This window comes from Saccoglossus kowalevskii, chromosome 13 (assembly GCF_978046115.1).
Source record: "Saccoglossus kowalevskii chromosome 13, keSacKowa6.1, whole genome shotgun sequence".
Lineage (NCBI taxonomy): Eukaryota > Metazoa > Hemichordata > Enteropneusta > Harrimaniidae > Saccoglossus > Saccoglossus kowalevskii.
This window is the reverse complement of record NC_140653.1, coordinates 35,822,744-35,894,832: the sequence shown is the minus strand read 5'-3', so window position 1 is coordinate 35,894,832 and position 72,089 is coordinate 35,822,744. Positions and strand designations below refer to the sequence as shown.

General features: G+C 35.7%; 2 protein-coding genes across 2 annotated transcripts; one reads left to right on the top strand and one right to left on the bottom strand.

Moving 5' to 3' along the window:
• Window positions 1–13,451: 13,451 nt before the first annotated feature.
• Window positions 13,452–16,526, bottom strand: LOC100377303 (kelch-like protein 26). Its single transcript, XM_002730922.1, has 4 exons — window positions 15,431–16,526; window positions 14,593–14,778; window positions 14,202–14,354; window positions 13,452–13,885 (listed from the first exon to the last, which is right to left on the bottom strand). The coding sequence occupies exons 1-4, from the start codon at window positions 16,524–16,526 to the stop codon at window positions 13,452–13,454; spliced, it is 1,869 nt and encodes a 622-aa protein (XP_002730968.1).
• A 3,431-nt stretch (window positions 16,527–19,957) lies between these two features.
• Window positions 19,958–69,894, top strand: LOC102801578 (translin-associated protein X-like). The gene is made up of 5 exons (XM_085507272.1): window positions 19,958–20,054; window positions 23,654–23,756; window positions 24,429–24,545; window positions 58,874–59,123; window positions 69,431–69,894. The coding sequence occupies exons 1-5, from the start codon at window positions 20,024–20,026 to the stop codon at window positions 69,830–69,832; spliced, it is 903 nt and encodes a 300-aa protein (XP_085363398.1). The 5' UTR covers window positions 19,958–20,023; the 3' UTR covers window positions 69,833–69,894.
• Window positions 69,895–72,089: the final 2,195 nt, after the last annotated feature.

The window sequence follows — 72,089 nt, the reverse complement described above, 5'->3', positions numbered from 1 at the left end:
ATCCAATGTCGTACCAATAACCCAATGTCGTACCAGTAACCTAACGTCGTACCAATAACCTAATGTCGTACCATTAATCCAATGCCACGCCAGTAATCCAATGTCGCACCAGTAACCTAATGTCTTACCAGTAATCCAATGTCACGCCAGTAATCCAATGTCGTACCAGTAACCTAATGTCGTACCAGTAATCCAATGTCATGCCAGTAATCCAATGTCATACAAGTAATCCAATGTCATGCCAATAATCCAATGTCATGCCAGTAACCTAATGTACACCAGTAACCCAATGTCGTACCAGTAACCCAATGTCATACCAGTAATCCAATGTTATACCAGTAATCTAATCCAATTTCTTCCAGTATCCTAATGTGTACGTGTAACCTAATGGCGTACCAGTAACCTAATGTCGTACCAGTAATCCAATGTCATGCCAGTAATCCAATGTCATGCCAGTAACCTAATGTCATGCCAGTAATCCAATGTCGTACCAGTAATCCCATGTCGTACCAGTAACCCAATGTCGTACCAGTAACCCAATGTCGTGCAAGTAATCCAATGTCATACCAGTAATCCAATGTCATGCCAATAAACCAATGTCATAGCAGTAACCTAATGTCGTACCTGCAATCAAATGTTCTACCAGTAACCCAATGTCGTACCAGTAACCAATGTCGTACCAGTAATCCAATGTCGTACCAGTAACTTAATGTCGTACCAGTAACCCAATGTCTACCAGTAACCTAATGTCGTACCAGTAACCCAATGTCGTACCAGTAACCTAATGTCGTACCAGTAATCCAATGTCATGCCAGTAATCCAATGTCATGCCAGTAATCCAATGTCGTGCCAGTAACCTAATGTCGTAACAGTAATCCAATGTCATGCAAGTAATCCAATGTATTGCCAGTAATCCAATGTCGTACCAGTAATCCAATGTCGTACCAGTAACCCAGTGTCGTACCAGTAACCCAATGTCGTACCAGTAACCTAATGTCGTACCAATAACCTAATGTCGTACCATTAATCCAATGCCACGCCAGTAATCCAATGTCGCACCAGTAACCTAATGTCTTACCAGTAATCCAATGTCATGCCAGTAATCCAATGTCGTACCAGTAACATAATGTCGTACCAGTAATCCAATGTCATGCCACTAATCCAATGTCATACAAGTAATCCAATGTCATGCCAGTAATCCAATGTCGTACCAGCAACCCAATGTCGTACCAGTAACCTAATGTCGTAAAAATAACCCAATGTCGTACCAGTAATCCAATGTCATGCCAGTAACCCAATGTCATGCCAGTAATCCAATGTCATACAAGTAATCCAATGTCATGCCAATAATCCAATGTCATGCCAGTAACCTAATGTACACCAGTAACCCAATGTCGTACCAGTAACCCAATGTCGTACCAGTAACCCAATGTCATACCAGTAATCCAATGTTATACCAGTAATCTAATCCAATTTCTTCCAGTATCCTAATGTGTACGTGTAACCTAATGGCGTACCAGTAACCTAATGTCGTACCAGTAATCCAATGTCATGCCAGTAATCCAATGTCATGCCAGTAACCTAATGTCATACCAGTAATCCAATGTCATACCAATAACCCAATGTCGTACCAGTAACCTAACGTCGTACCAATAACCTAATGTCGTACCATTAATCCAATGCCACACCAGTAATCCAATGTCGCACCAGTAACCTAATGTCTTACCAGTAATCCAATGTCATGCCAGTAATCCAATGTCATACAAGTAATCCAATGTCATGCCAGTAATCCAATGTCATACAAGTAATCCAATGTCATGCCAGTAATCCAATGTCGTACCAGCAACCCAATGTCGTACCAGTAACCTAATGTCGTAAAAATAACCCAATGTCGTACCAGTAATCCAATGTCATGCCAGTAACCCAATGTCATGCCAGTAACCTAATGTCATGCCAGTAATCCAATGTCGTAACAGTAACCTAATGTCTTACCAGTAATCAAATGTCATGCCAGTATACCAATGTCGTACCAGTAACCTAATGTCGTACCAGTAATCCAATGTCATGCCAGTAACCCAATGTCATGCCAGTAACCTAATGTCATGCCAGTAATCCAATGTCGTAGCAGTAACCTAATGTCGCACCAGTAACCCATTGCCGTACCAGTAATCCAATGTATTGCCAGTAATCCAATGTCATGTCAGTAATCCAATGTCGTACCAGTAACCGAATGTCGTACCAGTAACCTAATGTCGTACCAGTAATCCAATGTCATACCAGTAATCCAATGTCATATCAGTAATCCAATGTCATGCCAGTAATCCAATGTCGTACCAGTAATCCCATGTCGTACCAGTAACCCAATGTCGTTCCAGTAACCCAATGTCATGCCAGTAATCCAATGTTGTACCAGTAATCCAATGTCGTAGCAGTAACCTAATGTCGTACCTGCAATCAAATGTCGTACCAGTAACCCAATGTCGTACCAGTAACCCAATGTCATGCCAGTAATCCAATGTTGTACCAGCAACCCAATGTCGTACCAGTAACCTAATGTCGTACCAATAACCTAATGTCGTACCAGTAATCCAATGTCATGCCAGTAACCTAATGTTGTGCCAGTTAACCAATGTCGTAGCAGTAACCTAATGTCGCACCAGTAACCCAATGTCGTACCAGTAATCCAGTGTATCGCCAGTAATCCAATGTCATGTCAGTAATCCAATGTCGTACCAGTAACGCAATGTCGTACCAGTAACCCAATGGCGTACCAGTAACCTAATGTCGTACCAGTAATCCAATGTCATACCAGTAATCCAATGTCATATCAGTAATCCAATGTCATACCAGTAATCCAATGTCATGCCAGTAATCCAATGTCATACCAGTAATCCAATGTAATATCAGTAATTCAATGTCATACCAGTAATCCAATGTCATGCCAGTAACCCAATGTCTTACCAGTAATCCAATGTCATGCCAGTAATCCAATATCATGCCAATAATCCAATGTCGTACCAGTAACCCAATGTCGTACCAGTAATCCAATGTCGTAGCAGTAACCCAGTGTCGTGCCAGTAACGCAATGTCGTACAAGTAATCCAATGTCATACCAGTAATCCAATGTTATACAAGTAATCCAATGTCATGCCAGTAATCCAATGTCGTAGCAGTAACCTAATGTCGTACCTGCAATCAAATGTCGTACCAATAACCCAATGTCGTACCAGTAACCCAATGTCATGCCAGTAATCCAATGTTGTACCAGCAACCCAATGTCGTACCAGTATCCTAATGTCGTACCAATAACCTAATGTCGTACCAGTAATCCAATGTCATGCCAGTAACCCAATGTCATGCCAGTAACCTAATGTCGTGCCAGTTAACCAATGTCGTAGCAGTAACCTAATGTCGCACCAGTAACCCAATGTCGTACCAGTAATCCAGTGTAATGCCAGTAATCCAATGTCATGTCAGTAATCCAGTGTAATGCCAGTAATCCAATGTCATGTCAGTAATCCAATGTCGTACCAGTAACGCAATGTCGTACCAGTAACCCAATGGCGTACCAGTAACCTAATGTCGTACCAGTAATCCAATGTCATACCAGTAATCCAATGTCATATCAGTAACCCAATGTCATACCAGTAATCCAATGTCATGCCAGTAATCCAATGTCATACCAGTAATCCAATGTAATATCAGTAATTCAATGTCATACCAGTAATCCAATGTCATGCCAGTAACACAATGTCTTACCAGTAATCCAATGTCATGCCAGTAATCCAATGTCATATCAGTAATCCAATGTCATACCAGTAATCCAGTGTCATGCCAGTAATCCAATGTCATACCAGTAATCCAATGTCATGCCAATAATCAAATGTCGTACCAGTAACCCAATGTCGTACCAGTAACCCAATGTCGTACCAGTAACCCAATGTCATGCCAGTAACCCAATGTCATACCAGTAATCCAATGTCGTACCAGTAACCCAATGTCATGCCAATAATCCAATGTCATGCTAGTAACTCAATGTCATGCCAATAATCCAATGTCGTACCCGTAACCCAATGTCGTGCCAGTAACCTAATGTCGTACCAGTAATCCAATGTCATATCAGTAACCCAATGTCGTACCAGTAATTCAATGTCATGCCAGTAACCCAATGTCATACCAGTAATCCAATGTCGTACCAGTAACCCAATGTCATGCCAATAATCCAATGTCGTACCAGTAACCCAATGTTGTACCAGTAACTCAATGTCATGCCAGTAACTCAATGTCATGCCAATAATCCAATGTCGTGCCAGTAATCCAATGTCATTCCAATAATCCAATGTCGTACCAGTAACCCATCGTCGTACCAGTAACTCAATGTCATGCCAATAATCCAATGTCGTACCAGTAATCCAATGTTGTACCAGTAACCCAATGTCATACCAGTAATCCAATGTCATGCCAATAATCCAATGTCGTACCAGTAACCCAATGTCGTACCAGTAACTCAATGTCATGCCAGTAACTCAATTTCATGCCAATAATCCAATGTCGTACCAGTAATCCAATGTCATACCAGTAATCCAATGTCATGCCAATAATCCAATGTCATATCAGTAACCCAATGTCGTACCAGTAATTAATGCCATGCCAATAATCCAATGCCATGCCAATAATCCAATGTCGTACCAGTAACCCAATGTCGTACCAGTAACTCAATGTCATACCAGTAATCCAATGTCATGCCAATAATCCAATGTCGTACCAGTAACCCAATGTCGTACCAGTAATCCAATGTCGTACCAGTAACCCAGTGTCGTACCAGTAACGCAATGTCGTACAAGTAATCCAATGTCATACCAGTAATCCAATGTTATACCAGTAATCTAATCCAATTTCTTCCAGTAACCTAATGTGTACGTGTAACCTAATGGCGTACCAGTAACCTAATGTCGTACCAGTAATCCAATGTCATGCCAGTAATCCAATGTCATTCCAGTAACCTAATGTCATGCTAGTAATCCAATGTCGTACCAGTAATCCCATGTCATACCAGTAACCCAATGTCGTACCAGTAACCCAATGTCGTACAAGTAATCCAATGTCATACCAGTAATCCAATGTCATGCCAGTAATCCAATGTTGTACCAGCAACCCAATGTCGTACCAGTAACCTAATGTCGTACCAATAACCTAATGTCGTACCAGTAATCCAATGTCATGCCAGTAACCCAATGTCATGCCAGTAACCTAATGTCGTGCCAGTTAACCAATGTCGTAGCAGTAACCTAATGTCGCACCAGTTACCCAATGTCGTACCAGTAATCCAGTGTATTGCCAGTAATCCAATGTCATGTCAGTAATCCAATGTCGTACCAGTAACGCAATATTGTACCAGTAACCCAATGTCGTACCAGTAACCTAATGTCGTGCCAGTAATCCAATGTCATACCAGTAATCCAATGTCATATCAGTAATCCAATGTCATACCAGTAATCCAATGTCATGCCAGTAATCCAATGTCATACCAGTAATCCAATGTAATATCAGTAATTCAATGTCATACCAGTAATCCAATGTCATGCCAGTAACCCAATGTCTTACCAGTAATCCAATGTCATGCCAGTAATCCAATGTCATATTAGTAATCCATTGTCATACCAGTAATCCAATGTCATGCCAGTAATCCAATGTCATACCAGTAATCCAATGTCATGCCAATAATCCAATGTCGTACCAGTAACCCAATGTCATGCCAGTAACCCAATGTCATATCAGTAATCCAATGTCGTACCAGTAACCCAATGTCATGCCAATAATCCAATGTCGTACCAGTAACCCAATGTCATGCCAATAATCCAATGTCATGCTAGTAACTCAATGTCATGCCAATAATCCAATGTCGTACCAGTAACCCAATGTCGTGCCAGTAATCCAATGTCGTACCAGTAACCTAATGTCGTACCAGTAATCCAATGTCATATCAGTAACCCAATGTCGTACCAGTAATCCAATGTCATGCCAGTAACTCAATGTCATACCAGTAACCCAATGTCGTACCAGTAACCCAATGTCATACCAGTAATCCAATGTCATACCAGTAATCCAATGTCATGCCAATAATCCAATGTCATGCCAGTAACCTAATGTACACCAGTAACCCAATGTCATACCAGTATTCCAATGTCGTACCAGTAACCCTATGTCATACCAGTAATCCAATGTCGTACCAGTAACCCAATTTCATACCAGTAATCCAATGTCATGCCAGTAACTCAATGTCATGCCAGTAATCCAATGTCATACCAGTATTCCAATGTCGTACCAGTAACCCTATGTCATACCAGTAATCCATTGTCGTACCAGTAACCCAATGTCGTACCAGTAATCCAATGTCATGCCAGTAACTCAATGTCATACCAGTAACGAAGTGTTCAGTATTATTGTTATTCACATTCAAACCAATTTGTATGCCTCTGCAAGTAATGTATTATATTTAATTGGTTATACTGTATTTGATTAACTATTTGTCCACACTTGAAACTAAAATATTTGTCTAGGTTTTTTAGACATGATATGTTTGTGTGAATACCGGGGTCTTGGTTGGCGAAAGATGGGACCAAGTTGAAATGCGTCTCGGTTATGTTTTATCTAAAGTGATTGATCATAGTTATATTACTTTGTTGTTCAAAGTTCTTTCCTTCATCTCTATATTTGTAAATTCCAAATGGCAGTTGAATCCAACCAGCCAATCAAAGATCAGTGCGTATTGACGCCATTTAAAAACGTGTATGAATACATGCATAAATCCACAGACCCTCTCTGTGATAAATACATTGTTTCAGTTTGAAATGTGAGATTTATAAATATTTATAAAAATAAATGGAACACCTCTGTTGTATTTTTGTACGTAAATGTTACAATATTATATTTGTATTAATATGTGTATAAATTTGTAACAAAACAAATAAATAATACTGATCGACTTGTATGGATTTTCAGCCAACAAGTACAAGTATGTAGAATGCCCGGTGACATTATGGTCACGTGCCGTCCTTTGGGGTTGTACTTTTTAGTCGTAGATGGAGCAGGGGATGGGGTCTACTTTTTTCATTTCCATGTATTTACCCGAGTTTTAGTAGTTCCATTAATCAGACTGGGTGATGAGTAAATTCAATCTATTCTTATTACCTCTATGCTATAACTCACAGTATAACAGAACAAATTTAGTGATAATTTGGTATATTATGGGATATACAAAATGGGTTGGATGCCATGTCGTCCCATTTTGTTTAATACATGGTCATTGGTTGTGTATGTATCAAACTGAAATAAAGATTGAAGCGTAATTTCTCAAAATATTAAAGGCGTATAGTATTCTACAAATCCAGTTCGTACATGAATAGCCTGAGACACGTCCCTTTTCCCAACAATGCCACTTTGGGGGCAATGACCTCGAATAACCTGACTTAAGGTAGAAGCCTACTCATAAATTAAAAAAACCCAGAATTTATTCATTTTGCAATAAATTGTACTCCAAGGCAATATAAGGATATTGACCGAAAAAAAGATGGATTTTAGTGGAAAATCGCCATTTTGACACTATTATAACGCTTTTACCACAGGTTTCTATGGCAGAGATATTATGCAATATCTCAAAATCTAGCCTGGTGACATAGGCTGAAAAAAATCATGTATTGTTAATGATGGAGTACTTTTTGTTGTTCTGAATTATTTAAAAAATCTGGGTTTTAAAAAGTGTCAAAAAATGCAGTTTTTCTTTAACATTGTGTTCTATGGAAATGTTCTACAAATAGCAATTTTCAAGAAATATTAGGACGCATTTCTCGAAAAGCATAACTGTAACACACAAAATAATGCTATTTCATTGTATCATGAGACATTAGCTTCATGATTGTACATAATAAACTAATGAACATTGTCATGCGATTTATGACCAATTTTGTCAAAAATTATGACTAGGCTTCTACCTTAAAACTAAAAGCTTGAATATCATTGGCCAAAAGTAAGTCATTTGCATATCGGGGTGTCATCCGCGCGCACATGTATAAGCTTTCTCCCAGCAGACGACATTACAGCGTTATCAGTCAGAGTAGAGTGACTGCTGTTAAGCTGAGCGCTTTACTAATCAACTGTTCCCGGTTCAGGACTTCGTTGGATATCGTTGGTTATCGTTGAGGTAGGTGCGCAGTTCAGCTCTTTAAATATCTATACTATAATAATTTTAATGTTAAACAAATTCAAGGCTCAATACAAAACTGGCTAAACATTATTCGGTTGGTTATTGTTAATTGTTAATATTAGGGCTTGTTTTGCCAAAAGAGTCTGAAAATTATATTCTGAGCAACGTGTATATTAGGTGAGGCCTGGCGGCGGAGGAGGAGGAGAAATAAAATTATTACTAATAATAATGATATTCGAATTTCAAACTCCAGCGCTCAATGAATTCTGGCCAGGCAGGGCAACCTATAGTCGAAAGTGATATGGCAGGTTAAAATTTCTGTTCCCAATGTATGTACATTTCATATTTGTTATCCTGCATAATTAACTAATTTTACTTTTGGGCATAAAAGTATTACGGACCGTTTATGACATATAGTGCAGATAGTATCCTCAAATGTACAATTTCAGTATTCATAGCTGCTGTTATTGTGGTTACCAAAACAATGGTCACCCAGACTGCTTCGATAAGCAAAATTTTATCTGTAAGTCTTTAATCTAAGTTATCACTCTACTTCCTTAAAAAGTACAAACAAGATTACAAGCTAACAATATTTTTGAATCATACAAAGTATGTGCGTTGTATGATATGCGTTGTACGTCATTTGCACTTTTAATCTGGTCTAAATGATAAATTGTTTAGTAGATGTCAAGACATAATTTCTCCCAGTGACGTCACCGCTTATTAATCAATGACATTTCATTGTCTGAGCAGATTTATATTTCCAATAAATATCAAAATGTTTGCAGTCATATTACAAGACATTGCGCAGTATAACATTTTACTGCATTCTTTATGATTCAATGTTGTGAATATTTGAAATAAATATGAAGATAACAGTACTATATAAATTTCAATTATTTGCTCTACTTCACAGATCATAGAAAGAAAGATGAATTGTAAAACATTATCACTGCTGTTTTGCATTTGTACTCTGGTATCGTCAGTCTGGTGTGCTGCCATAATCCCATATGAAACCGTGAACTCAGTCTTGCTAGTTGATAGTGAACCGAATAGTCTAAATTCAATTAATGCTGAAGAGATTATAGAAGGATCCGGTGCTTCCGAACTGGTAGCAAATGGTATTATAGGACAGTTGGTTATCAATGATGCTGTTACTGGCATGACAGTTTCATATGAAAATGAAATTGGTTCGGGTGGTGAAGAGGAGGATGCAGATATCGCTTACAGTATTAGAAGACTTAACCGAAGAGATATTCCCTCTTCAAGCTTACAGTATTTGGTGGAACAAGAGGAAGGTTCTGGTGAAGAGTGGGCAAATAATTTGTTGCCAAGTGATGTGATATTTAATGAAATTGCACCATTGTCAGCTGATCAACTGTCTGAGAACACTGGTGTAAATGCAGCCTTGATAGAAAGTAGGGAGGAAGGTGGGTCTGGTATGGAGGATGAGAACTTTCTCCCAGTGCAAGAGTTGCTAGAATTGGCCAAGAAGCAGTAGAGTAGAAATGTAAGTATCTCAACTGGATATTATTTTTATAGGTTAGGTTCTGTATGGTCATCTGTCCATTGCATTTTTTCAGAGGTTTTTGGGCCATTTTTTTTATCAGATTCTTATCTTGTTCCACCAATATCTCAATAACCACTCAGTGGATTGGAATGCAATTTGGTGCACAGTATACACTATGATGTACTCCAGACAAAAGCAAAACTCATTTGCAATGTAGTGTTTGAAATTACTACCCCTCCATACGTCTGAAATGAGTAACTTAACTTTGATATTTTTTCATGGTCTGCTTCAATAACAATTTCGAAAATACAATGTTGCTGAATAATATTATGGGATAAAGCTGAATGCCATTCTCCTCCTATGGCTTATACATTTAGATCATGAAACAAAGAATGCAACAATTTAAATTAAATCTATTTTGTGTTTTGGTAGGATATTGAGTTTTTGTGGGGCTTACTTGGAACATTTCAAAATAATGGTGGTAACTTTCTGGCAGGGTGGTAAAATTTGAAAGATACCTGCCCTGGTGTCTGTAAAAAATTTTGAGAAATTGCAAATGTGTCTTACAATTTATATCAAAGTTGCAAAGAAAATCGATTGGGGGATCACGATTTGCATATTTTCTTGCCAATCCTTTACAACAACAACCTATTTTTTGAAAAAAAGATAATATTACTTTAGAACTGTACTTTGAGGCTTTCTTTAATTTGTCACTATTTTATTTTGTGTGCAAAAAGGCACACACTTATAAATATTTTAGTTTCTCAAATGAAAATTTCCCTAGAACCTAGTACTGTAAAATCATTAATTTTCACTGGCATTTAATCACTAATTTGATGTCTGAGCCTTTTCACTGGGTTTTTGATTTACATAGTTAATGAATTACTATTGATTTCCCTGCATGGTTGCTATTGTTTTAACAGTTTTAAAACTGTGAACAACATAAAATAAATAGCATAATTGATCTATCTGACATAAAGTTTTTATTGACACACAGAATGAAGAACAGTATCGAGCAACCTACATAACGTTAAAAAGGAAAGAGAACTACACACAGAAATACTTGCTGATTCTACTAGCATATTCGAATGACTATCCTGCTTACATGCCAATATAATATTTTTGTCTATATATAATACATAGTGCACTTAACATTTTTATGAGCCCATCTCAAGCATTCATTTTGATTTCAAGACAAGGGGGAAAATTAGCATTATTTAAATTCTTCTTTTTTTTAATCTTTATCTATATCTATACCATAGTACTGGTTACTGTGATTTTGTAAAAGTAAATTTTGATTTGTATCTTTTTTCCTAAACCTGAACCATCATATTTATTCCCTCAAGTCAGTGTTAAGAAGTATGTAAGTTTGACATGGCCAGAGAAATAAATTTGTGATTTATTGCCTGCATTTCATTACAATTTTGAAATGTTGCAATGAACTATATGTATCAACAAGATATGTTTATTTTTACCTACTTACTTACTTTCACACAATTTTTAACTTTTACAATATTTGTATAAATACGAGTATGTTTGGATGAATGATATGCTATCCAGGAAGAATGGGCATGTGTTTTTAATTCACAGTAAATTTTGGTCTCATAATTTAGAAAATATATTTAGGAATACTATTTTAAGATGCAAAATGGAATAGAACATCTTAATGTTGTTGTCTGATACTGTATGTTGATAAATACATTGGACTAGGAATTATGACCTGAAAACGCTGAAACAATGTACTTGACATGTGCACTGGTTGTTTTGTAGAACAATACAAATTAGTGATTTTGGTTTTTCATCAAACGAATACTATTGCATGCGCTCCTTGTGTGTCACAAGCTGATTTGGTCTATTTAAAAATATATTTTCTCATACATATTGCATCTTTAATGTAAGTTGAACAGGATGCAGCTGCTGTTTTGGTTAAAATATTTGTTTCCAGTTTAGGATAGTCGTAACAAACACTGTCTAGTATGTAAACATGTTTATTAAATTCACTCAGACTATAATAACATGGGTGTGTTATTTGTATTAATATGAATGTCCCTTTATAACTCAAGATGGCAAGTTAGGTAAACAATGATTGGTAGTAAAGTGCTGCCTATTTAATAAACCATCGTCCGCCTGCACGGTGTTGTTCCGTTCGGACATTCCTCCCTCTACAACACCGTGCGGTAATACCATTCATAATCGTGTATGTCACGTGGTTGCGCAATAGAAAGTTTACCGACCAATAGAAAGCTTTGTTACAAAGACTGGCAGAAAGCGCTCGGAGCTCTGTATTTCTGATGTTTTCGGCTTCATTACTGCCGATATGTGTTGCAGTGATATCACGAGCTTTGGGGTATAACACCTACTCTTCTATAGTAGTCAACAGTGGTGACAACACTATTACCACTATTAATATCAGTGAGTTGCATGATGTATGGATATTGTCGCTGTATCGCCTCGACATCCAAGCCAACACAGCTTTAGCTGTGCTCAGCGACATTTATTCTCGGGTCAGGCATTTTCACCGCCTGGCAACCATCATGGTGAAACAAAGGCCAATAAATTCTCAGAAAACGGTATTTTGGGATGGTTGTTGTCACCCCCTACATATGCAACATATTTAAATTTGGTTGGATTTCTTCAAAGTTAAGTTTGTGCTGTTTTCTCGATTTTAGCTATTTTCACCGGCTTTTTGATCAGTGCACAGCAGCTCGCGCAGAGTCCATAGAAATACATGGTACAGTGGTGCGCGTCTTAAATAGCAACGTGGAGCGTTTAGTGACTAAGCTCCGCCTCGAAGATTTTGATAGCTTGGCCAAGCGCGTTGAAGAAAGAAGTTATATGATTGGCTGTTGTTAAACTGATTCTAAACTGTGAGGGCATTGTCACATACACATACTTATATATTTATTGCTGTAAACCAATAGAACATTTGTAATTCTAAGGATGCAATAAAGTTATTATTATTATTATTATTATTAGTTCTAATGAAATACTTCAAGGTGATAGTGGGTGCTTCGCCGAAACATTCACCTTGAAAATTCAAGATGTTAATAAACATGCCCCTACCCCTTTCCAGACTACCACAACAATTAAGTTCACAGTTTTGTGGTAAGACTCTGACCCTTAAAAATAATCTTGGATAGTTTAGAAAGGCAATATGAATACAGAGCATATTTAGCATGATTTTATTCATGAAAATTATACCTAAAAGCTTGTTAATAATAATTCATCAATACTCATTGTATGAGATTATAAAGTGGCGAGAATAGAAGGAAATACTACACCATTGTTACGAACAGCAGTGGAAAATACAAATCATTTATATTCGTCCAGTCATCCAAACGGACGACTCTACTGTAATTTCGGTCAGTTTATAAAGAAAACATGATTTTTGGTAATACTTTGAAAAATTCTAAAACTTTCTGCAAAATTTGACCTGTTTGTAGGTTTTTTCACATAAATGGTACATATATTTCGTTTATTTCATTATACATGGCCCATTCCTTACCATCCAGTATTTGAGTGGTAACTAGTGTAACAATACATAACTAAAATGTACCGGCTGATTCTATTAAATACAAATTTATTGCAAATATTTCTAAAAAAGAAAACAAAATGTACAGTTATATCTAGATTGTACACTCAACATTTGTAAGGATCTACGTCTCTGTATACACCACAGATGATTAAACTGAGCAGCAAAATATTGTTTTTTTCATCATGATCCAGTGACAGTGGAATTCATGGTAATTTGTGTAACGTTAGTGTACAGCATCCCATTCCAGTATATGCTTTAGGCATTGATTCAGTATATGTCCATTCATCACAACTAACATTATAACATTCCACACTGTTCAGCCAGGTGTTGTAATCCCAACTGTACCCGCCCACTATAAAGATCTTCCCGTCGTTCACCGTACATGCAGCTTCGGCTCGTGGCTCAAACATAGGTGTCAGGTTGCTCCATGTATCAGTCATAGGATCGTATTGGTCAACCGAGGGCACACACAGTAGATTTCCAGATGAATCGACCGTGGCACCACCCACAAAGTATAGCTTTGCCTTCACAGAAACCAGAAGAGCAAAAAATCGCGGAGTTGCCATGGGTCGTTTGGTTTCCCATTTGTTGGTTTTAGGATTGTATCGTTCCACTTTATTTGACATGCGCCGGTTACCTGGATTATGATAGCACAATACAACGTTGAATGAAATTAGGGAACATGTTAGAGCTAAGGTAAGTGCATTCTCTTTCTATGTTGTGCTCAGATTGGTATGTTGCAACTCTATATGCCAAGTTCAGCAGAACCGTGTTTGAAATCAGGAATATAATCTACGGTATTTATGCGAATTTTGCGAATTAATTTATAATTGAAACGACTCTCTGTACAACAAAATTAAGCAATCTGCGCTCATCCCCTTAAAAGACACTTACAGGTGAAAAAATGAAATGTGCAAACGAAACGTAAATACAAGTTTCAGCTTGTTTCTTACCTGATCCGCCCATTCCATATAGTCTTCCTCCATGGGCAGCAACGGCCACACTTCGTCTGGCATCGCTGAGTGGCGCCACGGCTTGCCATTGGTCGATTAATGGGTTGTATCTTTCCACGTCAGCCAATGAGGTGTCATCATCTACGCGGCCACCTGAGAACATACGTGACAAATCGCATTTAACATCTGCACATATATCAGATATACTAGTATATAAACTTGGGAGAATACGAATTGGTGACGTTAATAACAAGATATTGGTATTTAGGCGGAAATCATGATTTACCCAAAGTGTTTGGTATTGCTTGCGCGCTCTATGATATGATAGGTATATTACTACCGACGGAGGTGAAACGAAATTCACAATTCTTATAATCATGCTTGTACATACCTACAGCATATAACATTCCATCCAATACACCTAGCTGAAAACTCTCCCGTTTATTTTTCATCGAAGAAATCTGTATCCATGAATCCGTCCTTGGGTCGTATCTGTAGGCTGTATCAGTGGGAATCTCCGATCGATTTGTTGTCTTTCGTCCTCCGGCGACATAAAGAAAACCACCAAGTACTGCCACTGAAATATACAAGCGTTAATTCACAGTGATATATGGCACTATTGAACTGTGTTTACGGATTTTAGTCATTATTTGTAGCTTAATTGACAACAAATAAGTTGGTAAAAGTCTTCATTTGTCTGATGTAATGGACAAAAATCGATGGTAAATAAAGCTGAAAGGGACTAGGCCAGACAGAATTGGAAAATGCATATATGTAAAATAGATCAAGAGCTTAAAAACAACACGTATGTTTGATGACACTTTTAAGTTGATTGTTTGTTCAAATATTGGAGTTGATTGAAGTTACATCCAGGGAATTATAACATATAGCATAGCCGACAGCCGAGCTAAAAAGTGTGCATATATGTACATAAAAAGATCCCTCCTCAATTTAAAATGGTCAACACTTAATCTGTTTCAATTGGGATTCTTTATCTGACTTTGCTCACCGCTTATAAAACCTCGACATTAAAACTGTGCATGGAAAGGCGATCTTTTGAGCATGGGTAACCGGGATATATGAACGCCTCGCTATACTGATCGTCGACAGTCAATATAAGTATATGAAATAGCGGCTATCTGTACATGATATTGATTCAACTTAGCGTTCGCTTTTCTTTTTCAAGTTTGTGATATAATAGTGTGTATATACTGTGACCGTCTTCCTACCTGCATGGTGGTGTAAAGGGTGTATCATTCGTGTCAAAAGTCGCCATTCTTTGGTTTGTGGGTTATAATAAGTCACCTCTGAGTTCACTTCGTCTTTTGATAGCCTTGGATGGCCACCTATCACAACAATAGTAGCTAACTTGATGGTTGATCTCGGGGTGGTGCGCGTAGACTGCAATATACTCTGTCTGAGCGGCAGACAGTGATAGTGAAGAGCTTCTTTCACCAACGCTTCGCATTCCGGTATTCGCATCAGAAACGTCACCGTCTCGACGTGATCGACAAGATCGACGGGTTTAATCATTGGTAGGCGAATACATTCAAGCAGCATCACGGAGTAACATATCCTTCTTTCTTTATCGTAAAGTATCCAGCTAACGAACGACTGAAACACTTCTAATTCGGAATCCACTTCGATATCATCTCGACACAGAAACTTTTTCAACTGCTCCGGTGGTATGCGACGAAAATCTTCCGACTTTGAGACTGTCTTGAAATGCCGGGCTGCCATTTTACCAGCCGCTTCCTGTAGCTCGTTTAGTTCAAAGTTACTGACTAAAGTTAATATTGTAATGCAAGATTTGGGTGTTAAATTGAGCATCATGTGTTGGCAACAAATCTGCACGGCGTGTGGCATTTCCAAATAGACGGAAGCTCTTAAAAGTTCCTCCAGGTTATCCACATGTATTTTCAGTTGCGTTGTGTACATAGACTCTAAAAGTAGTTCTATCGATCGGTGACTTATTCCGTGTAGATTGTACACAAACTGGTCATCGCCGTTCTCTTCGGTACCATCGGCAAATATTTTATGAAAATATCCGCTACATGCCGATAAAACCAATTTATGAGCCCCAAAACGGTGTTTACCGACAGCTAACACTACATCGTTGAGTTGTTTCTTTCTCCACATTTCAGCCATTCGCCGTAAAACTCCATCGGACGGGGAATTCGACTTCGGTGTGTTGTTTACGTCCGCGTCGCCATTCTGTGACGCGACATTTTCCTCCGCCTTCCCATTCGACAGCGAAGCGTTACTTCTCCTACAATATCTTCCATCCCGTTGGAAGTTCGCTCTATTAGGCAACCTCTCCGACATTTTACATCTTTGGTGTAATAAAGCTTCACCGTGGTACTGTTACACTTTTGTGATACCATCTGATCCGTAAGCGTCGCGCCAATAAAAGGAATTTCATCGCCTACGCACAATGGAACTCCGTTGTCAACGAGAATAAAGCATTGTAGAACGTTGTGTTAGCTATAGGCAACCATATTGATCCGTCCCCGTAACAACCACGAACATAACAAATAACCGTCCACAACAATTAACAAATTGAATTCCGATATTTTCCTGTATTAATTAAACGTTGACAGCCCGACTCTTCCTCTCGCAAATTGAATATGCAATTTGCCGCTAGACTAGATTTCACGCTCTATTTCTATTTACATACTGGCTGTAAATAAATGTAGAATATGACAGTACTAAATACACAAAGCAAACTACCGCTCTACCGATCATTTCCCAATTCCAACAAGCATCTATCAGCGTCGACGTCAGCATGAACACATTTTTTTTTACTTGGTCGTATTTACAAAAGACTTGAAGAGACCATCTTAAGTCGCTGGTTCAAGTCAAAAACCCAAAACGGCGAAGTTTATAATCTCTACTTGAACCACATTTCAAAACACTGACCGTAGAACACCCATTCACATGATAAACATTTCATATATTCGATAAAAATATATCAAAACTGGCTGTCATTGTACCTAAAAGGCCTTTTTGTAAAGCCTTACAGGGCACTAGAATGAATCCGTGTTTAATATGTAGGGTAGTTTCCCAGAGCAGAATGGACCGGGACGTTAATGTCTATTGTAATAGTACCCCTTTCCCCAACCATTCTTTCGGTGTTTAGTTCCACCTTTGCTCTCTCCAATTTTGTCGCCTATTTCTAGTTTAGTAAATCACGATTATGACTCTCGGAATTTTGAATGTCATATATGATGGGATATATATTCACTCCGGAGATTCACTGGTGGGTTTGCCATCAAGGAGCTTCACTGACGGGTTCGCCATCAAGGAGATTCACTGATGGGTTCGCCGTCAAGCAGATTCACTGGTGGGTTGTCCATCAAGGAGATTCACTGGTGGGTTCTCCATCAAGGAGATTCACTTGTGGGTTCGTCGTCAAGCAGATTCACTGGTTGGTTGTCCGCCGAGGAGTTTTACAAATTAAATTAAGTTTATCTTATCATTTTGAAAAATATATATATACCCTTATTTTTTATTTTAATAACTGTTTGAAAACCACCGATAATAGGCGTGTTTGTCTTGCAGAAAGCGCGTCAAGTTCAAATTCAAGTGCTCCGGCCCCAACAATGGGGATAAAACGTTCTGAGTAACGTTGAACTTGCGGCGTTTTATTCGTTATTAAACGTTAATTTTTTGGTTTTTAAACATAACATACAATTATATATACGTAAGCTAACTGTGGGAAACATATATATTAAAGACGTTCACATATACCATCGGACTCACGGGATCATGATGGTTGGGTTTTGGGCTACAGGAATATTCGAACATTTATCCAACACCAGAATTCAGACACTTTTAGAGAGGATGATATTTCCTTTTCTGAAATGAGCAAGAATGTCGACATGTTTATTCTAAACTTCCAATTTGGAAAGAAAAGATAAGATTGGTAGATGAAGGGTACTTTTGTTCTAAAGTGTCTATGAGAACTGACTTCGGAATCGCACAATGTGCGGAATGTGAATCTTTTGATGAGAATTTATTTTTGCGTGATGTTGCTCTGGCACCTTTGCACCTTACATATGTTTGTAACAATCCACACATGACAATAAGATTGTGGGTTAACATTTTAAATACAATTCGTGACTTGTATGCTCATTTGATTGAATGACACGTTGGATGTTTAGTGAGATCCGTAAAACAATGAATGGCCGGATAAGTTGATGAAAGAAGCAAATTGTAATCCTTGGAAGTCACTTAGTCGACCATAAAGAGATGCGTACTATATTTGGCTATTCGCTTAAATCAAGAATTCGAAGCGCAAACATTTCAGTAGCGAGTTCTTAGAAAATGGTAATAATGCAGGTGTCGCTTAGAAAAACTCCAATAACATGACCAATTCTGAAGAATTAAAAGATCTTCCAGTATCTGTTCGCGGGGGACGTCTATCTGACCTTTATGAAATTGTTAACATTTTTAATAATCAATTTCTCAAAAGTGTATATACACTGACTTATTTAATATAACTCAAAATACTAAGCAAGGGTAACGTAATTTCCTACAAATCATTGTATATTCTCAGTGTTGACATTGTCCACTCAGAAGCCAGGACCACGCTTAAAATACACTGCTTAAAATAACGCCTACCTTTCAACGACACACACATTTTAGGCCACCCGCTTTAAAGTTTGAAGCTAACAGCCTGAGCCAGTTGAAAGAGAAATTCCTTAATGTAATGAGAATTCTAAATTCATGAAGATTTTACCAGATTTTAGATTGGGGATGAACTGCAGGATTTATCCAAAAAAGCAATATATACTCTCAGCGCTGATAATTTGAGAGTTGATTTTCATCTGCATCTCTTCATCTACTTTGTGTTATTTCTACGCCGGTGCCCCAATTGACATACATATTTATAAAATGTTTATATCGACCATAGCTTTATACTGTAGAGGCGCATGCCTGAAAAGTGGCAGTGAACAATTTACGGTTGTGTTGGTTGTGTAGTTTCGATCAACACAATCAACAACTATCGGTTTCAGTTCGCCCCTAAAATCAAGCTGAAACCCTTTGTGTTTTCAAATGCAGGAAATAGCGTTTCAATGGGTCTAAATTTCAATTTTTTTACGGGGTAGCATGCCCCGCCCCCTAGTAAGGTCACACCTTCGGCGAGATCTCGTCCCAAGCTAAATTTCGTGCGGCCGCCTCTGTACACCCCCTAAGAAATAATTTATAACGGAAACAATAATAATTATAATGCTTTTATTGAAATCATTTCCTGTTCAGAATCTGGATTTTTAAAAATACAATAAAGTTTCAGATACATACAAAATGGCAAGACAAAATACAAATGAAGACAAAGTAAAAACATAATAAAATAAAAACAAGGAGAACAAGGAACGGTTAGAAAAACAAAAAGGAAAAGGTATCTTAATGAGTTATATCAGAGGTACATGTACATTACTTGGGGTTTGCAACTACGGTGACATGATACAAAAATCCCGTTTCAATCTCGCTTTCGCATAAGCGTTCCAACTCAGAAAAATGCGAATGCGCATGCCCGAGGTAACTAGGATACTGGGAATCAAAATAGCTGCTCACAATTGAATTATGACGGATTACGATAACTATATTTTCTGTACATTTTCTATGTATTACATGTTTTCACTATGAATGTGGTGATACATGTTTATTGTTTTATTACAAACCGCCTATGTCATGTCAGCATGTCGTAGCATCAGTCTCGCTATCTACGAGATGAGACTTGAATGGGATCTTGGCATGATGTCAGGAAACAAAAGTACGCTAGCACTGAACTTCGAGGGCGCTGCTTTGGAACACTCAAAATGGCAGCTTCGTTGGATAAAAACAAGCCAGGTAAGCAACGTGCTTAGTTTAGCCTGTCAGCGCTTACTGATCGATAAATTCTCTGTTGGATGTTGTTTTCTCTGTATTCGTGAACTACTAGTATGTACTTATCTTGATTATAATCATGTTTCCAATAACTTCACGGGTTTCTGTTTAGCGTTTTCATTTCCAATACATGCTGAACGGACACAGTTGTTTCAATCTGTGTAACTAAAAGTCATCTCCCTCATTTGGAATAATATAATAAATGTATTTGTGTGACCACACCGCAGAACATCGTAAATGGAATCTTAGAATATTAGCGTTAATTGTCAAAATAGCCGTTGTTCATCTAAAAACGGCATTCAAGTAAAACCAAAGAAAGCTTAGAAAGTACTCCCATGCGCTTGAGGTATTGGAGAGATGACGTACAAATAAGGAATACTGTTATTTACTGAATACTGTAATTAGAAACTAATCTTCAATACACATAAAGCAAACATTGTGTTTATTGCATACAAAATCATTGAAATATGCCTTATTTTGGCCACAGACTTGTCTTTGTCATTTATATTTTTTCATATTAGCACATGTGCTTCTAATAGAGCAAATACAGCATTTAAAAGTATAATGGCAAGCAATGATAATGGTGGTTTCAAATAGCTATGGTTTAGCAAATATAAATATTTCAATATTTTGGTCTTATAACAACAAACAACAAAATTATAATCTACAAGAGTACTTAAAGTGGCATTCAGCCTTTGTAATGCTGTAATAATAATATGTATAACTGTAATATCTTAAGTACTGTTGCAGATAGTGACATACAACTACGGTAGTACTGTAATTGTGTTGTCAGGATAGATATATGACTGAAATATCATATTATTATATGTAGTCATGATTTCATTAAATATTTATAATTTTTATATCATAGCCATTTGCAAACACCCTGCTCAGTGTTTGCATTAATATTTTTAAATGTCATATTTGCTCTATTTGAAGTGCATCTGCTTAAGTGTAAATGATAGAGGCAAGTCCATGGTCAAAATATAATCAATTTTAATGGTTTTGCATGCAATAAATACACTTTTTGCTTTAAGTGTTGGAGATGTGTTCTATGATATAGTAAATATAATATTCCTGATTTGTTCTTCATGCTTTAAATACCTTTAGCACACAAGACTTCTTTCTAAGCTTTCTTTAACCTTTTCACCACTAGACTTTCTTGCCCACATTTTTCTTCAATTTCTTGTTATATTCTTCAATACTTCTAGAAATGAACCCTAAATTTTAAAGTCAACAGACAAAGTTTGAGTAAATTTTCAGTTTTTACTCGAAAAATGTGGCTATTTTTGTGCCAATCTTCTGAAATAAAGTGCAGACTGTAAAAAAGACTATTTTATGAATTTGTGATGAAAAGAGGGAAATGGTGAAAAGCATGTCTGATCATTACTTTTTTAGCTTCGTTGTCATCGAATATGATGGAGCGGAGCTCATGGGTTGACATTGTTGCATTTACAAGCAATATGATACATCAATGACTATGTCGTAACATTTAGATTGGATAATCTTGTCATTTATATATACAAATTTATATAATTGAATTAAATAAATTGAAATGTTCCTTACTATTAGTTGAGGTTAGTTTAGCCCAATTTGTTTCAATCACACAATGATCTCCAGACCTGCAGTCCAAACCAATCAGCAACTTATCATATGTCATAAAAAGATAATGACTATTTTCATTGATTCACTTGGTATTGTAGGTCCCGTCATTGATTCATGTGGTATTGTAGGCCCTGCCATTGATTCATGTGATACTGTAGGTTCTGGCATTGACTCATGTGGCATTGTAGGCCCTGTCATTGATTCATGTGGTATTGTAGGCCCTGTCATTGATTCATGTGGTATTGTAGGTCCTGTCATTGATTCATGTGGTATTGTATGTCATGTCATTGATTCACGTGGTATTGTAGGTCCTGTCATTGATTCATGTGATATTGTAGGTCCTGTCATTGATTCATGTGATGTTGTAGGTCCTGTCATTGATTCATGTGATATTGTAGGTGCTGTCATTGACTCATGTGGTGCTGTAGGTCCTGTCATTGATCCATGTGGTATTGTAGGTCCTGTCATTGATCCATGTGGTATTGTAGGTCCTGTCATTGACTCATGTGATATTGTAGGTCTTGCCATTGATTCATGTGATATTGTAGGTCTTGCCATTGATTTATGTGATATTGTAGGTCTTGTCATTGATTCATGTGGTATTGTAGGCCATGTCATTGATTCATTTGGTATTGTAGACCCTGCCATTGATTCATGTGGTATTGTAGGCCCTGCCATTGATTCATGTGGTATTGTAGGTCCTGCCATTGATTCATGTGGTGTTGTAGGTCCTGTAATTGATTCATGTGGTATTGTAGGTTCTGTCATTGATTCACGTGGTGTTGTAGGTCCTGTCATTGATTCATATGGTGTTGTAGGTCCTGTCATTGACTCATGTGATATTGTAGGTCTTGCCATTGATTCATGTGATATTGTAGGCCCTGCCATTGACTCATGTGATATTGTAGGTCATGTCATTGATTCATGTGGTATTGTAGGTCCTGTCATTGATTCATGTGGTATTGTAGGCCATGTCATTGATTCATGTGATATTGTAGGTCCTGTCATTGATTCATGTGATGTTGTAGGTCCTGTCATTGATTCATGTGATATTGTAGGTGCTGTCATTGACTCATGTGGTGCTGTAGGTCCTGTCATTGATCCATGTGGTATTGTAGGTCCTGTCATTGATTCATGTGGTATTGTAGGTCCTGTCATTGACTCATGTGATATTGTAGGTCTTGCCATTGATTCATGTGATATTGTAGGTCTTGCCATTGATTTATGTGATATTGTAGGTCTTGTCATTGATTCATGTGGTATTGTAGGCCATGTCATTGATTCATTTGGTATTGTAGACCCTGCCATTGATTCATGTGGTATTGTAGGCCCTGCCATTGATTCATGTGGTATTGTAGGTCCTGCCATTGATTCATGTGGTGTTGTAGGTCCTGTAATTGATTCATGTGGTATTGTAGGTTCTGTCATTGATTCACGTGGTGTTGTAGGTCCTGTCATTGATTCATATGGTGTTGTAGGTCCTGTCATTGACTCATGTGATATTGTAGGTCTTGCCATTGATTCATGTGATATTGTAGGCCCTGCCATTGACTCATGTGATATTGTAGGTCATGTCATTGATTCATGTGGTATTGTAGGTCCTGTCATTGATTCATGTGGTATTGTAGGCCATGTCATTGATTCATTTGGTATTGTAAACCCTGCCATTGATTCATGCGGTATTGTAGGTCCTGCCATTGATTCATGTGGTATTGTAGGTCCTGTCATTGATTCATGAGGTATTGTAGGTCCTGTCATTGATTCATGTGATATTGTAGGTCCTGTCATTGATTCATGTGGTGTTGTATATTCTGTCATTGATTCATGTGGTATTGTAGGTCATGTCATTGATTCATGTGGTATTGTAGATCCTGTCTTTCATTCATGTGGTATTGTAGGTCTTGTCATTGATTCATGTCGTATTGTAGGTACTGTCATTGATTCATGTCGTATTGTAGGTCCTGTCAAGCGTGATAGAAAAGGCGAACCTCGGAATGCTGGTCGAAGACAACAAAGCAAAGACCCTATTGATGAAGATTCTCTTGTAATCAAAACATTTCGGTATGGCATTGTTCTCATCAAATTAGTTTTATTTATAAAACATTTGGCCCCATAGAAATCTGAAATGAATGTATATAGAAGGGAATTGATACATGTTTATACATATGTATGCATATCATGTTTAAATATTATTTCTACTATGTTACATAGTTAGTGTTACCCTGAAAAAACACCTTTTGGTTTTAATTTGGTTTCTTCAAATTAAATTTTTTTGGGGTCAGTTAGCACATCAGTTCGAAGGCCATGCTAGCAATTATGTTCTTATATTTGAAACAAAAAGATTGGTGATGCAGTATTTTGTTCACACATGCTCAGATAGACTTTCTTGATGTGCATAAAAAAAAAACACACAAAAAAAAAAAACACATTGGATCAGCAACAGATCCTATTTGGCCTTAAATTTGTGTTACAGAAAATGACACCCTCTATAGGTAGATTATGTTGATAACTAAATTCAATAATTCCAATTTGTTTATATTTACTTTTTTATGGCATTAGATCACAATGTGACATTAGAATGTCGCAAGGTCATGTGAGATTTCGTGAAAATTATATGATCACATAAAATTTGAAATTATGTTTATTGGTGTCCAGGTGAACAACAAATTAAATTGAAAAAAAAATTACAGCATATATGTGAGCTATTTATGCACTTATACACTTTGTTCTCAGTTATTATCAGGTGGAGTTGGATGGAAAACATGACAAACATGAAAGATTAGTCAAACTGAGTCGAGATGTGACAATTGAGAGCAAGAGAATTATATTTTTATTACACAGAGTCACAAGGTGAGTGAGTGATTCAAAGTATGAGGGTTTTAGGAATGAAGGAGTTCATTTGGGGTGGAGGTATGAGGGTTATAGGGGTAAGGGGTTCGTTTTGAGGTAGAGGTGTGAGGATTTTAAGGATGAAGGGGTTCATTTGGGGTAGAGGTCTGAGGGTTTTAAGGATGAAGGGATTTGTTCGGGATAGAGGTGTGAGGGTTTTAAGGATGAAGGGGTTCATTTGGGGTAGAGGTCTGAGGGTTATAGGGATAAAGGGGTTCATTTTGAGGTAGAGGTGTGAGGGTTTTAAGGATGAAGGGGTTCATTTGGGGTAGAGGTCTGAGGGTTATAGGGATAAAGGGGTTCATTTTGAGGTAGAGGTGTGAGGGTTTTAAGGATGAAGGGGTTCATTTGGGGTAGAGGTCTGAGGGTTTTAGGGATGAAAGGGTTCATTTGGGGTAGAGGTATGAGGGTTTTAGGGGTAAGGGGTTCATTTGGGGTAGAGGTATGAGGGTTATAGGGATAAAGGGGTTCATTTTGAGGTAGAGGTGTGAGGGTTTTAAGGATGAAGGGGTTCATTTGGGGTAGAGGTCTGAGGGTTTTAGGGATGAAGGGGTTCATTTGGGGTAGAGGTATGAGGGTTTTAGGGGTAAGGGGTTTGTTTGGGGTAGAGGTTTTGGGGTTTTAGGGATGAAGGGGTTCATTTGGGATAGGGTTTTGGCATTTAAGGGGTGAAGGGGTTTGGGGTAGAAGTATGAGGTTTTAGGGTTGCAGGGTTTTGTTTGGGTAGAGGTGTGAGGGTTTTAGGAGGACAGGTATGAAAGGGTTAGATATACAAATATAAGAGGGTTAGGGATACATGTATCAGGGGTTAGAGATACAGGTATTAGGGGATTTGAGGTTCGGGTATTATGTGGTTAGGGATACAGATATGAGAGGTTTATACATACAGGTATTAGGGGATTTGAGGTTCGGGTATTATGTGGTTAGGGATACAGATATGAGAGGTTTATACATACAGGTATTAGGGGATTTGAGGTTCGGGTATTATGTGGTTAGGGATACAGATATGAGAGGTTTATACATACAGGTATTAGGGGATTTGAGGTTCGGGTATTATGTGGTTAGGGATACAGATATGAGAGGTTTATACATACAGGTATTAGGGGATTTGAGGTTCGGGTATTATGTGGTTAGGGATACAGATATGAGAGGTTTATACATACAGGTATTAGGGATTGTTGGTATACAAACTAGGTATGAGAGGTATAGGTGAGGGGTTTATTTGTACAGGTATGACAGTTTAGAGGTACAGGTGTGAGAGGGTTAGGGATACAAGTATGAAGGATTTGAGATATAGAATAGAATAGAACCTTCATTGCTATTATAATTCATTATTGTCTGGTCTCCCTGTAACTAAGATAAAACTAAGACTAAGATAAAACCTCTTATTCGTGTACAAAATGCAGCAGCCCGCCTTGTCACTCGTGCTCGAAAATATGACCACATTACAGACATTTTTATTAAACTTCATTGGTTACCAGTTGTACAAAGAATCAATTTCAAATTACTTTTACTAGTGTATAAATCTTTGTATGGTTTTGCCCCAAATTATCTATGTGAATTAATCGAATTTTATGTACCTAGTCGTAGTTTAAGATCTGAATCAAAGTTTCTTATTAAAACTCGTCAGGTGTGTAGTAAAAAGTCCAAGGTGTTATACAAAGACCGTGCTTTTGAAAATTTAGGTCCTAAACTTTTTAATGAATTACCTCTGTCTGTTCGTTCTAGTCCTTCAGTAGACATTTTTAAATCCAGACTGAAAACGCACTTATTTAAATGTGCTTTTAATATTTGACTGATTGTTTATTGTATCAGCGCCTTTGATCTTCATATGTTGGAATTGTTGCGCTTAATTAAATAAAGTTATTATTATTATTATTATAACCCAATATTTGAAAGTTTGATGAAAAATATGAAAAATACAATATGGGAATAAATTACCATCACTAAAAATATAGGAAAAAACCAAGATGCTCAAATTTGTAAAATTTGGTTAATTTGTGTACACATACAATGTATGTAAAATCCATCAAATGTCAGTGGTCATTGTGATGTACACATACAATGTATGTAAAATCCATCAATTGTCAGTGGTCATTGTGATGTACATATACAATGTATGTAAAATCGATCAAATGTCAGTGGTCATTGTGATGTACATATACAATGTATGTAAAATCCATCAATTGTCAGTGGTCATTGTAATGTACATATACAATGTATGTAAAATCCATCAAATGTCAGTGGTCATTGTGATGTACACATACAATGTATGTAAAATCCATCAAATGTCAGTGGTCATTGTGATGTACACATACAATGTATGTAAAATCCATCAATTGTCTGTGGTCATTGTAATGTACATATACAATGTATGTAAAATCCATCAAATGTCAGCGGTCATTGTGATGTACGCGTACAATGTATGTAAAATCCATCAAATGTTAGTGGTCATTGTGATGTACATATACAATGTATGTAAAATCCATCAAATATCAGTGGCCATTGTGATGTACACATACAATGTATGTAAAATCCATCAAATATCAGTGGTCATTGTAATGTACATATAGAATGTATGTAAAATCCATCAAATATCAGTGGTCATTGTGATGTACACATACAATGTATGTAAAATCCATCAAATGTCAGTGGTCATTGTGATGTACATATACAATGTATGTAAAATCCATCAATTGTCAGTGGTCTTTGTAATGTACATATACAATGTATGTAAAATCCATCAAATGTCAGTGGTCATTGTAATGTACACATACAATGTATGTAAAATCCATCAATTGTCAGTGGTCATTGTAATGTACATTATACAATGTATGTAAAATCCATCAATTGTCAGTGGTCATTGTGATGTACATATACAATGTATGTAAAATCCATCAATTGTCAGTGGTCATTGTAATGTACATATACAATGTATGTAAAATCCATCAATTGCCAGTGGTCATTGTAATGTACATATACAATGTATGTAAAATCCATCAAATATCAGTGGTCATTGTAATGTACATTATACAATGTATGTAAAATCCATCAATTGTCAGTGGTCATTGTGATGTACATATACAATGTATGTAAAATCCATCAAATGTCAGTGGTCATTGTGATGTACATATACAATGTATGTAAAATCCATCAATTTTCAGTGGTCATTGTAATGTACGTATACAATAATAATAATAATAACTTTATTTAATTAAGCGCAACAATTCCAACATATGAAGATCAAAGGCGCTGATACAATAAACAATCAGTCAAATATTAAAAGCACATTTAAATAAGTGCGTTTTCAGTCTGGATTTAAAAATGTCTACTGAAGGACTAGAACGAACAGACAGAGGTAATTCATTAAAAAGTTTAGGACCTAAATTTTCAAAAGCACGGTCTTTGTATAACACCTTGGACTTTTTACTACACACCTGACGAGTTTTAATAAGAAACTTTGATTCAGATCTTAAACTACGACTAGGTACATAAAATTCGATTAATTCACATAGATAATTTGGGGCAAAACCATACAAAGATTTATACACTAGTAAAAGTAATTTGAAATTGATTCTTTGTACAACTGGTAACCAATGAAGTTTAATAAAAATGTCTGTAATGTGGTCATATTTTCGAGCACGAGTGACAAGGCGGGCTGCTGCATTTTGTACACGAATAAGAGGTTTTATCTTAGTTACAGGGAGACCAGACAATAATGAATTACAGCTGTCTAAGCGAGAAGATATGAATGCATGTACCAACTTTTCAGTATCAGATTGGGATAATGATTTACGAATACGATTAATATTTCTTAGATGGGAATATCCAGATCTACAAATAGTAGAAATGTGTGTTTCCATAGATAGCTGCGAATCAAACAAGACACCTAAGTTTCTAGCACTTGACGAAGCACTAACCAATTCTTCACCAATTGCGATACTAGACAAAGGACACGAGTCTTGTGAGAATCTCCGAGACGACATGCACACAAATTCAGTTTTCGACACATTCAAAAGTAGGAAATTACAAGACATCCAATCGCTAACGTCTTGAATACATGTCTGAAGTATCACCCGGGCGCGAATTTGATCATCTTCAGAAACCGATAAATAAATCTGTGTGTCATCGGCGTAAAAATGATATTTTACGCCGTGACGTCGCAATAACTCGCCCAATGGACGCATGTACATTGAGAACAATAATGGCCCTAAGACGGAGCCCTGTGGAACACCGGTTTCTAATATAGACGTCATATCAGAAAATACATTTCCAATTTTCACTTTTTGAATGCGGTTACTCAAATACGACTCAAACCATTTGATGATGAGACCATTTAAACCAAAATTTGATCTCAACCTATCGATGAGAATCCTGTGATTCACAGTATCAAAAGCGGCTGAAAGATCCAAAAGTACGAGAGCAACTGAATTCTTAGAATTATCAATACTGCATAGTACATCGTTAGCGACCCGCAAAAGAGCCGTTTCAGTGCTATGTGCGGTCCGATACGCTGATTGAAACTCTTCATACAACGAATAATTCTCTAAATGTTGTTTCACTCTGGATGCAATGACACGTTCAAGGACTTTAGATATAAAAGACAAATTAGAAATCGGTCGATAATTTTTCAGCATGTTTGAATCCAACGATGCTTTCTTGAGCAGAGGTTTAATCAGCGCACATTTCATTTTCTCAGGAACACTTCCAGTGCGAAGTGATTCATTTATGATATCTGTTATAGGTGAAAGCAGGATAGAAAGGATCTTTTCATCTTTTAATATATTAGTGGGTAAACAGTCCAAATCGCACGAAACCGACGACGATTTTTTTATAATTTTAATTATTTCATCCTCCGTGTATGTAAAATCCATCAAATGTCAGTGGTCATTGTGATGTACACATACAATGTATGTAAAATCCATCAATTGTCAGTGGTCATTGTGATGTACACATACAATGTATGTAAAATCCATCAAATGTCAGTGGTCATTGTGATGTACACATACAATGTATGTAAAATCCATCAATTGTCAGTGGTCATTGTAATGTACATATACAATGTATGTAAAATCCATCAAATGTCAGTGGTCATTGTGATGTACGCATACAATGTATGTAAAATCCATCAATTGTCAGTGGTCATTGTGATGTACATATACAATGTATGTAAAATCCATCAATTGTCAGTGGTCATTGTGATGTACGCATACAATGTATGTAAAATCCATCAATTGTCAGTGGTCATTGTAATGTACATATACAATGTATGTAAAATCCATCAATTGTCAGTGGTCATTGTGATGTACGCATACAATGTATGTAAAATCCATCAATTGTCAGTGGTCATTGTAATGTACATATACAATGTATGTAAAATCCATCAATTGTCAGTGGTCATTGTAATGTACATATACAATGTATGTAAAATCCATCAATTGTCAGTGGTCATTGTAATGTACTTATACAATGTATGTAAAATCCATCAATTGTTAGTGGTCATTGTGATGTACATATACAATGTATGTAAAATCCATCAATTGTCAGTGGTCATTGTAATGTACATATACAATGTATGTAAAATCCATCAATTGTCAGTGGTCATTGTAATGTACATATACAATGTATGTAAAATCCATCAAATATCAGTGGTCATTGTAATGTACATTATACAATGTATGTAAAATCCATCAATTGTCAGTGGTCATTGTGATGTACATATACAATGTATGTAAAATCCATCAAATGTCAGTGGTCATTGTGATGTACATATACAATGTATGTAAAATCCATCAATTTTCAGTGGTCATTGTAATGTACATATACAATGTATGTAAAATCCATCAAATGTCAGTGGTCATTGTGATGTACACATACAATGTATGTAAAATCCATCAATTGTCAGTGGTCATTGTGATGTACACATACAATGTATGTAAAATCCATCAAATGTCAGTGGTCATTGTGATGTACACATACAATGTATGTAAAATCCATCAAATGTCAGTGGTCATTGTGATGTACACATACAATGTATGTAAAATCCATCAAATGTCAGTGGTCATTGTGATGTACATATACAATGTATGTAAAATCCATCAATTGTCAGTGGTCATTGTGATGTACACATACAATGTATGTAAAATCCATCAAATGTCAGTGGTCATTGTGATGTACACATACAATGTATGTAAAATCCATCAATTGTCAGTGGTCATTGTAATGTACATATACAATGTATGTAAAATCCATCAAATGTCAGTGGTCATTGTATTGTACACATACAATGTATGTAAAATCCATCAAATGTCAGTGGTCATTGTGATGTACATATACAATGTATGTAAAATCCATCAAATGTCAGTGGTCATTGTGATGTACACATACAATGTATGTAAAATCCATCAATTGTCAGTGGTCATTGTAATGTACATATACAATGTATGTAAAATCCATCAATTGTCAGTGGTCATTGTGATGTACGCATACAATGTATGTAAAATCCATCAATTGTCAGTGGTCATTGTAATGTACATATACAATGTATGTAAAATCCATCAATTGTCAGTGGTCATTGTAATGTACATATACAATGTATGTAAAATCCATCAATTGTCAGTGGTCATTGTAATGTACATATACAATGTATGTAAAATCCATCAAATGTCAGTGGTCATTGTGATGTACATATACAATGTATGTAAAATCCATCAAATGTCAGTGGTCATTGTATTGTACACATACAATGTATGTAAAATCCATCAAATGTCAGTGGTCATTGTGATGTACATATACAATGTATGTAAAATCCATCAATTGTCAGTGGTCATTGTGATGTACGCATACAATGTATGTAAAATCCATCAATTGTCAGTGGTCATTGTAATGTACATATACAATGTATGTAAAATCCATCAATTGTCAGTGGTCATTGTGATGTACGCATACAATGTATGTAAAATCCATCAATTGTCAGTGGTCATTGTAATGTACATATACAATGTATGTAAAATCCATCAATTGTCAGTGGTCATTGTAATGTACATATACAATGTATGTAAAATCCATCAATTGTCAGTGGTCATTGTAATGTACATATACAATGTATGTAAAATCCATCAATTGTCAGTGGTCATTGTAATGTACATATACAATGTATGTAAAATCCATCAATTGTCAGTGGTCATTGTAATGTACATATACAATGTATGTAAAATCCATCAAATGTCAGTGGTCATTGTGATGTACATATACAATGTATGTAAAATCCATCAATTGTCAGTGGTCATTGTGATGTACGCATACAATGTATGTAAAATCCATCAATTGTCAGTGGTCATTGTAATGTACATATACAATGTATGTAAAATCCATCAATTGTCAGTGGTCATTGTGATGTACGCATACAATGTATGTAAAATCCATCAATTGTCAGTGGTCATTGTAATGTACATATACTATGTATGTAAAATCCATCAATTGTCAGTGGTCATTGTAATGTACATATACAATGTATGTAAAATCCATCAATTGTCAGTGGTCTTTGTAATGTACATATACAATGTATGTAAAATCCATCAAATGTCAGTGGTCATTGTAATGTACACATACAATGTATGTAAAATCCATCAATTGTCAGTGGTCATTGTAATGTACATTATACAATGTATGTAAAATCCATCAATTGTCAGTGGTCATTGTGATGTACATATACAATGTATGTAAAATCCATCAATTGTCAGTGGTCATTGTAATGTACATATACAATGTATGTAAAATCCATCAATTGCCAGTGGTCATTGTAATGTACATATACAATGTATGTAAAATCCATCAAATATCAGTGGTCATTGTAATGTACATTATACAATGTATGTAAAATTCATCAATTGTCAGTGGTCATTGTGATGTACATATACAATGTATGTAAAATCCATCAAATGTCAGTGGTCATTGTGATGTACATATACAATGTATGTAAAATCCATCAATTTTCAGTGGTCATTGTAATGTACATATACAATAATAATAATAATAACTTTATTTAATTAAGCGCAACAATTCCAACATATGAAGATCAAAGGCGCTGATACAATAAACAATCAGTCAAATATTAAAAGCACATTTAAATAAGTGCGTTTTCAGTCTGGATTTAAAAATGTCTACTGAAGGACTAGAACGAACAGACAGAGGTAATTCATTAAAAAGTTTAGGACCTAAATTTTCAAAAGCACGGTCTTTGTATAACACCTTGGACTTTTTACTACACACCTGACGAGTTTTAATAAGAAACTTTGATTCAGATCTTAAACTACGACTAGGTACATAAAATTCGATTAATTCACATAGATAATTTGGGGCAAAACCATACAAAGATTTATACACTAGTAAAAGTAATTTGAAATTGATTCTTTGTACAACTGGTAACCAATGAAGTTTAATAAAAATGTCTGTAATGTGGTCATATTTTCGAGCACGAGTGACAAGGCGGGCTGCTGCATTTTGTACACGAATAAGAGGTTTTATCTTAGTTACAGGGAGACCAGACAATAATGAATTACAGCTGTCTAAGCGAGAAGATATGAATGCATGTACCAACTTTTCAGTATCAGATTGGGATAATGATTTACGAATACGATTAATATTTCTTAGATGGGAATATCCAGATCTACAAATAGTAGAAATGTGTGTTTCCATAGATAGCTGCGAATCAAACAAGACACCTAAGTTTCTAGCACTTGACGAAGCACTAACCAATTCTTCACCAATTGCGATACTAGACAAAGGACACGAGTCTTGTGAGAATCTCCGAGACGACATGCACACAAATTCAGTTTTCGACACATTCAAAAGTAGGAAATTACAAGACATCCAATCGCTAACGTCTTGAATACATGTCTGAAGTATCACCCGGGCGCGAATTTGATCATCTTCAGAAACCGATAAATAAATCTGTGTGTCATCGGCGTAAAAATGATATTTTACGCCGTGACGTCGCAATAACTCGCCCAATGGACGCATGTACATTGAGAACAATAATGGCCCTAAGACGGAGCCCTGTGGAACACCGGTTTCTAATATAGACGTCATATCAGAAAATACATTTCCAATTTTCACTTTTTGAATGCGGTTACTCAAATACGACTCAAACCATTTGATGATGAGACCATTTAAACCAAAATTTGATCTCAACCTATCGATGAGAATCCTGTGATTCACAGTATCAAAAGCGGCTGAAAGATCCAAAAGTACGAGAGCAACTGAATTCTTAGAATTATCAATACTGCATAGTACATCGTTAGCGACCCGCAAAAGAGCCGTTTCAGTGGTATGTGCGGTCCGATACGCTGATTGAAACTCTTCATACAACGAATAATTCTCTAAATGTTGTTTCACTCTGGATGCAATGACACGTTCAAGGACTTTAGATATAAAAGACAAATTAGAAATCGGTCGATAATTTTTCAGCATGTTTGAATCCAACGATGCTTTCTTGAGCAGAGGTTTAATCAGCGCACATTTCATTTTCTCAGGAACACTTCCAGTGCGAAGTGATTCATTTATGATATCTGTTATAGGTGAAAGCAGGATAGAAAGGATCTTTTCATCTTTTAATATATTAGTGGGTAAACAGTCCAAATCGCACGAAACCGACGACGATTTTTTTATAATTTTAATTATTTCATCCTCCGTGTATGTAAAATCCATCAAATGTCAGTGGTCATTGTGATGTACACATACAATGTATGTAAAATCCATCAATTGTCAGTGGTCATTGTAATGTACATATACAATGTATGTAAAATCCATCAAATGTCAGTGGTCATTGTGATGTACACATACAATGTATGTAAAATCCATCAAATGTCAGTGGTCATTGTGATGTACACATACAATGTATGTAAAATCCATCAATTGTCAGTGGTCATTGTAATGTACATATACAATGTATGTAAAATCCATCAAATGTCAGTGGTCATTGTGATGTACGCATACAATGTATGTAAAATCCATCAAATGTCAGTGGTCATTGTGATGTACATATACAATGTATGTAAAATCCATCAATTGTCAGTGGTCATTGTGATGTACATATACAATGTATGTAAAATCCATCAATTGTCAGTGGTCATTGTGATGTACGCATACAATGTATGTAAAATCCATCAATTGTCAGTGGTCATTGTAATGTACATATACAATGTATGTAAAATCCATCAATTGTCAGTGGTCATTGTGATGTACGCATACAATGTATGTAAAATCCATCAATTGTCAGTGGTCATTGTAATGTACATATACAATGTATGTAAAATCCATCAATTGTCAGTGGTCATTGTAATGTACATATACAATGTATGTAAAATCCATCAATTGTCAGTGGTCATTGTAATGTACTTATACAATGTATGTAAAATCCATCAATTGTTAGTGGTCATTGTGATGTACATATACAATGTATGTAAAATCCATCAATTGTCAGTGGTCATTGTAATGTACATATACAATGTATGTAAAATCCATCAATTGTCAGTGGTCATTGTAATGTACATATACAATGTATGTAAAATCCATCAAATATCAGTGGTCATTGTAATGTACATTATACAATGTATGTAAAATCCATCAATTGTCAGTGGTCATTGTGATGTACACATACAATGTATGTAAAATCCATCAATTGTCAGTGGTCATTGTAATGTACATATACAATGTATGTAAAATCCATCAATTGTCAGTGGTCATTGTGATGTACGCATACAATGTATGTAAAATCCATCAATTGTCAGTGGTCATTGTAATGTACATATACAATGTATGTAAAATCCATCAATTGTCAGTGGTCATTGTAATGTACATATACAATGTATGTAAAATCCATCAATTGTCAGTGGTCATTGTAATGTACATATACAATGTATGTAAAATCCATCAAATGTCAGTGGTCATTGTGATGTACATATACAATGTATGTAAAATCCATCAATTGTCAGTGGTCATTGTAATGTACATATACAATGTATGTAAAATCCATCAAATGTCAGTGGTCATTGTATTGTACACATACAATGTATGTAAAATCCATCAAATGTCAGTGGTCATTGTGATGTACATATACAATGTATGTAAAATCCATTAATTGTCAGTGGTCATTGTGATGTACGCATACAATGTATGTAAAATCCATCAATTGTCAGTGGTCATTGTAATGTACATATACAATGTATGTAAAATCCATCAATTGTCAGTGGTCATTGTGATGTACGCATACAATGTATGTAAAATCCTTCAATTGTCAGTGGTCATTGTAATGTACATATACTATGTATGTAAAGTCCATCAATTGTCAGTGGTCATTGTAATGTACATATACAATGTATGTAAAATCCATCAATTGTCAGTGGTCTTTGTAATGTACATATACAATGTATGTAAAATCCATCAAATGTCAGTGGTCATTGTAATGTACACATACAATGTATGTAAAATCCATCAATTGTCAGTGGTCATTGTAATGTACATTATACAATGTATGTAAAATCCATCAATTGTCAGTGGTCATTGTGATGTACATATACAATGTATGTAAAATCCATCAATTGTCAGTGGTCATTGTAATGTACATATACAATGTATGTAAAATCCATCAATTGCCAGTGGTCATTGTAATGTACATATACAATGTATGTAAAATCCATCAAATATCAGTGGTCATTGTAATGTACATTATACAATGTATGTAAAATCCATCAATTGTCAGTGGTCATTGTGATGTACATATACAATGTATGTAAAATCCATCAAATGTCAGTGGTCATTGTGATGTACATATACAATGTATGTAAAATCCATCAATTTTCAGTGGTCATTGTAATGTACATATACAATGTATGTAAAATCCATCAAATGTCAGTGGTCATTGTGATGTACACATACAATGTATGTAAAATCCATCAATTGTCAGTGGTCATTGTGATGTACACATACAATGTATGTAAAATCCATCAAATGTCAGTGGTCATTGTGATGTACACATACAATGTATGTAAAATCCATCAATTGTCAGTGGTCATTGTAATGTACATATACAATGTATGTAAAATCCATCAAATGTCAGTGGTCATTGTGATGTACGCATACAATGTATGTAAAATCCATCAAATGTCAGTGGTCATTGTGATGTACATATACAATGTATGTAAAATCCATCAATTGTCAGTGGTCATTGTGATGTACATATACAATGTATGTAAAATCCATCAATTGTCAGTGGTCATTGTGATGTACGCATACAATGTATGTAAAATCCATCAATTGTCAGTGGTCATTGTAATGTACATATACAATGTATGTAAAATCCATCAATTGTCAGTGGTCATTGTGATGTACGCATACAATGTATGTAAAATCCATCAATTGTCAGTGGTCATTGTAATGTACATATACAATGTATGTAAAATCCATCAATTGTCAGTGGTCATTGTAATGTACATATACAATGTATGTAAAATCCATCAATTGTCAGTGGTCATTGTAATGTACTTATACAATGTATGTAAAATCCATCAATTGTCAGTGGTCATTGTGATGTACATATACAATGTATGTAAAATCCATCAATTGTCAGTGGTCATTGTAATGTACATATACAATGTATGTAAAATCCATCAATTGTCAGTGGTCATTGTAATGTACATATACAATGTATGTAAAATCCATCAAATATCAGTGGTCATTGTAATGTACATTATACAATGTATGTAAAATCCATCAATTGTCAGTGGTCATTGTGATGTACATATACAATGTATGTAAAATCCATCAAATGTCAGTGGTCATTGTGATGTACATATACAATGTATGTAAAATCCATCAATTTTCAGTGGTCATTGTAATGTACATATACAATGTATGTAAAATCCATCAAATGTCAGTGGTCATTGTGATGTACACATACAATGTATGTAAAATCCATCAATTGTCAGTGGTCATTGTGATGTACACATACAATGTATGTAAAATCCATCAATTGTCAGTGGTCATTGTAATGTACATATACAATGTATGTAAAATCCATCAATTGTCAGTGGTCATTGTAATGTACATATACAATGTATGTAAAATCCATCAAATGTCAGTGGTCATTGTGATGTACGCATACAATGTATGTAAAATCCATCAAATGTCAGTGGTCATTGTGATGTACATATACAATGTATGTAAAATCCATCAATTGTCAGTGGTCATTGTGATGTACACATACAATGTATGTAAAATCCATCAAATGTCAGTGGTCATTGTGATGTACACATACAATGTATGTAAAATCCATCAATTGTCAGTGGTCATTGTAATGTACATATACAATGTATGTAAAATCCATCAAATGTCAGTGGTCATTGTATTGTACACATACAATGTATGTAAAATCCATCAAATGTCAGTGGTCATTGTGATGTACATATACAATGTATGTAAAATCCATCAAATGTCAGTGGTCATTGTGATGTACACATACAATGTATGTAAAATCCATCAATTGTCAGTGGTCATTGTAATGTACATATACAATGTATGTAAAATCCATCAATTGTCAGTGGTCATTGTGATGTACGCATACAATGTATGTAAAATCCATCAATTGTCAGTGGTCATTGTAATGTACATATACAATGTATGTAAAATCCATCAATTGTCAGTGGTCATTGTAATGTACATATACAATGTATGTAAAATCCATCAATTGTCAGTGGTCATTGTAATGTACATATACAATGTATGTAAAATCCATCAAATGTCAGTGGTCATTGTGATGTACATATACAATGTATGAAAAATCCATCAATTGTCAGTGGTCATTGTAATGTACATATATAATGTATGTAAAATCCATCAAATGTCAGTGGTCATTGTATTGTACACATACAATGTATGTAAAATCCATCAAATGTCAGTGGTCATTGTGATGTACATATACAATGTATGTAAAATCCATCAATTGTCAGTGGTCATTGTGATGTACGCATACAATGTATGTAAAATCCATCAATTGTCAGTGGTCATTGTAATGTACATATACAATGTATGTAAAATCCATCAATTGTCAGTGGTCATTGTGATGTACGCATACAATGTATGTAAAATCCATCAATTGTCAGTGGTCATTGTAATGTACATATACTATGTATGTAAAATCCATCAATTGTCAGTGGTCATTGTAATGTACATATACAATGTATGTAAAATCCATCAATTGTCAGTGGTCATTGTAATGTACATATACAATGTATGTAAAATCCATCAAATGTCAGTGGTCATTGTGATGTACATATACAATGTATGTAAAATCCATCAAATGTCAGTGGTCATTGTAATGTACATATACAATGTATGTAAAATCCATCAATTGTCAGTGGTCATTGTAATGTACACATACAATGTATGTAAAATCCATCAAATGTCAGTGGTCATTGTAATGTACAATACAATGTATGTAAAATCCATCAAATGTCAGTGGTCATTGTGATGTACATATACAATGTATGTAAAATCCATCAAATGTCAGTGGTCATTGTGATGTACATATACAATGTATGTAAAATCCATCAAATGTCAGTGGTCATTGTAATGTACTTTTACAATGTATGTAAAATCCATCAATTGTCAGTGGTCATTGTAATGTACATATACAATGTATTAAAATCCATCAAATGTCAGTGGTCATTGTAATGTACACATACAATGTATGTAAAATCCATCAAATGTCAGTGGTCATTGTGATGTACATATACAATGTATGTAAAATCCATCAAATATCAGTGGTCATTGTAATGTACATATACAATGTATGTAAAATCCATCAAATGTCAGTGGTCATTGTAATGTACAATACAATGTATGTAAAATCCATCAAATGTCAGTGGTCATTGTGATGTACATATACAATGTATGTAAAATCCATCAAATGTCAGTGGTCATTGTAATGTACACATACAATGTATGTAAAATCCATCAATTGTCAGTGGTCATTGTAATGTACATATACAATGTATGTAAAATCCATCAATTGTCAGTGGTCATTGTAATGTACATATACAATGTATGTAAAATCCATCAAATGTCAGTGGTCATTGTGATGTACATATATAATGTATGTAAAATCCATCAAATGTCAGTGGTCATTGTAATGTACATATACAATGTATGTAAAATCCATCAATTGTCAGTGGTCATTGTAATGTACACATACAATGTATGTAAAATCCATCAAATGTCAGTGGTCATTGTAATGTACAATACAATGTATGTAAAATCCATCAAATGTCAGTGGTCATTGTGATGTACATATACAATGTATGTAAAATCCATCAAATGTCAGTGGTCATTGTGATGTACATATACAATGTATGTAAAATCCATCAAATGTCAGTGGTCATTGTAATGTACATATACAATGTATGTAAAATCCATCAATTGTCAGTGGTCATTGTGATGTGCATATACAATGTATGTAAAATCCATCAAATGTCAGTGGTCATTGTGATGTACACATACAATGTATGTAAAATCTATCAATTGTCAGTGGTCATTGTGATGTACGCATACAATGTATGTAAAATCCATCAATTGTCAGTGGTCATTGTAATGTACATATACAATGTATGTAAAATCCATCAATTGTCAGTGGTCATTGTGATGTACGCATACAATGTATGTAAAATCCATCAATTGTCAGTGGTCATTGTAATGTACATATACTATGTATGTAAAATCCATCAATTGTCAGTGGTCATTGTAATGTACATATACAATGTATGTAAAATCCATCAATTGTCAGTGGTCATTGTAATGTACATATACAATGTATGTAAAATCCATCAAATGTCAGTGGTCATTGTGATGTACATATACAATGTATGTAAAATCCATCAAATGTCAGTGGTCATTGTAATGTACATATACAATGTATGTAAAATCCATCAATTGTCAGTGGTCATTGTAATGTACACATACAATGTATGTAAAATCCATCAAATGTCAGTGGTCATTGTAATGTACAATACAATGTATGTAAAATCCATCAAATGTCAGTGGTCATTGTGATGTACATATACAATGTATGTAAAATCCATCAAATGTCAGTGGTCATTATGATGTACATATACAATGTATGTAAAATCCATCAAATGTCAGTGGTCATTGTAATGTACTTTTACAATGTATGTAAAATCCATCAATTGTCAGTGGTCATTGTAATGTACATATACAATGTATGTAAAATCCATCAAATGTCAGTGGTCATTGTAATGTACACATACAATGTATGTAAAATCCATCAAATGTCAGTGGTCATTGTGATGTACATATACAATGTATGTAAAATCCATCAAATATCAGTGGTCATTGTAATGTACATATACAATGTATGTAAAATCCATCAAATGTCAGTGGTCATTGTAATGTACAATACAATGTATGTAAAATCCATCAAATGTCAGTGGTCATTGTGATGTACATATACAATGTATGTAAAATCCATCAAATGTCAGTGGTCATTGTAATGTACACATACAATGTATGTAAAATCCATCAATTGTCAGTGGTCATTGTAATGTACGTATACAATGTATGTAAAATCCATCAATTGTCAGTGGTCATTGTAATGTACATATACAATGTATGTAAAATCCATCAAATGTCAGTGGTCATTGTGATGTACATATATAATGTATGTAAAATCCATCAAATGTCAGTGGTCATTGTAATGTACATATACAATGTATGTAAAATCCATCAATTGTCAGTGGTCATTGTAATGTACACATACAATGTATGTAAAATCCATCAAATGTCAGTGGTCATTGTAATGTACAATACAATGTATGTAAAATCCATCAAATGTCAGTGGTCATTGTGATGTACATATACAATGTATGTAAAATCCATCAAATGTCAGTGGTCATTGTGATGTACATATACAATGTATGTAAAATCCATCAAATGTCAGTGGTCATTGTAATGTACATATACAATGTATGTAAAATCCATCAATTGTCAGTGGTCATTGTAATGTACATATACAATGTATGTAAAATCCATCAAATGTCAGTGGTCATTGTGATGTACATATACAATGTATGTAAAATCCATCAAATGTCAGTGGTCATTGTAATGTACTTTTACAATGTATGTAAAATCCATCAATTGTCAGTGGTCATTGTAATGTACATATACAATGTATGTAAAATCCATCAAATGTCAGTGGTCATTGTAATGTACACATACAATGTATGTAAAATCCATCAAATGTCAGTGGTCATTGTGATGTACATATACAATGTATGTAAAATCCATCAAATATCAGTGGTCATTGTAATGTACATATACAATGTATGTAAAATCCATCAAATGTCAGTGGTCATTGTAATGTACAATACAATGTATGTAAAATCCATCAAATGTCAGTGGTCATTGTGATGTACATATACAATGTATGTAAAATCCTTCAAATGTCAGTGGTCATTGTAATGTACACATACTATGTATGTAAAATCCATCAATTGTCAGTGGTCATTGTAATGTACATATACAATGTATGTAAAATCCATCAATTGTCAGTGGTCATTGTAATGTACATATACAATGTATGTAAAATCCATCAAATGTCAGTGGTCATTGTGATGTACATATATAATGTATGTAAAATCCATCAAATGTCAGTGGTCATTGTAATGTACATATACAATGTATGTAAAATCCATCAATTGTCAGTGGTCATTGTAATGTACACATACAATGTATGTAAAATCCATCAATTTTCAGTGGTCATTGTAATGTACATATACAATGTATGTAAAATCCATCAAATGTCAGTGGTCATTGTGATGTACACATACAATGTATGTAAAATCCATCAATTGTCAGTGGTCATTGTGATGTACATATACAATGTATGTAAAATCCATCAAATGTCAGTGGTCATTGTAATGTACATATACAGTGTATGTAAAATCCATCAAATGTCAGTGGTCATTGTAATGTACATATACAATGTATGTAAAATCCATCAAATGTCAGTGGTCATTGTAATGTACATATAGAATGTATGTAAAATCCATCAAATGTCAGTGGTCATTGTAATGTACACATACAATGTATGTAAAATCCATCAATTGTCAGTGGTCATTGTGATGTGCATATACAATGTATGTAAAATCCATCAAATGTCAGTGGTCATTGTGATGTACACATACAATGTATGTAAAATCTATCAATTGTCAGTGGTCATTGTGATGTACATATACAATGTATGTAAAATCCATCAAATGTCAGTGGTCATTGTGATGTACGCATACAATGTATGTAAAATCCTTCAATTGTCAGTGGTCATTGTAATGTACAATACAATGTATGTAAAATCCATCAAATGTCAGTGGTCATTGTGATGTACATATACAATGTATGTAAAATCCATCAAATGTCAGTGGTCATTGTGATGTACATATACAATGTATGTAAAATCCATCAAATGTCAGTGGTCATTGTAATGTACATATACAATGTATGTAAAATCCATCAATTGTCAGTGGTCATTGTGATGTGCATATACAATGTATGTAAAATCCATCAAATGTCAGTGGTCATTGTGATGTACACATACAATGTATGTAAAATCTATCAATTGTCAGTGGTCATTGTGATGTACGCATACAATGTATGTAAAATCCATCAATTGTCAGTGGTCATTGTAATGTACATATACAATGTATGTAAAATCCATCAATTGTCAGTGGTCATTGTGATGTACGCATACAATGTATGTAAAATCCATCAATTGTCAGTGGTCATTGTAATGTACATATACTATGTATGTAAAATCCATCAATTGTCAGTGGTCATTGTAATGTACATATACAATGTATGTAAAATCCATCAATTGTCAGTGGTCATTGTAATGTACATATACAATGTATGTAAAATCCATCAAATGTCAGTGGTCATTGTGATGTACATATACAATGTATGTAAAATCCATCAAATGTCAGTGGTCATTGTAATGTACATATACAATGTATGTAAAATCCATCAATTGTCAGTGGTCATTGTAATGTACACATACAATGTATGTAAAATCCATCAAATGTCAGTGGTCATTGTAATGTACAATACAATGTATGTAAAATCCATCAAATGTCAGTGGTCATTGTGATGTACATATACAATGTATGTAAAATCCATCAAATGTCAGTGGTCATTATGATGTACATATACAATGTATGTAAAATCCATCAAATGTCAGTGGTCATTGTAATGTACTTTTACAATGTATGTAAAATCCATCAATTGTCAGTGGTCATTGTAATGTACATATACAATGTATGTAAAATCCATCAAATGTCAGTGGTCATTGTAATGTACACATACAATGTATGTAAAATCCATCAAATGTCAGTGGTCATTGTGATGTACATATACAATGTATGTAAAATCCATCAAATATCAGTGGTCATTGTAATGTACATATACAATGTATGTAAAATCCATCAAATGTCAGTGGTCATTGTAATGTACAATACAATGTATGTAAAATCCATCAAATGTCAGTGGTCATTGTGATGTACATATACAATGTATGTAAAATCCATCAAATGTCAGTGGTCATTGTAATGTACACATACAATGTATGTAAAATCCATCAATTGTCAGTGGTCATTGTAATGTACGTATACAATGTATGTAAAATCCATCAATTGTCAGTGGTCATTGTAATGTACATATACAATGTATGTAAAATCCATCAAATGTCAGTGGTCATTGTGATGTACATATATAATGTATGTAAAATCCATCAAATGTCAGTGGTCATTGTAATGTACATATACAATGTATGTAAAATCCATCAATTGTCAGTGGTCATTGTAATGTACACATACAATGTATGTAAAATCCATCAAATGTCAGTGGTCATTGTAATGTACAATACAATGTATGTAAAATCCATCAAATGTCAGTGGTCATTGTGATGTACATATACAATGTATGTAAAATCCATCAAATGTCAGTGGTCATTGTGATGTACATATACAATGTATGTAAAATCCATCAAATGTCAGTGGTCATTGTAATGTACATATACAATGTATGTAAAATCCATCAATTGTCAGTGGTCATTGTAATGTACATATACAATGTATGTAAAATCCATCAAATGTCAGTGGTCATTGTGATGTACATATACAATGTATGTAAAATCCATCAAATGTCAGTGGTCATTGTAATGTACTTTTACAATGTATGTAAAATCCATCAATTGTCAGTGGTCATTGTAATGTACATATACAATGTATGTAAAATCCATCAAATGTCAGTGGTCATTGTAATGTACACATACAATGTATGTAAAATCCATCAAATGTCAGTGGTCATTGTGATGTACATATACAATGTATGTAAAATCCATCAAATATCAGTGGTCATTGTAATGTACATATACAATGTATGTAAAATCCATCAAATGTCAGTGGTCATTGTAATGTACAATACAATGTATGTAAAATCCATCAAATGTCAGTGGTCATTGTGATGTACATATACAATGTATGTAAAATCCTTCAAATGTCAGTGGTCATTGTAATGTACACATACTATGTATGTAAAATCCATCAATTGTCAGTGGTCATTGTAATGTACATATACAATGTATGTAAAATCCATCAATTGTCAGTGGTCATTGTAATGTACATATACAATGTATGTAAAATCCATCAAATGTCAGTGGTCATTGTGATGTACATATATAATGTATGTAAAATCCATCAAATGTCAGTGGTCATTGTAATGTACATATACAATGTATGTAAAATCCATCAATTGTCAGTGGTCATTGTAATGTACACATACAATGTATGTAAAATCCATCAATTTTCAGTGGTCATTGTAATGTACATATACAATGTATGTAAAATCCATCAAATGTCAGTGGTCATTGTGATGTACACATACAATGTATGTAAAATCCATCAATTGTCAGTGGTCATTGTGATGTACATATACAATGTATGTAAAATCCATCAAATGTCAGTGGTCATTGTAATGTACATATACAGTGTATGTAAAATCCATCAAATGTCAGTGGTCATTGTAATGTACATATACAATGTATGTAAAATCCATCAAATGTCAGTGGTCATTGTAATGTACATATAGAATGTATGTAAAATCCATCAAATGTCAGTGGTCATTGTAATGTACACATACAATGTATGTAAAATCCATCAATTGTCAGTGGTCATTGTGATGTGCATATACAATGTATGTAAAATCCATCAAATGTCAGTGGTCATTGTGATGTACACATACAATGTATGTAAAATCTATCAATTGTCAGTGGTCATTGTGATGTACATATACAATGTATGTAAAATCCATCAAATGTCAGTGGTCATTGTGATGTACGCATACAATGTATGTAAAATCCTTCAATTGTCAGTGGTCATTGTAATGTACATATACTATGTATGTAAAATCCATCAATTGTCAGTGGTCATTGTAATGTACATATACAATGTATGTAAAATCCATCAATTGTCAGTGGTCTTTGTAATGTACATATACAATGTATGTAAAATCCATCAAATGTCAGTGGTCATTGTAATGTACACATACAATGTATGTAAAATCCATCAATTGTCAGTGGTCATTGTAATGTACATTATACAATGTATGTAAAATCCATCAATTGTCAGTGGTCATTGTGATGTACATATACAATGTATGTAAAATCCATCAATTGTCAGTGGTCATTGTAATGTACATATACAATGTATGTAAAATCCATCAATTGCCAGTGGTCATTGTAATGTACATATACAATGTATGTAAAATCCATCAAATATCAGTGGTCATTGTAATGTACATTATACAATGTATGTAAAATCCATCAATTGTCAGTGGTCATTGTGATGTACATATACAATGTATGTAAAATCCATCAAATGTCAGTGGTCATTGTGATGTACATATACAATGTATGTAAAATCCATCAATTTTCAGTGGTCATTGTAATGTACATATACAATGTATGTAAAATCCATCAAATGTCAGTGGTCATTGTGATGTACACATACAATGTATGTAAAATCCATCAATTGTCAGTGGTCATTGTGATGTACACATACAATGTATGTAAAATCCATCAAATGTCAGTGGTCATTGTGATGTACACATACAATGTATGTAAAATCCATCAATTGTCAGTGGTCATTGTAATGTACATATACAATGTATGTAAAATCCATCAAATGTCAGTGGTCATTGTGATGTACGCATACAATGTATGTAAAATCCATCAAATGTCAGTGGTCATTGTGATGTACATATACAATGTATGTAAAATCCATCAATTGTCAGTGGTCATTGTGATGTACATATACAATGTATGTAAAATCCATCAATTGTCAGTGGTCATTGTGATGTACGCATACAATGTATGTAAAATCCATCAATTGTCAGTGGTCATTGTAATGTACATATACAATGTATGTAAAATCCATCAATTGTCAGTGGTCATTGTGATGTACGCATACAATGTATGTAAAATCCATCAATTGTCAGTGGTCATTGTAATGTACATATACAATGTATGTAAAATCCATCAATTGTCAGTGGTCATTGTAATGTACATATACAATGTATGTAAAATCCATCAATTGTCAGTGGTCATTGTAATGTACTTATACAATGTATGTAAAATCCATCAATTGTCAGTGGTCATTGTGATGTACATATACAATGTATGTAAAATCCATCAATTGTCAGTGGTCATTGTAATGTACATATACAATGTATGTAAAATCCATCAATTGTCAGTGGTCATTGTAATGTACATATACAATGTATGTAAAATCCATCAAATATCAGTGGTCATTGTAATGTACATTATACAATGTATGTAAAATCCATCAATTGTCAGTGGTCATTGTGATGTACATATACAATGTATGTAAAATCCATCAAATGTCAGTGGTCATTGTGATGTACATATACAATGTATGTAAAATCCATCAATTTTCAGTGGTCATTGTAATGTACATATACAATGTATGTAAAATCCATCAAATGTCAGTGGTCATTGTGATGTACACATACAATGTATGTAAAATCCATCAATTGTCAGTGGTCATTGTGATGTACACATACAATGTATGTAAAATCCATCAAATGTCAGTGGTCATTGTGATGTACACATACAATGTATGTAAAATCCATCAAATGTCAGTGGTCATTGTGATGTACGCATACAATGTATGTAAAATCCATCAAATGTCAGTGGTCATTGTGATGTACATATACAATGTATGTAAAATCCATCAATTGTCAGTGGTCATTGTGATGTACACATACAATGTATGTAAAATCCATCAAATGTCAGTGGTCATTGTGATGTACACATACAATGTATGTAAAATCCATCAATTGTCAGTGGTCATTGTAATGTACATATACAATGTATGTAAAATCCATCAATTGTCAGTGGTCATTGTAATGTACATATACAATGTATGTAAAATCCATCAATTGTCAGTGGTCATTGTAATGTACATATACAATGTATGTAAAATCCATCAATTGTCAGTGGTCATTGTAATGTACATATACAATGTATGTAAAATCCATCAAATGTCAGTGGTCATTGTGATGTACATATACAATGTATGTAAAATCCATCAATTGTCAGTGGTCATTGTAATGTACATATATAATGTATGTAAAATCCATCAAATGTCAGTGGTCATTGTATTGTACACATACAATGTATGTAAAATCCATCAAATGTCAGTGGTCATTGTGATGTACATATACAATGTATGTAAAATCCATCAATTGTCAGTGGTCATTGTGATGTACGCATACAATGTATGTAAAATCCATCAATTGTCAGTGGTCATTGTAATGTACATATACAATGTATGTAAAATCCATCAATTGTCAGTGGTCATTGTGATGTACGCATACAATGTATGTAAAATCCATCAATTGTCAGTGGTCATTGTAATGTACATATACTATGTATGTAAAATCCATCAATTGTCAGTGGTCATTGTAATGTACATATACAATGTATGTAAAATCCATCAATTGTCAGTGGTCATTGTAATGTACATATACAATGTATGTAAAATCCATCAAATGTCAGTGGTCATTGTGATGTACATATACAATGTATGTAAAATCCATCAAATGTCAGTGGTCATTGTAATGTACATATACAATGTATGTAAAATCCATCAATTGTCAGTGGTCATTGTAATGTACACATACAATGTATGTAAAATCCATCAAATGTCAGTGGTCATTGTAATGTACAATACAATGTATGTAAAATCCATCAAATGTCAGTGGTCATTGTGATGTACATATACAATGTATGTAAAATCCATCAAATGTCAGTGGTCATTGTGATGTACATATACAATGTATGTAAAATCCATCAAATGTCAGTGGTCATTGTAATGTACTTTTACAATGTATGTAAAATCCATCAATTGTCAGTGGTCATTGTAATGTACATATACAATGTATTAAAATCCATCAAATGTCAGTGGTCATTGTAATGTACACATACAATGTATGTAAAATCCATCAAATGTCAGTGGTCATTGTGATGTACATATACAATGTATGTAAAATCCATCAAATATCAGTGGTCATTGTAATGTACATATACAATGTATGTAAAATCCATCAAATGTCAGTGGTCATTGTAATGTACAATACAATGTATGTAAAATCCATCAAATGTCAGTGGTCATTGTGATGTACATATACAATGTATGTAAAATCCATCAAATGTCAGTGGTCATTGTAATGTACACATACAATGTATGTAAAATCCATCAATTGTCAGTGGTCATTGTAATGTACATATACAATGTATGTAAAATCCATCAATTGTCAGTGGTCATTGTAATGTACATATACAATGTATGTAAAATCCATCAAATGTCAGTGGTCATTGTGATGTACATATATAATGTATGTAAAATCCATCAAATGTCAGTGGTCATTGTAATGTACATATACAATGTATGTAAAATCCATCAATTGTCAGTGGTCATTGTAATGTACACATACAATGTATGTAAAATCCATCAAATGTCAGTGGTCATTGTAATGTACAATACAATGTATGTAAAATCCATCAAATGTCAGTGGTCATTGTGATGTACATATACAATGTATGTAAAATCCATCAAATGTCAGTGGTCATTGTGATGTACATATACAATGTATGTAAAATCCATCAAATGTCAGTGGTCATTGTAATGTACATATACAATGTATGTAAAATCCATCAATTGTCAGTGGTCATTGTGATGTGCATATACAATGTATGTAAAATCCATCAAATGTCAGTGGTCATTGTGATGTACACATACAATGTATGTAAAATCTATCAATTGTCAGTGGTCATTGTGATGTACGCATACAATGTATGTAAAATCCATCAATTGTCAGTGGTCATTGTAATGTACATATACAATGTATGTAAAATCCATCAATTGTCAGTGGTCATTGTGATGTACGCATACAATGTATGTAAAATCCATCAATTGTCAGTGGTCATTGTAATGTACATATACTATGTATGTAAAATCCATCAATTGTCAGTGGTCATTGTAATGTACATATACAATGTATGTAAAATCCATCAATTGTCAGTGGTCATTGTAATGTACATATACAATGTATGTAAAATCCATCAAATGTCAGTGGTCATTGTGATGTACATATACAATGTATGTAAAATCCATCAAATGTCAGTGGTCATTGTAATGTACATATACAATGTATGTAAAATCCATCAATTGTCAGTGGTCATTGTAATGTACACATACAATGTATGTAAAATCCATCAAATGTCAGTGGTCATTGTAATGTACAATACAATGTATGTAAAATCCATCAAATGTCAGTGGTCATTGTGATGTACATATACAATGTATGTAAAATCCATCAAATGTCAGTGGTCATTGTAATGTACACATACAATGTATGTAAAATCCATCAATTGTCAGTGGTCATTGTAATGTACGTATACAATGTATGTAAAATCCATCAATTGTCAGTGGTCATTGTAATGTACATATACAATGTATGTAAAATCCATCAAATGTCAGTGGTCATTGTGATGTACATATATAATGTATGTAAAATCCATCAAATGTCAGTGGTCATTGTAATGTACATATACAATGTATGTAAAATCCATCAATTGTCAGTGGTCATTGTAATGTACACATACAATGTATGTAAAATCCATCAAATGTCAGTGGTCATTGTAATGTACAATACAATGTATGTAAAATCCATCAAATGTCAGTGGTCATTGTGATGTACATATACAATGTATGTAAAATCCATCAAATGTCAGTGGTCATTGTGATGTACATATACAATGTATGTAAAATCCATCAAATGTCAGTGGTCATTGTAATGTACATATACAATGTATGTAAAATCCATCAATTGTCAGTGGTCATTGTAATGTACATATACAATGTATGTAAAATCCATCAAATGTCAGTGGTCATTGTGATGTACATATACAATGTATGTAAAATCCATCAAATGTCAGTGGTCATTGTAATGTACATATACAATGTATGTAAAATCCATCAATTGTCAGTGGTCATTGTAATGTACACATACAATGTATGTAAAATCCATCAAATGTCAGTGGTCATTGTAATGTACAATACAATGTATGTAAAATCCATCAAATGTCAGTGGTCATTGTGATGTACATATACAATGTATGTAAAATCCATCAAATGTCAGTGGTCATTATGATGTACATATACAATGTATGTAAAATCCATCAAATGTCAGTGGTCATTGTAATGTACTTTTACAATGTATGTAAAATCCATCAATTGTCAGTGGTCATTGTAATGTACATATACAATGTATGTAAAATCCATCAAATGTCAGTGGTCATTGTAATGTACACGTACAATGTATGTAAAATCCATCAAATGTCAGTGGTCATTGTGATGTACATATACAATGTATGTAAAATCCATCAAATATCAGTGGTCATTGTAATGTACATATACAATGTATGTAAAATCCATCAAATGTCAGTGGTCATTGTAATGTACAATACAATGTATGTAAAATCCATCAAATGTCAGTGGTCATTGTGATGTACATATACAATGTATGTAAAATCCATCAAATGTCAGTGGTCATTGTAATGTACACATACAATGTATGTAAAATCCATCAATTGTCAGTGGTCATTGTAATGTACGTATACAATGTATGTAAAATCCATCAATTGTCAGTGGTCATTGTAATGTACATATACAATGTATGTAAAATCCATCAAATGTCAGTGGTCATTGTGATGTACATATATAATGTATGTAAAATCCATCAAATGTCAGTGGTCATTGTAATGTACATATACAATGTATGTAAAATCCATCAATTGTCAGTGGTCATTGTAATGTACACATACAATGTATGTAAAATCCATCAAATGTCAGTGGTCATTGTAATGTACAATACAATGTATGTAAAATCCATCAAATGTCAGTGGTCATTGTGATGTACATATACAATGTATGTAAAATCCATCAAATGTCAGTGGTCATTGTAATGTACACATACAATGTATGTAAAATCCATCAATTGTCAGTGGTCATTGTGATGTGCATATACAATGTATGTAAAATCCATCAAATGTCAGTGGTCATTGTGATGTACACATACAATGTATGTAAAATCTATCAATTGTCAGTGGTCATTGTGATGTACATATACAATGTATGTAAAATCCATCAAATGTCAGTGGTCATTGTGATTTACACATACAAAGTATGTAAAATCCATCAAATGTCAGTGGTCATTGTGATGTACAATACAATGTATGTAAAATCCATCAAATGTCAGTGGTCATTGTGATGTACATATACAATGTATGTAAAATCTATCAATTGTCAGTGGTCATTGTGATGTACATATACATTGTATGTAAAATCCATCAAATGTCAGTGGTCATTGTGATGTACACATACAATGTATGTAAAATCCATCAAATGTCAGTGGTCATTGTGATGTACATATACAATGTATGTAAAATCCATCAAATGTCAGTGGTCATTGTGATGTACACATACAATGTATGTAAAATCTATCAATTGTCAGTGGTCATTGTGATGTACATATACAATGTATGTAAAATCCATCAAATGTCAGTGGTCATTGTGATGTACACATACAATGTATGTAAAATCCATCAATTGTCAGTGGTCATTGTGATGTACATATACAATGTATGTAAAATCCATCAATTGTCAGTGGTCATTGTAATGTACACATACAATGTATGTAAAATCCATCAATTGTCAGTGGTCATTGTAATGTACACATACAATGTATGTAAAATCCATCAATTGTCAGTGGTCATTGTAATGTACATATACTATGTATGTAAAATCCATCAATTGTCAGTGGTCATTGTGATAGTCATAACTTTTTGGTGTGCTTGTGCTTTATGAAGAATAGAATAGAATAGAATAGAATAGAATAGAATAGAATAGAATAGAATAGAATATTTTATTTAACACAAGAACAAATTACAAAATTTATAGCCAAAAAACAAAGTAACAAATTCTGTCACAATCAACAATAATAAATAAAACAAGACACACATTTAACAATTAGCATAGATTTTAGGAATAAATGAAACTATATTTTGAACTCCACTGTTTCTTAAATATGATCTTTAAGTTCTTTTAAATTTTTTATTGTGTATTGAGATTATTCTCAAAAACTGGCACCTAGTAGTTTCCATCTCTGGGTTCTTGCAATCTAAGAAAGCATGCATCTCATTGCCAACAGCTAGATCATCACATAGCATGCATAACCTTACCTCTTACATCTTAATTTCTCTATTGGTAGTTTATGTGCAGAATTTCTGAACTTAGTGTTTGACATTACTTACATGTTCCAAATATTCAGATTTGAAATTGTTATATGTGCGTAGTTTATTATTTTTTTTATGTAAAGTGGAAGACCATAAATCTTTTATACATTTTTGCTTTAATTTGTTCGCAAAATTGTCAACATTGTGGTGGCTCTCATTGGTTTTTGGTAATTTACGTCCAAAATTTGTCCACATGTTACCTATAGTTTTGCTTTCCTTGTTCTAGGTAAACACAATGCGATTGCCTAGTGTTAATATTCAAATAGCTGAGCTATATAGCCTCGGATTGAGCCTCTAATGCAAAACCCAGCTATAGATTCAAACCCAGCCATAGATTCAAAATCCAGGCATAGATTCAAAACCCTAATATAGATTCAAAACTCATATATAGATTCAAAACCCATCTATAGATTCCAACCCAGCCATAGATTCAAAACCCATCTATAGATTCAAACCCAGCCATAGATTCAAAAATCATCTATAGATTCAAAACCAGCCATAGATTCAAAACCCATCTATAGATTCAAAACCCAGCTATAGATTCAAAACCCATCTATAGATTCAAACCCAGCCATAGATGCAAAACCCAGCCATGGATTCAAAAGCCAACTATAGATTCAAAACCCATCTATAAATTCAAACCCAGCCATAGATGCAAAACCCAGATATAGATTCAAAACCCAGATATGGATTCAAAACCTAGCCATAGATTCAACACCCAGATATAGATTCAAAACCCAGATATAGATTCAAAACCCATCTATAGATTCAAACCCAGCCGTAGATTCAAACCCAGCCATAGATGCAAAACCCAGATATAGATTCAAAACCCAGATATGGATTCAAAACCCAGCCATAAATTCAAAACCCAGATATAGATTCAAAACCCATCTATAGATCCAAAACCCATCTATAGATTCAAAACCCAGCCATGGACTCAAAACCCGTCTATAGATTCAAAACCCAGCCATAGATTCAAAACCCATATACAGAGCCAAAACCCAGCCATAGATTCAAAACCCATCTATAGATTCAAACCCAGCCATATATTCAAAACCCATCTACAGATTCAAACCCATCCATAGATTCAAAACCCAACCATAGATTCAAAACCCATCTATAAATTCAAAACCCATCTATAGATTCAAAACCCTGCCATAGATTCAAAACCCATCTATAGATTCAAAACCCTGCCATAGATTCAAAATCCAGATATAGATTCAAAACCCATCTATATATTCAAAACCCAGCCATAGATTCAAAACCCAGCCATAGATTCAAAACCCATCTATAGATTCAAACCCAGCCATAGGTTCAAACCCCATCTATAGATTCAAACCCAGGCATAGATTCGAAGCCCATCTAAGGATTCAAACCCAGCCATAGGTTCAAAACCCATCTATAGATTCAAGCCCAGCCATAGATTCAAAACCCATCTATAGATTCAAACACAGCCATAGATTCAAACCCGGCCATAGATTCAAAACCTATCTATAGATTCAAAACCGGCCATAGATTCAAAACCCATCTATAGATTCAAAACCCAGCCATAGATTCAAACCAATCTATAGATTCAAAACCTATCTATAGATTCAAACCCAGCCATAGATTCAAAACCCATCTATAGATTCAGAACCCATCTATAGATTCAAAAACCCATCTATAGATTCAAACCCGGCCATAGATTCAAAACCCATCTATAGATTCAAAACCCAGCCATAGATTCAAACCCGGCCATAGATTCAAAACCTATCTATAGATTCAAAACCCAGCCATAAATTCAAAACCCATCTATAGATTCAAACACACAAAACCCAGATATAGATTCAAAACCCAGCCATAGACTCAAAACCCATCTTTAGGTTCAAAACCCATCTATAGATTCAAACCCATCTATAGATTCAAACCCAGCTATAGATTCAAAACCCATCTATAGATTCAAAACCCAGCCATAGATTCAAAACGCAGATATAGATCCAAACCCAGTCATAGATTCAAACCCAGCTTTATATAGATTCAAAACCCAGCTATATATAGATTCAAAACCCAGCTATATATAGATTCAAAACCCAGCTTTATATAGATTCAAACCCAGCTTTATATAGATTCAAAACCCAGCTATATATAGATTCAAAACCCAGCTTTATATAGATTCAAAACCCAGCTATATATAGATTCAATACCCAGCTATATATAGATTCAAAACCCAGCTTTATATAGATTCAAAACCCAGTTTTATATAGATTCAAAACCCAGCTATATATAGATTCAAACCCAGCTTTATATAGATTCAAAACCCAGCTATATATAGATTCAAAACCCAGCTTTATATAGATTCAATACCCAGCTATATATAGATTCAAAACCCAGCTATATATAGATTCAAAACCTAGCTTTATATAGATTCAAAACCCAGCTTTATATAGATTCAAACCCAGCTTTATATAGATTCAAAACCCAGCTATATATAGATTCAAAACCCAGCTTTATATAGATTTAAAACCCAGCTTTATATAGATTCAAAACCCAGCTTTATATAGATTCAAAACCCAGCTTTATATAGATTCAAAACCCAGCTTTATATAGATTCAAAACCCAGCTTTATATAGATTCAAAACCCAGCTTTATATAGATTCAAAACCCAGCTTTATATAGATTCAAATTTAAAAAAACTTCTAAAGACTCCCTCTCAAAAAAGAAAAAGAAAATTAGACCGATTCAGGATAGGTGGGTGTGGCTATAGCATGAGAATTATCTCAAATTTACTTGGATACGAGTTTTCATTTTCAAAAAAAAAAATCAATAACTGTCTATTTCAGTGGGACTTAAATGTGACAAATAACATGCTAGTCACAACAGTGGTTGTTGATTATCATGACCTAGCGCTAACAGTGTTATTTAATGTGTCATCAATCCTACTATGACCGGAAGAAGCTCAGCGTCTACAAAGCGTTCAAAAATGTCAAATTATATTGCAACGGGCATGTGGCTGACCTGCAGTACATGGCGATTTCCGAAATAAAGTATCACATATTGAACTGAAAGCTTGACATATGTCACGTGACTCAACCGGTTGCTAAGGTTGTTAGCAACTTAAATCTCTGATTACTTAGGTTGTAGCAATTTAAATCTCAGATTGCTTAGTTTGTAAGCAACTTAAATCTCTGATTGCTTAGGTTGTAAACAATTTAAATCTGATTGCTTAGTTTGTAAGCAACCTAAATCTCATATTGCTTAGGTTGTAGGCAATTTAAATCTCTGATTGCTTAGGTTGTAGGAACTTAAATCTCTGATTGCTTAGGTTGTAGCAACTTAAATCTCAGATTGCTTAGGTTGTAGCAACTTAAATCTCTGATTGCTTAGGTTGTAGCAACTTAAATCTCTGATTGCTTAGGTTGTAGCAACTTAAATCTCTGATTGCTTAGGTTGTAGCAACTTAAAACTCTGATTGCTTAGGTTGTAGCAACTTAAATCTCTGATTGCTTAGGTTGTAGCAACTTAAATCTCTGATTGCTTAGGTTGTAGCAACTTAAATCTCTGATTGCTTAGGTTGTAGCAACTTAAATCTCAGATTGCTTAGGTTGTAGCAACTTAAATCTCAGATTGCTTAGGTTGTAGCAACTTAAATCTCTGATTGCTTAGGTTGTAGCAACTTAAATCTCAGATTGCTTAGGTTGTAGCAACTTAAATCTCTGATTGCTTAGGTTGTAGCAACTTAAATCTCAGATTGCTTAGGTTGTAGCAACTTAAATCTCTGATTGCTTAGGTTGTAGCAACTTAAATCTCTGATTGCTTAGGTTGTAGCAACTTAAATCTCTGATTGCTTAGTTTGTAAGCAACTTAAATCTCATATTGCTTAGGTTGTTTAAAATGATCGGAAGGCTTCCTCTGTTTTTGCAGGTGGTGGTTTGCCCGATCGTACCGTAATTCTCTGATTGCTTAGGTTGTAAACAACTTAAATCTATGATTGTTTAGGTTGTAGCAATGTAAAAACCGTTTTTGACTCCCGTGTGAAGCTCACAATGGCAGTCTTTGCGGTTAGTCTCTCTTTATGTGTGTCTGTTCATTCCACTGATATCTCAAGAACCGTATCTTGGTTTTTAATGCTAATGCGCAGATTTGATTAGGTTTTGGTTGAAAACCATGCATATTAATTACCTAATTTACATGATAATTAGCTAATATTTAGCTGTTACTTGTCTGTTCTACTGATATCTAAAGAGCCATTTCTTGGATTTTGATGAAACTTGGTACATAGATGCTCTGGACTAATGCACAGATTTGATCAGTTTTTGGTAAAAATCCTTGCATATAATTCATATAATTTGCATAATGATTCGTCAGTTTTCGACTTTTCCACTGATATCTCAGGTACTAATCATCACATTTCATAGGACAATGCACAGACAGATATGTGAAATATTAATTACCTAATTTGCATAATTAATAAATTTTCAGCTTTTGATATTTCAAGTACTATTACTGCATTACACTTTTGAGTGAAACTTAGTACATAGATGATCTAGATCAATGCGGAGACCTGATTAATTTTGGGTAAAATGTGTGCATATTAATCAACTAATTTGCATAATTAGTTAATTTTTAGATATCGCAAGTACCAATTATCCCATTTCAATGAAACTTGGTACATTGATGCTCTAAACAATGCACAGACCTGCTCAGTTTTGGGTTAAAATCAGATCATATTTATTACCTAATTTGCGTAATAATTCATAATTTTTTTATTCTAATCGCATTTCAATGAGACTTCGTACATAGATGGTCTGTGACAGTACTCATCTTAATTCAATGAATCTTGGTACATATGTACTCTAACACAATGTAATGATCAAATTAGTTTTAGGCTCGTATACATCTATAATAATTACCTAATTTGCATAATAATTTACTTTTCAGCTTTCAACTAATTTAGTTAAGATTAATCATAGTTTAATGTTGATAAACATGCATATTGATTATCTATTATTAGCCCATTTCTGATATCTAAAAAATCAGATTTAAATTCATCACAGAGTTGCTCTGGAATTAATTATAATAAAAACCGTGGATGAAAAATCAAATGTATTTTCTATGTCTATAACTATTAGAAATTTTTATAATGTGAATCACATTGTTTTCATGTTGTGTATCTTAAATATCAGACAAATATTAGTTGCCAAGCTTTTCGTTTGAAAAGCAAATCTCAATTTTGAATTAATTTTAATGTGTCCCCAATACTCTCTCAGCACATGGGAGTTCTTTCTAAGCTTTCTTTGATTCTATTTTTGACCAGTGGGAGAGCTATGGATGATGTAATAAGTGAAGCCCTGACAAAAATCAATGACATCACTGAGCGATGCCTGAAGAAAATTGCGATTGAGTTAGAAGATGAAGATCCATACATGTTCTTGAGAGCGTACACTGCTGGACTTCAGGAGTATATTGAGGCTGTGACATTTTTCCATTATCTGCAAACTGGTAAATTAATGAGCTTGAACGAATTTCAAAAGTCGTTAACATTTACTGTGGATTCAAAATCTGAGGTGAGTACAGCAGTTTGTTGCTACAAATACAAATTACAAGGTGTAACCGACAAATGCTGTCCAATATACCACATTTTCAAAAAACCCAGGATGGATGCAAGTTGGCTGTCTTTGATTTGATTATGGAACAAACTGACATAAAAATATATTACTTTATGTATGATGTATGTGCCAAATATGATTGAAAATGATCCATAAGCCTTGGAGATATAGTACGTACAATGTAGACTCCGGTCAGTCAAAATGACTATTTTGAACTGTAGGCATTAATCAGCGATTATGCCAATGATGGAGAGATCAATCTAGGTCACGGGAAGCCCCATGATCCCAAGATTTTCCCTTACGTCACAAACCACGTGACCGAGGTAATGTGGTGACGCCATTTTACCTCTATCTTCACTCTTTCTTCTTCTCCGCACCGACGGGAATGAAGCCTAGCGGCTCTGCCTGGAAGACCTGCCTGTTCCTATCCGGGTTTCTTGCTTGGGTTGCTGTCGCGCGGCAGCCGACAATGTGGCTGGTAGAATATGTTTTCTTATTATTTTTACCCCAAGTTGTTTTCCCATTTGTGTGTATAATTTTTGTACAACAAAGAAAATAAAACCCGGCGACCCGGTGTCACCTTTTCCAATTGTATTTCGCTTCCCTCATGCATGTCTTATTCATTTTTATGTTTTACCAATGTGTTTAGAAATGGATAGATGTAATGACAGCACCAGAAGCTCGCTGCCGGTTTTGTCTCCTAAATTTTCGAAGCGACTGTGCAGTGGTTATAATCAGAATTTACCAGCATGGATCCCGCATCCAAAATGCTATTTTTGCCGTGACTGCATGCAGGGTTCAGGGTTTTTGCCTTGAAGGCGTGTGTTTTCACTGGAGTTCTGAGGCCTGGGATGTTTTCCAGAGCCATACAAAATCGCTGAGACTGACCGCGTCTCTCGTATTTCACAGCAAGGTCGCACATCCACTAAAAATCGGTTAAAGTGAGTTGTGTGTTGGCATGAGTGGAAAGTCCTAGCACACTCGTACCAAGACAGTGGAGACCCGACAGTGGAGGTACCGATATTTTTCACCCCCCCCCCGATCAGGGCATTCTCACAGTCTGTTGTTTAAGGCTATGGTTTACCCGATCATATCGACAACGGCAAGGCTGTGCCCCTGGAGGTTTTTAGGGCTTTGGTCGAAGGACAGTTTGGACAAATTGTGTCCCTGGCAGGCCATGTAGATCAGATGCAGGGGGAGCAAGCTGTCTCCACTATGGCCCCTCGGTCGTCAAATAGGAAGAAACGCAAAAGGCATGAGGTGCATTCTAAACATGTCTCTTCCCGGGAACCCACCGTTCCCAGCCACGTTTCTCCCGTTAATTAGGATGAAGGCGAGGCTCAGGCAAGTGGCACTGGGTCTCCACCAAGACCTTGGGCATTGAATACCAATGGGGATGCTGGCAGCCAAGCCTCCAATTTCGGGTCAGAGCAATTGGGACAGGACGCATGTTGCGCCCCCTCCCTCCGATCAGCCAGCCTGGGTTCCCTGTGCAAAACTGGAATCAGGAATTTACCCTTGAGTCTGGGCTCCCCCGTGGGTACCGACTCTCTTCCGACCCACAGGCGTTCCCAAAGTGGACTGACCCTGTCATGAGACGCACAGTCTAACACGCTCTCGCTCACATTTTTTGAAGGGAAGCAGTTCGTCCACTTTGGATATAGTGGGTACTTCTGGCAAAGCATCCCCGTCGGAAAAGGGCGCCATTCACAAGGTAGATCAGCCGGCATTAAGTCCAGGCTTCTACTCAAATGTGTTCGTAGTACCAAATCTACAAGTGGCGGGCGTCCAGTTCTGGACTTAGGCAGACTGAATCAGTATGTGCTCCTCGATCGGTTCCGCATGGAGACTCCAAGCAGCATTCTTCTCTCCATCCACCTTTTCGACTGGCTAGCCTCATTAGACTTAAGCGGGGCCTACCTACACATACCAATGCACCCGGCGAGTTGCCATCTCATTCGATTCGCCCAGCTGGGCCAAGTATTTGAATCTCGTGTGCTTCCCTTTTTGTGTTATGCACAGCTCTCTACATTTCACCAAAGTGGATGAAACAAATGGTGCTGCTGCTTCACCAAACGTCGGTACACATAATCCGTACCTAGCCCTAGACGACACAACCCAAACAAGGGGTTATTAGCTGATCAAGTAAGGCTAACGCAGGATTTACTTCACCAGTTGGGCTCTTTAGTAAATCAGACAAAGTCCAATCCCTACCCAACACAACAGTTGGTGTTTGGTACATCTATTTCAGGTATGTTGCCTGGTGCTAAGCAATCTAGCCGAACGCCTAGTCAACGTTCCCTCAGTGTCCCTCCGAGAACTAATGCGGATCATCGGAATGATGACATCAGTTCGAAGGGTAGTTTTCCAGGCATTATGTACAACGCATGTTGCTACAACGCTGAGCACACCTACGGGAACTGGAGAGGCGAGTTTCCCTCGGACCAAGCGAACTGAACTTAGCACTACCACACTTTCTACCCGTAGTTCCAGACCACAGAGTCCTGCTCCGCACAGACAACACAGCAGTGGTCTCCTACATAACAAGGAGGGTACGCGTTCCCCATCGCTGTCAGTCCTAGCAGAGCAAATTCTCCTTTAGTGCCTGGAATACAATGTGGAGCTAACCGCACACCACCTTCCAAGGGTAAACAGTCTGGCAGACACCATTTTAAGGTGGCTCCGTCTCCAGAACGTGGAGTGACAGATACCCCTGTGGGTAGCCTGCAGGCTGTTTTGGGCTTTGGGACGGTCCAAAGATATACCTGTTTGCCACACCCTGGAACGCCAAGCTCCCGACGTACATAACACTCATGGTGACTCCAGGAGCCTGGCCCAGGGACGCGTTGTCGATCTGGTGGACCCACATAGATGCGTACGCCTTTCCTCCCTTCTCGCTAGTTCACCGTGTACTGGAGAACTTTGACTGGTGGCACCCAATTGGCCAACCAAGGCCTGTTGGAAATGCTAGTCGAAACACCAGTAGTGCTTCCAGACTTACAGGATCTGCTGTCCCAACCAGACAGCGCACTACCAACGAGCCCACATGCTTAGAGGCTCTCAGTAGACTTGCACAGACGAAAGGTGTGTCTGAGCGGGCTGCCAACGTCCTGGCTAGGGCGAACAGGGATTCCACCCATGCTGCCTACAACTCAAAGTGGCGAGCATACAGTTATCGGTGTAGTGGAAGGGAGATTGATTCATGCCTTCCCTCTGTTGGCCAGGTAGCAGACTTCTTCGTCCACCTGTTTGACAAAGTGGGTTTGTTGGCTACAGGTCGGCCTTGTCCCCCATCATTGAGAACGCTTTGAAAACAAGACTAGTCGATTGTCCTATTATTAGGACTGCTTTCTATAATCAAAGGCTGAGACCCTGAACTAGTGAACCGCCCAACTGGGATTTGTTGGTTGTGTTGTCCGCTTTAAGCAGACCGCCCTCCCCGATCAGCACCACTCAAACAGTCTTCCTACTGGCCCTCGCCTCAGGTAGGCGTCGGTCAGAACTGGGGGCATTGTCCTTCTCGAACGGGTGTGCCGCCTTCATGGATTATCAAGTTATGCTAAAGACACAAATTGGGTTTCTCACCAAAACACCATCCTCAGCTGATCGTTATCCCCTGGCTGTCAAATATTGTTGGCCTGAAAGATCAGGAGGAATTGCTTCTCTGCCCGGTTCGAGCACTGAGTTGCTACCAAAACGATACTAGGGATTTGAGACGTGGTGCCAAGCACATGTTTTTGTGTTACAGACAAAACATGCAAGACAGGCCAGCCTCCCTGACTTCTATCGCCAGAAGGATTACTGCGACTGTGTTAGAAGTCTATAGTTGCTCGACACAGAACTTGCAGAGATGCCAAGTACAAGCACATGAGGTTCGTGCAATTGCTAACTCACTAGCGCTAGCGTCAGGCGCCCCCCTCGGAAATATACTAAGGACAGGCTTCTGGAGAACGCAAACGTCTTTATTAACTACTACCTAAGAGACACCCAATCCAATGAGAAGGGCCTCTTTAGGTTGGATCCCATCTTAGTGGGTCAGACTGTGGTTGCCGGCCCAGTCTGAACGACCACAAGGGTTCCTGCGCATAGGCCATGAGTTAGTTTCAGCAATTTTGTGGACAGATTTCTTTGCCGTCAGCACTCCCGGGAGCTTCCAGGTCTTGCTTCTCGGCCTATGCCCTCATGCAGAACTGTTTGGGTCTTTACTTCGAAAGCATGCTACCCCCTAAATTGGTTTTTGTGTCTAGCTTTCTCGGGCACACCGAACCCCATCACCGTAGCAGCATTTTGGCTTTTACTCAGGGGATGGCACAGGCAAGGCAAGACACCACCTATTTTTGGGTCTTAACTACATGTGTAGGTGATAGTTGTATTTATGGAGAGTATCATCCCAGACTGGGAAAAACTTTTCATCTTTTTCTGTTTGCTCAGGAACCCAACACCTATCTGCGTCTGACTCGCCTACAGTTCAAAATAGTCATTTTGACTGACCAGAGTCTATGGTTTGTAATTGAACATAGTGAATTTAGGCAAGGGTTCTCCGAACCCGCCTGTTCACATAGTTCATACCCACCATAGACTCCGGGTCTCCCCAATCACCCCACTCTTTCCGTAGCGTTGGCCTAGTCCTCGGTGCGGAGAGAGAAGGAACCAGAGTGAAGATAGAGGTAAAATGGCATAAGAAAAAATCTTGGGGTCATGGGGCTTCCCCTGACTTAGATTTATCTCTCTGTCATTGGCAGAATCACTGATTAATGCCTACAGTTCAAAATAGTCATTTTGACTGACCGGAGTCTATGGTGGATATGAACTATGTGAATAGGGGGGTTCAGAGAACCCTCTGCCTGAATCGGCTATCTTTGATCTGATCATGAAACGAATCATCATGGATATGTATCCTAACATGTATACCGGTAATGCATGTACAAAATTTGAACTATAATTATACAAAGTATGTATTAACAGGGATTGCGTTAACCCCAGATTTTGCTTCTGGGACTCCAATTATTGAAGAGGAACCCAGTTTTTGGGGTCCAATCTCTAATAAAGTTATCCAGGGTCAAATTTCAATTTCTTAAAATGTTGTGAGTGGGACTTGTCTTGCTGAGACACTAGCGCAAACCTTGTATACGATACCACATTTTCAAAAAATAAAATGGTGCCAGTCAGCTATCTTTAATCAGATAGTGAAATGAATTGTCATGGACATGTATCGTAACATGTTTAATGCATGTACCCAATTTGAAAACTGACAAAGCATGAATATGATAGATGTACATGTACCAGATTTTCAAAAAACAATATACATGTAGCTGCCAGTCAGCCATCTTGGATTGAATCAGTAAACCACTGCATGTGCATGTGTCCCAGATAAATTACCAGGCACAGATTTGGTCCAGATTTGATTTGGATTCTGAAATATTACTCCGGACGGACAGACACCGAATAAGTCTAATAAAGACTAATAAATTAATAAATAATTATGTATTCAGTAATCTTTTTAGTCCCTGGTGTATGTGTTGCGTAATTAATCGCGTGCATTGAATATTATTTTGCTTTTATAATTATTAATTTGCTCTTGTGATAATCTTGAAGAAACACAAAATCACGGTTTCGACAGATTGTCGGCGATTTTGTCAAAGGAAATTGATAAGATGGTGCAAAACAGAATAAACATGATTACGTCAAATCGCGCCGTAACCATTCTGCAAAAATGCAACAATGTCACGGCGGTTCACAATCCCTTCCGTAAACTGTTCTTCTTTGAAAGATGGCACACCAGGAATGTCTTCTAAAATAGTCTTTAAGGCTAATTTCAGCTTTTCCTTAGCAACCATGGCAAAATTTTATGAACAGTTACACACAACAGTCTAAATTGAGACGCACACTGACACCGAGAACTGAAAATGGCGCCAGTCAGGTGATATAAGTAGAGTGGGCATTTGATTTACACTCGAGTCACCCAATCAGTGCTACATCTATTTTATGAACAGCGCTCTCAGTTCCGATAGCAGTCAGACTGGAGTGTTGTTTGTGTAGCATTATCCTCCCGAGCGGACAGTAGTGTACCTTGGCCATTTATGTTCAAATGTATAGTTACAAACCAAGACATAATGGTATTCTTTTGCACATTTATTTCAATATATCATGAATCATTTTTCATTTCGTGATGATATATTCAATAGCCTATTTTTAACGAATATTTTTGTGTTTTAAGTCAAAAATGTTATTGTTGAGTTTTTGAAAACCTCTACTCTGATTGGTTTGATACTTTGTATATATATGTGTTCCTTGTACGTATGTGTTCTATTAAATTTAAACATTTTGTGACAAATTTCCAATTCCGTGATTTTACTGAATACATTTCTGTTCTTTTTGGTAAAAAATGTTGTTAGCCATCTTATTTTTTTGCTTTGATACTTGGTATAAAAAGACCTTGGGAGACCTCTATTACATTTAAGTATTTTGTGACGATATCTTAAATTCTGTAATTTAGCAAATATTCTCGATATTCTTTATGGGAAAAAAAATTCGATACTTGGTGTATTTGCAACTTAGGTATTTTTAAACTTAATAGTATCTTTATCAGTGATAAAATCTAAACACAGAAGTTGAGACACTTAAATAGAATTTAAACAAAGCCACTTCGGTATTTATTTAACTATGCATGCAGTTATTATTGCTAGATTGGGCTCTGCTTCAACAGTGATATGTTGACCTTCAGGTCACTTGTTTAACTATTTAACCAACCAATGGGCAACCAACCATGTCATGACATGACTTTTTGTTTTGCTCTGCTGTCAATTTTGTTGAGCGGAGCCACTTGCATCAACGTTTTACTTGTTCTTGAAAACTACAAGCCTACTTGCTTTGATGCTTGGTTTACATGTATATGTACCTTGAGTAAATGTCACTTTTTCATTTCATGATGATATCTTAAATTCTCTAATTTGGATAAATATTTTTTGTCATTTTTGGTAAAAAGTGATATTTTCGACTTGTTAAAAACTGCAAGTCTGATTGATTTGATATCATAGGTATACTACAGGTGGACCTCTCTCAGATTTGTTTATTTCATGGTGATATCTTCAATTCTTTAATTGAAATGCACATTACTAACAAATGGTTGTCACACTGTTTGCTACAAATGGCTGCCACACTGTTTGCTACAAATGGCTGTCACACTGTTTGCTACAAATGGCTGTCACACTGTTTGCTACAAATGGCTGTCACACTGTTTGCTACAAATGGCTGCCACACTGTTTGCTACAAATGGCTGCCACACTGTTTGCTACAAATGGCTGTCACACTGTTTGCTACAAATGGCTGTCACACTGTTTGCTACAAATGGCTGTCACACTGTTTGCTACAAATGGCTGTCACACTGTTTGCTACAAATGGCTGCCACACTGTTTGCTACAAATGGCTGTCACACTGTTTGCTACAAATGGCTGTCACACTGTTTGCTACAAATGGCTGTCACACCATTTGCTACAAATGGCTGCCACACTGTTTGCTACAAATGGCTGTCACACCGTTTGCTACAAATGGTCGCCACACTGTTTGCTACAAATGGCTGTCACACCGTTTGCTACAAATGGCTGCCACACTGTTTGCTACAAATGGCTGTCACACCGTTTGCTACAAATGGCCGCCACACTGTTTGCTACAAATGGCTGCCACACTGTTTGCTACAAATGGCTGTCACACCGTTTGCTACAAATGGCTGCCACACTGTTTGCTACAAATGGCTGTCACACCGTTTGCTACAAATGGCTGCCACACTGTTTGCTACAAATGGCCGCCACACTGTTTGCTACAAATGGTTGTCACACTGTTTGCTACAAATGGCCGCCACACCGTTTGCTACAAATGGCTGCCACACTGTTTGCTACAAATGGTTGTCACACTGTTTGCTACAAATGGTTGTCACACTGTTTGCTACAAATGGCTGTCACACTGTTTGCTACAAATGGTTGTCACACTGTTTGCTACAAATGGCTGTCACACTGCTTGCTACAAATGGCCGCCACACTGTTTGCTACAAATGGTTGTCACACTGTTTGCTACAAATGGTTGTCACACTGTTTGCTACAAATGGCTGTCACATTGTTTGCTACAAATGGCTGTCACACTGTTTGCTACAAATGGTTGTCACACTGTTTGCTACAAATGGTTGTCACACTGTTTTCTACAAATGGTTGTCACACTGTTTGCTACAAATGGTTGTCACACTGTTTGCTACAAATGGTTGTCACACTGTTTGCTACAAATGGTTGTCACACTGTTTGCTACAAATGGTTGTCACACTGTTTGCTACAAATGGCTGTCACACTGTTTGCTACAAATGGCTGCCACACTGTTTGCTACAAATGGCTGTCACACTGTTTGCTACAAATGGTTGTCACACTGTTTGCTACAAATGGCTGCCACACTGTTTGCTACAAATGGCTGCCACACTGTTTGCTACAAATGGCTGCCACACTGTTTGCTACAAATGGCCGCCACACTGTTTGCTACAAATGGCTGTCACACCGTTTGCTACAAATGGCTGCCACACTGTTTGCTACAAATGGCCGCCACACTGTTTGCTACAAATGGTTGTCACACTGTTTGCTACAAATGGCCGCCACACCGTTTGCTACAAATGGCTGCCACACTGTTTGCTACAAATGGTTGTCACACTGTTTGCTACAAATGGTTGTCACACTGTTTGCTACAAATGGCTGTCACACAGTTTGCTACAAATGGTTGTCACACTGTTTGCTACAAATGGTTGTCACACTGTTTGCTACAAATGGTTGTCACACTGTTTGCTACAAATGGTTGTCACACTGTTTGCTACAAATGGTTGTCACACTGTTTGCTACAAATGGCTGTCACATTGTTTGCTACAAATGGCTGTCACACTGTTTGCTACAAATGGTTGTCACACTGTTTGCTACAAATGGCTGTCACACTGTTTGCTACAAATGGTTGTCACACTGTTTGCTACAAATGGTTGTCACACTGTTTGCTACAAATGGTTGTCACACTGTTTGCTACAAATGGTTGTCACACTGTTTGCTACAAATGGTTGTCACACTGTTTGCTACAAATGGCTGTCACACTGTTTGCTACAAATGGCTGCCACACTGTTTGCTACAAATGGCTGTCACACTGTTTGCTACAAATGGTTGTCACACTGTTTGCTACAAATGGCTGCCACACTGTTTGCTACAAATGGCTGCCACACTGTTTGCTACAAATGGCTGCCACACTGTTTGCTACAAATGGCCGCCACACTGTTTGCTACAAATGGTTGTCACACTGTTTGCTACAAATGGTTGTCACACTGTTTGCTACAAATGGCTGTCACACTGTTTGCTACAAATGGCTGTCACACTGTTTGCTACAAATGGTTGTCACACTGTTTGCTACAAATGGCTGTCACACTGTTTGCTACAAATGGTTGTCACACTGTTTGCTACAAATGGCTGTCACACTGTTTGCTACAAATGGTTGTCACACTGTTTGCTACAAATGGTTGTCACACTGTTTGCTACAAATGGTTGTCACACTGTTTGCTACAAATGGCTGTCACACTGTTTGCTACAAATGGCTGCCACACTGTTTGCTACAAATGGCTGTCACACTGTTTGCTACAAATGGTTGTCACACTGTTTGCTACAAATGGCTGCCACACTGTTTGCTACAAATGGCTGCCACACTGTTTGCTACAAATGGCTGCCACACTGTTTGCTACAAATGGCTGTCACACTGTTTGCTACAAATGGCTGTCACACTGTTTGCTACAAATGGCTGCCACACTGTTTGCTACAAATGGCTGCCACACTGTTTGCTACAAATGGCTGCCACACTGTTTGCTACAAATGGCTGTCACACTGTTTGCTACAAATGGCTGTCACACTGTTTGCTACAAATGGCTGTCACACTGTTTGCTACAAATGGCTGCCACACTGTTTGCAACAAATGGCTGCCACACTGTTTGCTACAAATGGCTGTCACACTGTTTGCTACAAATGGCTGCCACACTGTTTGCTACAAATGGCTGCCACACTGTTTGCTACAAATGGCTGCCAGACATTTCTTGTACACGCTGTATATTCAGACAGGCAGCAGGTGATGTAAATTAAAAGGGTTGTGAATGTGGGTCCCATACTACGTAAGGTAACATATATACATGTCGATTTAATAAAAACATATCAAATATTTTTTTCTAATATTTGTTCACTAACACACAACTTATCTCTATATATTAACAGGAACAGCAAGATGATAAGTTGAGTGATGAAACCACTACCAAACAAACCAGTGCTGGAAATACAATATCCCTATACATACCACCTGTGGAATACATCCTAGGCATTGCGGACCTATCTGGTGAACTAATGAGATATTGTATAAACAGCATTGGAAATGGTGACGTTGAAGTCCCTTTCCAACTTGTGGAGTTCATGAGGGATCTTTACGAAGGTTATCAGTCATTCGGTAAAACTGGTTCTCGGGAAATGGGTCGCAAGATTTCAGTTATGCGACAAAGTCTACAGAAGGTTGAAAAAGCATGTTATACTCTTCAAGTTAGGGGGTCTGAGATTCCCCAGCACATGTTACTTGATGCCATCAATTCAGGGGAACGATCTGACTTTCACATGCAAGAAGGATGAATTTTATTTTCCTGAATTTGACTTTATTTTTATAATCATAAATTTCAGATTTGTAAAAACAAGCCTTGTTTTCTATAGTGTTATATGCCGTAATGCAAAACCCACATCAACATATTGGTTAAAAAATGGATTCTATGTAAATATTCAAAATAGAATTTTAGAACTAACTTTGAATGCAATATGATACAGTATGTGTTGGATGTTTAACTCGTGGTGCTAATGCAAAACTTGAATGCCACAGCACTGTAATAGTGTTTAGGTCAAAAGAATTATGTTTTAAGTTGATACATTCTTCATTTGAATGAAGAACTCATAAAAAGTTCCTCATATAAAGCATTTTATTTTGATTAATTTTTTTCAGTTCTTCTTCAGATGAATTCCAAAAATGGGAACTTAATACAAGACATTATGTTTTTCAGATGAGATTCAAAATGGCTGATTGGTATCCACTTTGTTTTAATGAATGCTGTTTCAGAGCCATATTTATAACATACTTTGACTGATTGTAGTCAACTACAACTACATTGTACATCATATGTTTCAAAATGCCTTTCCCTGTTTATATGTTGTTTACTGGTTTACATGTACTATTGAACTCTGTCATGCTATCATTTAGGGCTGATGGATCGCAATACAATAATACTGATGGTCTATAGCAATGCTGCAACGCAATGTCCGTACATGGACAATGTTATAACAATAAGGAATGACCAAAAGAATGATTTTATAGTGAGCAAACTGTTTAGCATATAATCAATTCTGAATTCAATATGGCACTGCTAGCAGTTCACTACTGTTAATATACCATTAGTGTGTGTTAGGTGTTTCTACTGTAATATTGCTCAATTGGCCAAATGCATGTACCATATATTAAAGTGATAATGATGTGAGCATGTACCATATATTAAAGTGATAATGTGAGCATGTACCATATATTAAAGTGATAATGTGAGCATGTACCATATATTAAAGTGATAATGATGTGAGCATGTACCATATATTAAAGTGATAATGATGTGAGCATGTACCATATAATAAAGTGATAATGATGTGAGCATGTACCATATATTAAAGTGATAATGATGTGAGCATGTACCATATATTAAAGTGATAATGATGTGAGCATGTACCATATATTAAAGTGATAATGATGTGAGCATGTACCATATATTAAAGTGATAATGATGTGAGCATGTACCATATATTAAAGTGATAATGATGTGAGCATGTACCATATATTAAAGTGATAATGATGTGAGCATGTACCATATATTAAAGTGATAATGATGTGAGCATGTACCATATATTAAAGTGATAATGATGTGAGCATGTACCATATATTAAAGTGATAATGATGTGAGCATGTACCATATATTAAAGTGATAATGATGTGAGCATGTACCATATATTAAAGTGATAATGATGTGAGCATGTACCATATATTAAAGTGATAATGATGTGAGCATGTACCATATAATAAAGTGATAATGATGTGAGCATGTACCATATATTAAAGTGATAATGATGTGAGCATGTACCATATATTAAAGTGATAATGATGTGAGCATGTACCATATAATAAAGTGATAATGTGAGCATGTACCATATATTAAAGTGATAATGATGTGAGCATGTACCATATAATAAAGTGATAATGATGTGAGCATGTAACATATATTAAAGTGATAATGATGTGAGCATGTACCATATATTAAAGTGATAATGATGTGAGCATGTACCATATAATAAAGTGATAATGATGTGAGCATGTACCATATATTAAAGTGATAATGATGTGAGCATGTACCATATATTAAAGTGATAATGATGTGAGCATGTACCATATATTAAAGTGATAATGATGTGAGCATGTACCATATAATAAAGTGATAATGATGTGAGCATGTACCATATATTAAAGTGATAATGATGTGAGCATGTACCATATAATAAAGTGATAATGTGAGCATGTACCATATATTAAAGTGATAATGATGTGAGCATGTACCATATAATAAAGTGATAATGATGTGAGCATGTACCATATATTAAAGTGATAATGATGTGAGCATGTACCATATATTAAAGTGATAATGATGTGAGCATGTACCATATATTAAAGTGATAATGATGTGAGCATGTACCATATAATAAAGTGATAATGATGTGAGCATGTACCATATAATAAAGTGATAATGTGAGCATGTACCATATATTAAAGTGATAATGATGTGAGCATGTACCATATAATAAAGTG

What these genes read in the sequence shown, in the direction of transcription:
- LOC100377303 (XM_002730922.1), bottom strand. Translation starts at nt 16,526, where the DNA reads ATGTCGGAGAGGTTGCCTAATAGAGCGAACTTCCAACGGGATGGAAGA. An exon ending in TGGAATGTTATATGCTGTAG is followed by an intron (nt 14,355 to 14,592) that starts GTATGTACAAGC and finishes GTATGTTCTCAG; the next exon opens with GTGGCCGCGTAGATGATGAC. An exon ending in ATATGGAATGGGCGGATCAG is followed by an intron (nt 13,886 to 14,201) that starts GTAAGAAACAAG and finishes ATCATAATCCAG; the next exon opens with GTAACCGGCGCATGTCAAAT.
- LOC102801578 (XM_085507272.1), top strand. Translation starts at nt 20,024, where the DNA reads ATGGCAGCTTCGTTGGATAAAAACAAGCCAG. An exon ending in TTATTACACAGAGTCACAAG is followed by an intron (nt 24,546 to 58,873) that starts GTGAGTGAGTGA and finishes ATTTTTGACCAG; the next exon opens with TGGGAGAGCTATGGATGATG. An exon ending in CTGTGGATTCAAAATCTGAG is followed by an intron (nt 59,124 to 69,430) that starts GTGAGTACAGCA and finishes ATATATTAACAG; the next exon opens with GAACAGCAAGATGATAAGTT.